We start from the raw sequence: 72,089 nt of genomic DNA, 5'->3' as shown, positions 1-72,089 counted from the left end.
CCATTTACCCGCTCTCTCTCCATAGCCCTTAATTCCTCGAGAAAGCAAGAATTTATCAACTTCTGTCTTAAAGACACTCAACGTCCCGGCCTCCACCGCCCTCTGTAGCAATGAATTCCACAGACCCACCACTCTCTGGCTGAAGAAATTTCTCCTCATCTCTGTTCTAAAGTGACTCCCTTTTATTCTAAGGCTGTGTCCCCGGGTCCTAGTCTCCCCTGCTAATGGAAACAACTTCCCTACATCCACCCTATCTAAGCCATTCATTATCTTGTAAGTTTCTATTAGATCTCCCCTCAACCTCCTAAACTCCAATGAATATAATCCCAGGATCCTCAGACGTTCATCGTATGTTAGGCCTACCATTCCTGGGATCATCCGTGTGAATCTCCACTGGACCCGCTCCAGTGCCAGTATGTCCTTCCTGAGGTGGGGGGCCCAAAATTGCTCACAGTATTCTAAATGGGGCCTAACTAATGCTTTATAAAGCTTCAGAAGTACATCCCTGCTTTTATATTCCAAGTCTCTTGAGATAAATGACAACATTGCATTTGCTTTCTTAATTACGGACTCAACCTGCAAGTTTACCTTTAGAGAATCCTGGACTAGGACTCCCAAGTCCCTTTGCACTTCAGCATTATGAATTTTGTCACCGTTTAGAAAATAGTCCATGCCTCTATTCTTTTTTCCAAAGTGCAAGACCTCGCACTTGCCCACGTTGAATTTCATCAGCCATTTCTTGGACCACTCTCCTAAACTGTCTAAATCTTTCTGCAGCCTCCCCACCTCCTCCATACTACCTGCCCCTCCACCTATCTTTGTATCATCGGCAAATTTAGCCAGAATGCCCCCAGTCCCGTCATCTAGATCGTTAATATATAAAGAGAACAGCTGTGGCCCCAACACTGAACCCTGCGGGACACCACTCGTCACCGGTTCCCATTCCGAAAAAGAACCTTTTATCCCAACTCTCTGCCTTCTGCCTGACAGCCAATCGTCAATCCATGTTCGTACCTTGCCTCGAATACCATGGGCCCTTATTTTACTCAGCAGTCTCCCGTGAGGCACCTTATCAAAGGCCTTTTGGAAGTCAAGATAGATAACATCCATTGGCTCTCCTTCGTCTAACCTATTTGTTATCTCTTCAAAGAACTCTAACAGGTTTGTCAGGCACGACCTCCCCTTACTAAATCCATGCTGACTTGTCCTAATCCGACCCTGCACTTCCAAGAATTTAGAAATCTCATCCTTAACAATGGATTCTAGAATCTTGCCAACAACCGAGGTTAGGCTAATTGGCCTATAATTTTCCATCTTTTTCCTTGTTCCCTTCTTGAACAGGGGGGTTACAACAGCGATTTTCCAATCCTCTGGGACTTTCCCTGACTCCAGTGACTTTTGAAAGATCATAACTAACGCCTCCACTATTTCTTCAGCTATCTCCTTTAGAACTCTAGGATGTAGCCCATCTGGGCCCGGAGATTTATCAATTTTTAGACCTCTTTGTTTCTCTAGCACTTACTCCTTTGTGATGGCTACCATATTCAACTCTGTCCCCTGACTCTCCAGAATTGTTGGGACATTAATCACTGCCGCAGCACCCTGAAACATACCGTTTTCAACACCCAAAGAGAAGAGCACAATGACAAATCCATTGCAAAAGATTTGTTCATTGACGATGATTACTCAGGGGTTGAGTTCCTCATTGGACAAATAGAGCACCATGACACATCCTTGACAAGAAGCGATGATTTGCTCGCTGACGAATGCCACTCAGCCATGGATCAGTTCTCCGGATCTGATGGTCATTGCAGCAGCAACATGGGGGCCAAGTCCCACACGAGTCTCATGGTGGGAGAATCCAGTACCATGACGACATGGCAGCTCGTCGACAAAATGGATGACAACCACAGGTCATATATCCTAGCAGAAGGCGACGTCACGCAGAGAGCACAGATTGACTGAGGGAGTGATACCGGCCTCCATAGCGAGCTCGTTGACAGGCTCCAGAATGGCCACAAGCGACGTCTCTGGAGCGACAGCCGTGAACGAGGAAGACTGTGACGGTCTATCTGCCTTGTATGAGCAGCCAGCAGCAGACATTAAATGTCTACCCACTATTGATCAAAGCAGTGAACAAAACCACAACAACAACAGATCTCGTGATTTTGTGTCTGCGCCGCAGCAATCACCCAACCCAGCTTGCAAAAAAGATGATATACGGGGTCAACACTGCAAGCATAAAAGAAAGTCCGCGACTAACATCAACTTACTTCGACCATTCCGATGTCTCATGATGTCCTCACGGACACACATAAACACTGACGGTCACAACGACATGGCGACATCAACACTGCCACCTCAACGACAGGCGAAAGGATCAACCCACCTGATCAAACGCATACAGTCTGGACTCACAAAGTTTTTCGTTAGAATTGGACTTTTTAAACGTTGATTGACTTTGTACAGTCATTAATACCATCCCATTCTGTACACAGCGTTGCTTGTTTTATCTGTTCCCAGTTGACTTAATTCATTATGTTTGTTTAGTTTTCGTTACACCATACAGAAAACCTGTAGCACATTAAAAAGGGGGAGATGTGGCGATCTCTGTAGGTGCATGCACACAAGGGGTTAATGGGTAGATAGCAGCACCACATGATCACCAGAAATTTGGACCAACAGGGATATAAAAGGCAGCCACACGGAGTCTCTCTCTCTCTCTCTCTCTCTGGTGTGCTTGAACAGGGAAACATCAGAATCACATAGATAGTTAGTGGAGTTACATTTAGTTACAATTGTTAAATCTTGTTGTCCAATTCCTAGTTCCCATGTTAAGGTAAAGAACTCACGCATTAATAGTTATAGTTACTCAATAAACCTTTGTTGTTACTGGGCGACTTCGAGTCTTCTTCAACAAGATTCAGAGGACCTCACCATCAGCCAAGGATTGAGTAACACGTGTTATCGACCACGCAGGTAACACTACACATAGGACATCCCTGCCTAGTCCCACAGTGGAGAGAAAAGTATCTCGAGCTGATGTTGTTTGTGCGGACACTCGCCCTCGGCTCCTTATATATTAGCTTTACCCAGTTCACAAATCTTGATCCAATCCCAAACCGCTCCAGAACTGCCATCAAGTACCCCCATTCTACCCGGTCGAACGCCTTCTCAGCGACCAATGCCACAACTACCTCTGTTTCCTTCCCCTCTGCCGATGCCATCATCCTGTCAATACCCTTCTAATGTTTGAAAAGAGCTGCCTCCCTTTCACGAACCCCGTCACCTATCACCTTCGGGAGGCACTCCTCTAGCCTACCTGCCAGTACCTTCGCCTATACCTTTATGTCCACATTCAGAAGTGAAATGGGCCTATACAACCCACACTGCGTCGGATCCTTATTTTTTTTTAGCAACAGGGAAATCGATGCCGGCCCCAAAGTTTGTGGCAACACCCCCCTCCCTATCGCTTCTTCAAACATCCCCACCATCAGGGGTGCCAGCTTATCCTTGAATTTTTTATAATGTTCCGCCGGAAACCCATCCGGCCCTGCCATCTTCCCCGACTGCATCCTCCCAATCGCATCCTTTATCTCCTGCTCCACTATCGCTCCTTCTAATGTAGCCCTGTCCCCCTCCCCTAATCTCGGGTACTCCAACCCATCTAGAAATTCCTGCATCTCCCGGTCTCCCCAGGTGGCTCTGACCTGTACAACCTCTCATAAAATTCCTCAAAAACCTTGTTAATCAGATCCGGAGCCACCACCAACTTCCCTGCAACCCCACCTAACCTGCACATCCTTGGACACTTTGGGGCAATTTTACCCTGGCCAATGCAACTAACCTGCACATCTTTGGACTGTGCGAGGAACTCGGAGTACCCAGAGGGTGGACTGTTCTTTCCTTGGAAGGTTCGAACCAGGAAGCTCTTGGATTGGCTTTGAGATCAGGTATTTGTTTGTCATGTTCAATGACTCCCATTTATTTGTCCAGGTGGAATTTGTGTCGGAGTCCTGTGTGGGAGGTTTTTCCCAGATCGGCCTTCTTGATCGGCCTTTTGCATCCAGGCTTCAATTTGCCTTGCAGATGCTGGCAAAGTTTCTAAATAATTTAGAGTCATTGTGACCTCCTCTCATGCTGGCAGGGGAGCTGGCTTGTGGGCAGCATGGGGCAACTCAAGGCATTGACGTTAGCTATGAGCATTTCAAGATGGTGCTCTAAAAGATAATCATAAGTTGCAAGTAACAGGGCCCAATGCTGTATCCCGGTGGAGGCGATATGGGGGATTGCCTTAGCCTCTTGAAAAGGTCTCAGTAAGGGTTTGTGAAGGACCACTATTATGAAACGTCTGCCGTAGAAGTAACGATGAACCTTTGTAACACCAAACAAGACCGCCATTTCAATTTGAGAATACCTCTGCTCAGCATCCGAAAGAGTCCTAGAGGCATCGGCAAAAGGCCTTTCCATCCCGTCTTTCCCCGTAAGGGGAAGCATCACATGTCAAGATGAGTTCCTTCTTGGGGACATTATGGGCCAATAAGTTTAACAATAAAAGTTGCTGTTTAACTTTATTGAAGGCTTCCACTTGTAGTACCTCCCAAGACCATTTCACAGCAGGGAATGCAAGGGGGTTAATAAGGGGGTCAACAAGTAGGCCAAATTTGTGATAGGTTATCCACAGTAATGTACTAACACCAGGAAGGATTTTAACTGTTTGTTTGGAGTTGGTGCTTCTTTGTAGTTGGTGCTTCCTTGGTGACCTTGACCTTGTCTACAGGATTTAGATCTTTTTTATCCAAGTATGATAGTGAAAGAAGATCATGTCATCTGCTTGGAAAACACATGTTTCCCTCTTCAGGTGTACCTCAGCTCTCAAAAATCTCGGCAAGACCTCTCCTAGGTTCGCCAAGTGTTCTCACTCTGAACGCCCCATGACCAGGACATCATCCTTGTATAATACCACTTTGGGTAGCACTTAAGGATGTTTTCCATGGTCCGCTGGAATATGGTACATGCTGACGAGGCCCCGAAGCGGAAGCTACTATATTTGTATAAGCCCTTGTGCGTGTTGATCGTAAGATACTTGTGGGAAGGCACGTCTAATTCCAGTTTAAGATACGTGTCGCTCAACGGGGCAGCATTGTGGCGCAGTGGTTAGCGCCGAGGTACCAGGTTCGATCCCGGCTCTGGATTACTGTCCATGTGGAGTTTGCACATTCTCCCTGTGTTTGCGTGGGTTTCGTCCCACAACCCAAAGATGTGCAGGGTAGGTGGATTGGCCACGCTAAAATTGCCCCTTAATTGGAAAAAATTAATTGGGTAAGCTAAAAAATAAGTGTCGCTCGCTGATGTCCAACATCGTGAATGTCTGTCCACCTACTTGCGTTAAGGTTTTCAATCCAGGGTATGGTGTATCTATCCAGCCTGGAGACCTGATTGACCGTGAGCTTATATTCCACACAGAGGACTGATTTGTCCAATTTAAGGACAGGGACAATGGGCTTGGTCCACTCTGCAAATTGTACATGCGTTACTGTACGTAGTTTTTACAGGCACCCAAGTTCGGTTTCTACCTTTTCCAATAGGGATTACGGAACCGGTCTTGCTCTAAAATATTTCGGCGCAGCCTCGGGGTCGACATAAATCTTGGCTTTGGCTCCTCTTATTTTTCCAAGTCCCTCTTGGAAGACTTCAGGGTATTTGCTGATGACTTCATATAATCCTCCCATGCCCAACCTGAAGATCTCCAACCAGTTTAGCCTGATCCGCTGGAGCCAATCTCTCCCCATGAGACTTGGACCATGCCTTGCACAATAATGAGTGAAAGTTGGGCTTATTGTTGCCTGTAGTTCACTGGGGTCGTTGTGGTGCCCATAATCCGTAAGAATTCTCCGTTATAGGTGGCAAGTCTGGCCATTGTGTCAGAGACCGCAGCTCCTGTGTCCACCTGCATTTCAATGGATGACCATTTACCAGCAGTTCCACCATTATTGGATAGACCGTAAGCAGTCTCAAAAGATCTCACCTTCTCAGAGTGGAGTATCCAAGACATCTCTCTACAGCAAATACTCCTGAGTCTGCTAACTATTCAAATGTGGATTGGGATCTGAGATGGTTTTGGTGTTTGAGTGGAAACAAAGACAACAGTTAAGGGCTATTGTGACACTATCTTAATTAGCATTGTTTAAGGGATAATTGTAAGCTATTTTTTGTGCACTGTTAAAGATATTTTAATAATGTGTTAGCAATAAAGTTAGTTTTAATATACCATATCCCTATATCTTTGTGAAATCACTCCTGGAGCAAGGTATCCTTTGCTCACAGTCTTACAAAATTAAAATAAAATATTGGGGTTTCTGTCTGGTATCCTGGCAACTGTTGGGGTCTGGTCCAGGATCATAATATGAACTTTGTGGAATATGAATTCTATTTTACTGGGGTGGGCGCAGGGACAGGACATATCTTGGACAGCCATGTTTCATGGAGACAGTAGCCATATTCAAAACTGCAGTTGCCTTCAAACTGAAGCAATTTTGATCACCCAAGTTTCTGAAACATGCCTCGTGGGCTTTACGAGTTTGATTGAAAAGATTAAACCTACCGGAGTTATTTGTTGAAGAAGTTATCCCTTTGGATGAGGTCAAGTACCCAGTTAAGAGCTTAGGTAACATTTTGGAGGTCAGGTAGTCCTTAGGGAATGTTAAGAGGAAGCATAAATGTGCTTAAAAAGTGGATAAGGCCCATGGAACTGTCAAGCCATTTAAATCTCTTGCCTTTTTTTTCTCTAAATATTTATAGTACCCAATTCATTTTTTCCAATTAAAGGGCAATTTAGCGTGGCCAGTCCACCTAGCTTGCACATTTTTGGGTTGTGGGGGCGAAACCCACGCAAACACGGGGAGAATGTGCAAACTCCACACAGACAGTGACCCAGAGCTGGGATCGAACCTGGGACCTCGGCGCCGTGAGGCTGCAGTGCTAACCCACTGCGCCACCGTGCTGCCCTCAAATCTCCTGTCTTTAAATAATTTTTTTTCAAATACCAGTCTTCAGTTGAAAAAAAAATCAGTGTTTTCAATTTCAATTGATATTTGTTGATATAAGCTTGAATGCTATCATTATAACTGCTCAATGGCTTCCACAACCTATCATTATCAAAGTGGGGGGTCTGAAAGTTCACACTTAATTGACTGTTCCAACTAGTGAATAAGAAAGTGGCTATATTTGATGTGGGGTATGAATATGAATACAAATATTTGTTTTTATAAGGGACCATGTACTTGAATGTATTTAAATGATTTGAATGGGCTTTTATCCATGAGAGATTGTTTTCACGTATTGAAGTCTGTCATCGACAGCTCCTGAGGTCTGCCCATTGTGAATACTGGGTGAGTTAGCATCAATGGTACAGGAAAAAGTGTGGTGTGTAGGGGCATCATTGGCATGAGTTGTCATTAGGTTGTCATAGAGAGTATAAACAGTCATGGAAGTTCTGAGGATCCACGGGCTGCTTAGAGGGACACAGTAGCACAAAGGGTATGAGGGACCATGGGCATGGGTAGTAGGGGTAGGTTGAGACAAAGGGTATGAGGAACTGTGGGTGTGCATAGATGGCAAAGATTGGTAATAGGGTATAGGGATGATGGGTTGGGGTGGGGACATGAATTGCTATGTGTAATATGGATGGGGCTTGCGGAGTATTTTGGGAGTGAGAGGGTGTGAGGGGTGAGGGTTAGAGGTCTGTGTTTAATTTAAATTTGATTATTACAACTGGGGCAAAGTCCCGGAGTGCCAAGGCAGCCTTTCAGTCAGCCCACATCCACACTCGACAGCCCCTGTGGCTACCTCCATGCTGTTGCTGAGGGAGACAGGGCCAACTCCAGTTATCATCCACCCTCACCTCACCCCGTCCCCAGAATGAAACTCTGGTAGGCTAGGCATTTTCTCCTGAGTCTGCATTGCGGAGTTGAACAATTTCCCAATTCTGTGTAGTTGACCAGAGACCATAGGCGGGATTCTCCGACCCCACACCAGATCGAAGAATCGCCGGCGGGCTGCGCGAATCGTGCCACGCCGCCCCAACACCGGGATTCGATTCTCTGCAGAGCGGAGAATCGGCACCATTGGGGCCAGCGTGGTCGGCGCGTCGCCGGTCGGGGGCCGCTCTACGGGGCATCCCCGATGTTTCTCCGGCCTGGGTGGGCCGAGCGGCCGTAAAAAAAAAAGAGTCCCGCCGGCACCGTTCTAACCTGCTCTGAGCCAGGACCTCGGCGTTGAAGAGTCGGGCAGCGGCCTGTGGGGGGGGGGGGGGGGGGGGGGGGGAGGCGATCGGGACCCATCGATCGGCGGGCCTGCTTCGCTGTCTCCCGGCCTCCTTTACTCCGCAACGGCCCCTGTACTCCTGCAACATGTTGGGTCGGGGCTGGCACGGACAAGAGAGACACCGCGCATGCGCGGAATTCGTGCTGGTGGGACTGCGCATGCGCGGGTTCGTGCCGGACCCACTGCACATGCGTGCATCCCCCGGCGCCCATTCCATGGCCGGATCAGCAGCTGGAGCGGCGTGAACCACTCCAGCGCCCTGCTGGCCCCCTGTAGGGGCCAGAATTGCTGATCCTGGGGCAGTGTTGACACCGTCAGGAAACGCGACGGCATTTCCGACGGCGTCAACACTTAGCCTCAGGATCAGAGAATCTCGCCCCATGTTTCAATCATTCACTTTGATTGTGGATTTCTCAGCCTTATTTAACCTCATTTTGGATGGTTTCATCACTGGAAACTGCCTAATACTAACTACCATGGCCCGTTCCATCTCATTGATGTCATAGATTGTCATAAAAACCCATCTGGTTCACCAATGCTCTTTAGGGAAGGAAATCTGCCGTCCGCACCTGGTCTGGCCTACATGTGACTGCAGACCCACAGCAGCGTGGTTGCCTTCTGAAATGGCCGAACAAGCCACTCATTTCAAGGGCAATTAGTGATGGGCAACAAATGCTGGCCCAGCCGGTGATGTCCACATCCCATGAAAGAATAAAGAAAAACATCCTTTCATTATTTCAAATATTCTTATCAATTTACTCTGTAATCTCCTGCAATCTAACCAAAGCAGCCTCAATTTTATCTAATTTTTCTTTGTATTTTATTTCCTCACATCAGACAGTCAACCTGCACTTTATCAACACTATTCACCCTTTCCTAAAACATGGGGAATCAACCAAATATTAAACTCTAACTGTGGACTTTATTAGATTATAACGGGTAGAGGTTTTGCTACAGATGTACAAAACCCTGGTTAGGCCACACTGCAATTATTGTGAGCAGTTCTGGGTGCCATGCCTAAGGAATGAGATATTGGTCTTGGAGGGAGTGCAGTGTAGATTTATCACAATGATACACAGATTCCAAGTGGTAAATTGTGAGGAGAGATTATACAAACTAGGGTTCTCTTCCCTGGAATTGAGAAGGTTAAGGGGTGATTTTAATCAACATTTTCAAGATTTTGAAAGGATAATCAAGTAGATTGCGATAAACCATTTCCACTGGTTGAGGAGTTGAGAACTGGGAGGCACAGCCTAAAAATGAGAAGCTGGCCTTTTCGAAGTGAAATGAGGAACCACGTTGACACTTAAATGGTGGAATTTGATGCCCTCCCCCAGGGTGAGTATGATGGTGGGGGACATTTAATCCGGCAGGAGAATGCCTTTCTTCCTCTTTCCCCGATTAAGGCTGTGGTGAAGGTTTGTGGACATCTTTCTCACCCCACTACCACTTGAGGCAGATGAAACTTGGGTCGCTGTCTGCGGAGTCTGCACGTTCTCCCCTTGTCTACGTGGGTTTCCTCCGGGTGCTCCGGTTTCCTCCCACAGGTCCCGAAAGATGTGCTGGAAGGTGAATTGGACATTCTGAATTCTCCCTCAGTGTACCTAAACAGACGGCGGACTGTGGCGACTAGGGGATTTTCACAGTAACTTCATTGCAGTGTTAATGTAAGCCTACTTGTGACAATAACAAAGATTATTATATATAAGTGGATGCAATACTGGTAGCAACCACTGCCACTCTAGTGGTGCTGCTAAGCAACGAAAAGCTGTCAACCTCTATGTAAGAGCAAATTAATGCAGATCCTGGAATCTGGAACACAAACAAAAAATGCTGGAAAATCTCAGCAGGCCTGACAGCGCCTGTGGAGAGAGGAGAGAGCTAATGTTTCGAGTCTGAATGAAAGCTGTCAGTGTCTGATTGGCTGGGAGCTTACAATGGGCCTGATCCTGCCCCCCACCAACCCACAACCCCCACCTCCCAGTGTCCTTGATCCTGGGGAATGTCCTCTGTCACCCTGTTAAATGACTGATTTGCACATAATGCAGTTGGCCTTCCCCCGATGAGGTGACGTGCAGCTGTCCCCAGCCCTCCGACAGGCAAGACCCCCATCACCCACTTTAAATTCCATCCAATTACAATCTTATTATCTTTGTCTTTTGTTTCAATAAATATTGAAATTTAAAAGAAGTCGTGAAGAGGTAGATGTCGAGAAGACGTTTCCATTTGTAGGCGGGTCTAAACCAGGGGGTCATGAATGTAAAATCGTCACTAATAAATCCAATAGAAGACTCAGGAGAAATACTTTAACCCGGAGAGTTGTGAGAATGTAGCTTACTACCACATGGAGGACACGATACAAATAGAATAAACAAATTTAAGGGAAAAACCAGATAGGTACTTGAGGGGAAAAAAATAGAATAATTTTTGACAGGTTTAGATGACGTGGGGTTATAGGAGAGGCTTGTGTCAAGTAAAAGCAATCGTTCAGTCAAATGGCCTGTAGTCTCATATATTTCTCTGTACTTCATGTAATTCTATGTAACGCAGTGTAATGTATACATATTCCATTAATCCAGCCCCATTACGTCAACCGAATTATAGCAGGGTCCTTTCAAACAACTCTTTAAAGTTAATAAAAGTTCCAAGCACAAAGCGCATGGGATCCTGAGTTTTATCAACAGAGGCGTAAAGTAAATAGGAGGGAAGCAATTCTTGGCCTTTATAAATCACTGGTTAGGCCTCAGTTGGACTATTGTGGTCAATCATGGGCGCGATACTTTAGGAACGATGTTGTGGCCTTGGGGAGGGTGGAAAGGGAATTTACTAGAATGGGAACCGCAGTGACGAGGGACATTTGTACGGAGAGGTTAGGAAAGCTGGGATATGTGGCCTGAGAACAGAGAAGTTTTCTTTCTTTAAATTTAAAGTGCCCAATTCTTTATTTTCCCAATCAAGGGGTTATTTAGCGTGGCCAATCCGCCTACCTGCACATCTTTTGGGTTGTGGGGGTGAGGCCCACGCAGACATGGGGAGAATGTGCAAACTCCACATGGACAGTGACCCGGGGCCGGGATCAAATCTGGGTCCTCGGTGCCAAGAGGCAGCAGTGTGAACGACTGTGCCACCGTGCCGCCCGTATGAAAATGGAGAAGATGACGGGGAGCTTCAATAGAGCTTTTTCAACACCACAGGTGTAGTTTGTCTTCATGTTGCTCCCACTTCTCTGACTAGAACTTCAATATTTTACAGTGATTCATTTTAACTTCATCCATCATTTTTGTGCTAACTTACAAATTCTGTAACTCTCTGCTGCCTCCTTAGGTTCAGCTGTCGCTTGAACATGGACCCTTGTGAATTTAAGCCACCCATCTCTCTCCCAATGCACAATGATTAGCTAATGTCAAGGAACTGCCACACATCAGTCATCTTGCGACACCCTTTAAGCGGAAAGATGTCTCTTGGAATCAGCTTCTTTGCACAGTACCAGTTTGCAGCCTCCATCTCAGAGGATTCTGACTTCCCTCGGCAGGTGGTGGTGAGCATTTGAGTTCATTGCAAAATTACTTCCTGTAGAAAAGGCAGAGCAGGTTTTTTATTAAAAAGAAGAGAGAAATCTGGTGATTGGTTTAAATTCCCTGGATTCTTTCACGTTTAGATTTTCCCTTTTATTCCCAATTCTATTAAAACTCCTACAAGTTTCTCCAGGCATGTATACCACACAAAGCCAGAGCCACGCAGCAGTATGCCATTTCCTGCTGTCAGCTCTCTAGATGTGTCTATTGCACAGCTGAGCTCTGGGTTTGGGCTAAAATCTGCATCTTCCCGGGCCTGTTCCCTGGGCACCTTTCTTTATGCCTATATCAATATAAGGTGGTGGACGCCTGGCTTGTAATGAGTGTAGTTTTCTTGTCCATTAAATAGGAAGCCTCTTAGCATCTGAGCTGCAGGTGCCAACAGCACTTTGAGCCTTGGAGCTGATTTACACTGCACTGGTTTAACTTCGGTGTGAAGTTCAAACTGCTTCATGGCACCATTAAACTTGTATTGAACGTATTGTAACCCTGGACTTTTCTGACACAGCCTGAGCTCAGGGACACGATTTTCCGTTTGGGAGACCACGTTCTCCCGCCGGATTTGAATCGCACCGGCCAGGTAAAATTCAGGTGATGGAAATGGGCTAGTACACTGCCCCCCTGCAGCCCGACCGATTGCCGGCGCCTCAGGCGTCTGATTCGCTGGGGTTTTAGCTTTTAAGCGCTCCACACACCTCAGACTGTCATTCTAGCCAAAGGGATGGCTGCACAGACCAGCCCCCAGATTCCAGGAGTCGGAGATTGACCGAATGCTGGATGCCATTGAGGAGAGGTGGGGCACCCTCTTCCCTAAGGTGGGCCGAAGACTCAAGCCTGCCCTTCTCAACAGTGCCTGGGATGAGGTGGCAGAGGCTGTCAGTGCTGGCTGCCTCACCAGGAGGACCGGCATGCAATGTAGGAAAAAGATGAACAACCTCTTGAGAGCAGCTTGGGTGAGTCACCAGCACTGTGCCCCTGGCCTCACCCCTCACATTACGCCCCAAACTCTTAGAGACTCGCCACACCCCACCTGCCTGACAGCCCACCCTCCACAAAACCCCAACACATGTATTATTGTCCTCTTTGGTTAGGAGCTTTGCACTCACATGTCACCAGCTACAAACCCCCTGTAGAACACACCTCCCAGCATCTCACTATGTCCTTTCTGTGTCCCCAAGGATAAGGTGGCCCATAATCACTGGGAGCGTCAGAAGAGCGTCACAGGGGCTGGTTTAGCACACTGGGCTAAATCGCTGGCTTTTAAAGCAGACCAAGGTAGGCCAGCAGCACGGTTCGATTCCCGTACCAGCCTCCCCGAACAGGCGCCGGAATGTGGCGACTAGGGGTTTTTCACAGTAACTTCATTTGAAGCCTACTCGTGACAATAAGCAAATTTAATTTCATTTCAAGATGGGCGAGGGCAACTCAAACATTCAGGTCCACACCCCAACAGAGGAGAGGGTCCTGCAGCTTGCAGGGGAGTCCGGGGAGAGGGCAGTGATTGTGATGGCGATCGGCATGAAGCAAAGAAATGCAACGCAGATGTTCCCATAGCAAGTGAGTCACCCTTTCCCACAGACCAGTCCTTCCCCAGATCTCACCCCTTGTCTTTTGTCTTGCAGGATCACCATCAGACGAGGTTGGGCATTCTGGGGTCGCTGCCCCCCAGCTGATGCCTCAGCACACCCCGAAGCACCCCTCCGGGGGAGACACTGACGTTTCACAACTGCTTTCACCAGCACCATCCACCATCACAGAGACTAACACCTCGGTGGGACATGTCATCAGTCAGGCACCTGGCTCACCCTCTGGTGAGCACCACACACATGCTGCAGCACATCAGGTCGAGGCAGGATATCCCCAGGGAGTGGATAAATCGGAGAACTCTCCGATGTCAGAAAATAGCTGTCGCCCAGACAGATGTTGCGTTCTGGAAAGTATGATCGCATTACTTGTGTCGAAGCAGAGCCAGAATCTACAGGAGGGGATATCAGCAACTTTCCAGTGCCTGCAAGGACAACTGGAGGAGTCCAGCCGCCTTCAGGCGCAGGAGATGGTGCCAGCTATGCGTGGCACCCAGGCCACCACTGAACGGGTGGCATCTGCGGTGGAAGGCCTAGGGAAAGATGTCAAGGCCATGTATCTGGACATCCAAGGCTTGGGGCACACTGTGCTGTCCATGGCGCAGCACAGGAGAGCCCAGTCACAGGTGGCCATGTCCCAGGTGCACATGGACATTGCTGCAGAACTTGGCCCATTCGCAAAGGGTCATGGCTGAGGGCATCGAGAGTATTGGCCAGGCGCTGACTGACCTTGGCCATGTCACAGGCATACAGGGATATGACCAAGAAAATGAGGGACAGGGCTCACTCACTGAGGGACATGTCCCAGTCTCAGTGCACCATGGCTGAGGGCACCAACATCATGGTTCAGGTGAGGGTGGCAGCACCAGGTGACGGTGGCGCCTCCGGAGTTCACTCCGGCTCCACCTCCATCCCATGGAGTAGCCCGGGGGCCAGTGAGTACTCCAAGAGGGGAGGAAGTGATGGAGCCCATGCCGACGCATTCCACAGGGGAGGTGCAGGCTGTGACCCCCGAAATCGACCGGGCCCACCCAGGTCGACTGCCAAGGGCATCACAGGGCAGAGGGCGAGGTAAGCAGCAGGCCGCTTCCACTTCAAATGTTGTCTGGGGTAACACCTCCAAGAAGCGGCAGGCCACGAAGAATAGGAAGATAGATGACACTCAAGTAGAAGATAGAAGATAGTAAGGGGGAAGAGAATACCTCATGTACATACACACTTTTTTGCACCACCAGTCCGATCTGCCGCTAACCCCTGTCTCGCGTGTGTGAAGGATGGGCATGTTCTGGGTGCTGTGCGGTTGCCGGGTGGTGGGGCACAGCAGGGGGGGTGTGGGCCCATGCCACATGAATGTCCCAAATGGTTACACCCTCACTGAGAGGTGGCATGGCCTGGGGGTAGTAGTGTGAGCCCACCTTGTATGACAGCATCTCCTAGAAGTGAGCCCTAACCATTCACCATCTCCCACAACCGCCACTGCACCCCCAAGAAATACGGGTCCGTGAGAACGAATCACCAGCACACATGTAAGGATCACCCAGGCGAACAGTGGTATGTTATCTGGAAGACTGGAGTCAACGAGGAGCACCAGAATTCATGTCATAGTAAGTCGTCATCGTCCTGCATCCCGTGGACTATCCTGCTGATAGTGCCAACACAGAGCCAACACCCTGTGGTGATGCTGGTATGGTCCTCGAAGGGGGTAGGGGAGCTGCGGTATTGGAAAGGAGTGAAAGGCTAGGGTGAAGGTGGAGTGACAGACTGAGGGAGAGGGAAAGGGTGGTAGGACTCAGGGAGAGGGAAATACTCCTCACTTGAGGGAGCACCACAAAGGTGCTGGGACCCGACGAGTGAGTTAGCATCTGGTGGTGCTGCTCACACATAACCTGTTGCCACATAAGGTAATGAGAGGAAATCTGGGTGCACGAAAGTCTGGCTTGATCTGAGCTACTTGCATACCAATAGGGTGTGATGATCTCCTGATGAGTGATTGACGGGGCAGGTCCAGACACGTATTTGACTTTGGTCAAGTCCGAATTCACAGCAAACCCTGAGGTTTGACTGCAGTTTGATTTAAAGTGCCCAATTCTTTTATTTAAAATATCCAAATTAATTGTGCTCAAAACTAGTTCCAATCATTTTGCTAACAAGTCAATGTTTTTTTATATTTAAAGTACCCAATTCTTTTTGTCCCAATTAAAGGGCAATTTAGCGTGCCCAATCCATCTGCCCTGCACATCTTTGGTCTGTGGGGGTGAGATCCACGCAGACACAGGGAGAATACGAAAACACCACACGGATTTTGATCCGGGGCCAGGATCGAACCCGGGTCATCGGCGCCGTTGAAGCACTTTATCAAGCGTCTTTGGAAGGTCCATATATGCATCAACCACATATCCTCAACAGCCCTCTTTCTCCCCATGTCTGCATGGGTTCCCTCCGGGTGCTCCGGTTTCCTCCCACAGTCCAAAGATGTGCAGGTTAGGTAGATTGGTCATATCTTTTTATTAAAACAGTAAATAAAAATTATGTAAGGCCAAATGGTACAAACACTAATTTTACATTGGAGAAACAGGGTACCCTCCCCTCTGTACCAAGGTACGGAGAGGGGGGGTAGGATACTCTGATTATTAAAACAGTAGCCATCACATTTGTACATGCTAAATTGCCCCTTAGTGTCCAAAGGTGCGCAGGTTAGGTGGGGTTACAAAGAAGCACTGGGAAGTGGACCTGGGTAAGGTGCTCTTTCAGAGGGTCGGTGCAGATTGGTCAATCCTGCTACATTATAGGGATTCAATAGACTCTGTCGAAGAGCTCAATTAAGTTAGTCAAACACAATTTGACTTTAATAAATCCATGCTAGCTGTCATTTATAAACTCCAATTTCTATGAGTGACAATTAATTTTGCCCTTCATTATGGTCTCTAGAGGTTGGGCTGGCCTTACATGGTTTATTTCTCTGCTCTATTTTGAACAGATCTTCAAGGTATTCAATACTACCCCGGAATCAGGCATATTAGTCTAGATCACCATTAAAAATTAATACAGTGGTCACAGAGTTCAGACTGTAACAGGCGTTGGTAATTATAGCACAAGGTTTCCAGCGTAATCATGATCCGGTTCTGATAACAATGAGGATCAATATTAACATTTTTCAGTTACTTGCTAGCCGTGTCCTTTTCCCCTAACTCCTCCAAAACAATTTACTGCACTTTCTAATTGCAAGTAGAAATGCAAAGACTTTCAATGAATTTGTTTTTGAAAGAATGCTATTTTCCTCCTTGTTGATTGCTCGCACTGTCGTTAGGAGTGTTTATTTTCTTCTGAGTTACCTCAGGTATGCAGTCTTTTCAAAGTTGTGGATGGTTTTGAAACTGATCGCCCTGATCATTTCTGAAAGGGACTGGGAAACATGATGAAAAAGCCATCAAGCTGGTTTGTTCTAGTTATGCTTATAATGCTGAATGAGAGATTACTTCAATGCATGCATATCAAAATACCTACAGCTAAGGGCATCATTATACGAAAATAATAATTTTTTAAAAATGTGTTCATGGTATGTGTGCGTTGCAGGCTGTGCCAGCATTTATTGCCCATCCCTAATTGCCCTTGAGGGGCACTCAACCACACTGCTGTGGATCTGGAGTCACATGTAAGCCAGACGAGGTAAGGATGGCAGCTTTCCTTCCCAAAAAGGCATTTGTGAACCAGATGGGGTTTTACGGCAATTAGACTTTTAAAAAATAAATTTAGAGTACCCAATTCATTTTTTCCAATTAAGGGGCAATTTAACATGGCCAATCCACCTACCCTGCACATCTTTGGGTTGTGGGGGTGAAACCCATGCAAACACGGGAAGAATGTGCAAATTCCACACGGACAGTGACCCAGAGCCGGGATCGAACCTGGGACCTTAGCGCCGTGAGGCAGCAGGGCTAACCCTCCGCGCCACTGTGCTGCCCAACAATTAAGACTTTTCATTCCAAATAATTATTGAATTCAAATTTCACCATCTGCAGTGGTGGGATTTGGACCTGGGTCCCCAGAACATTACTCTGGGTCTCTGGTTTACCAGTCCACTGTCAATACCACAACACCACCACCTCCCTTAGTATAATGTGTACTGCAGATTTCCATAGATTCTTACAGAAGATTCGGCTTGGTCTGGATCTTTTAAGGTGCTTTTCATTTTAGCCCAATGTTCCAGTTTTTTCCTAGTTTTCAATTCCAGAGTGCTTCATGGAGTTGAATTCAAATTTTATCACTGGCTGTGCAGTCAGCAGCTTGGGCCTGAAGAGCTGCAATGAATTTTCTGAACATCTCTCCCTATCTTCCTTCCATTAATTTGCACATTAAACCTTCAGCCTGCTTCCAGCCAATTCCCTATCGCTCCCTACCATTCCCCCGTCTCTGTGTCCCCCATACTCATTCTTCCATCTCGCTCCATTCCTTCCTCTCTCCACCATTCGTCTCCTTCTCCCCCCATTCCCCTCCTCTCTCGCTCCCCAACTCTACCCCATTGGCCACTCTCCCCATTACTCTATCTCTATACCCCATTTTACCCCCATCTCACCCCTTACTCCTTCCCTCTCTCTGACCCATTTCCCCTATCTCCTTTATTACTCTACCTCCTCTATCCCCTCTCCCCCAGTCCCTGTACTCCACACCCGTCTAACCCATTCCTCTTTCTCTCTGCATTTCACCCACTCTCCCCATTTCCCTCTCCCTCCCATTAACTTCTCTATTCCCCTTACCTCCCCCTATTCTCCTCTCTCACCAGCTCTTCCCCCCCCCCCAAAGTCCCTCTCCCCTCCTCACATCCCCATCTGCCCCTCTCTTCCCCACCCACCTCTCTCCCTATCTCCCCCTCCCCTCTCCCCATTTCGCTCTCCTCTCCAGATTCTCAATCCCCTCAGTCCCCTCTTCCCATTCCCCCCCCACTCAGTCAACATTCCCCATCCCTCTCTCCATTCCACCCAATCTCTCCCAATTCCCCCTCTCCCCCATTTTCTGCACTCCTCCATTTCACCCCTCCCCATTCCCCACATCCCTATTCTCCAATTCTCTCCCAATCCGCTCTCCCACATTCCAACCTTACCTATTCCCCATCTCTTCCCACCCCACCCCCCTTTTTCCTCCACCCTCCATTTCACCCCTCTCCCGGATTTCTCCTGTTCCCCCATTCACCACTCTCCTTTCCCCCCACCCTCTCCCATTCCAATTTGGCCCACCTCTCCCATTTTCCCCCTTATCGCCCCACCTCTCCCATTCCCAGCCTCCTTGTCCCCATCTTCCCCCACTACCCACTCCCATTCCTCCCTCCCAATTTAACCACCTCTACCATTTCCCCCTCTCTCTCCCATTCCCCCTCACCACCATTCCCTACCCCATTCCAACCACTCAACCCCTTCATTCTCCTCACCCATTCCATCGCAATTTCCACCAGCCCAGCCCCCTCCCAATTTCAGCAACCTATCGCATTCCCCCTCCCAATTTACATACCTCACCCCAATTCCCCCCCTCATTCCAACCATTCACCCCCTTTTCATTTCCCTCCACCTTCCCCCCTCGTCCCCATCCCACTCCTCCCCATTTCCCTCTCTCCCTATTCAACAACTTCCCTATTCCACCTTCCCCATTCCACCCCACTACCCCTTTCCCCATGCAACTGGCCTATTCCCCCACCCTCTCCCATTTCACCCCTTTCCCCCATTCCATCCTGCTCCCCTTCCCCCTCTCCCCATGCAACAACTGCCCTATTCCCCCCTTTCCTATTTCACCCTTCCCCCATTCCACCCTGCTCCTCCATTTACCCATCCTCAACTCTCCCATTCCCTTTCCCCATTTGACCATTGCCCTATTTCCCCACCCTCCCTTATTCCACCCTTCTCCCCTATTTCCCCTGCTCCTCCGTTGACCCCTCCCTCATTTCCACTTCGCAATTTCACCCACCTCTCCCATTTTCTCCTATCCCATTCCCTCTCTCCAATTTACACGCCTCATCTCTATTCCAACCATCCACCCCCTCCATATTTCCCCCACCCCCATTCCACCCTACCCTCTCCTATTCCCCCACCCTGCCCTCATTCCACCCCGCTCCCCCATTCCCGTCTCCTCATTCTCTCTCCCCATTCACTCGCTGCACCCCCTCCCATTCCACCATTCCTGCCCTCCCAATTTCACCCACCTCCCATTCCCGCCTCTCTCGCTCCATTACCCCTCTCCCCTTTGCCCCCATTTCTTCCAACAGCCCATTCCCAGCTCCCTCTCCCCAATTCCCACCATCCTCTCCCTATCCCCCACATCGCAAATTCAGCCACCTGTCCATTCCACCCTCTCTCCCATTCCCTCTCTCCCCATTCCCTTCACCCCTCTTCTTCATTCCCCTGCTACACTCTCCTAACTATTCACCCCCTTCTTCTCCATTTCTCCCGCTTAGCTATTCCCCCTCCCAAATTTCCCACTCCCCATTCCCGCCCCTTCCCTCCTCACCCAATTCCCCCTCACCTCATTCCTCCTCACCGCCATTCACCCTGCTCTCGATTCACCGCCATTCCCAACCACCACCACCCTCTCCCATTACCCTTCCTCCCTCCCAATTACCCCTCCCCTTCTCCCATTTCCCACCTCTCCCATTTCCCCCTCGTCCATTATTCCCATTCCCTCTCAATTCCTTATCCCCATTAAATCCCCTCCACCATTCAACCCCTGCACATAACCCACGATTTCACCCTGCCCCATCCCCTCCCCATTCTCCCCCTCCACAATTCCTCCTTCCCACATTTTCCCCACCTCCTCCATTTCCCCCTTCCCCCACACAACCCCCATGCCCACCTCCCCTTTTCCCCACCCTCCCCATGCCTCCTACCCCATTCCCTCTCGAGTGCAGACTCGAGGGGCTGAATGCCCTCCCCCATTTCCCTGCCTCTCTGCGATTACCTCTTCTCCCAATTTTGCTCATCTACCCCATTCCTTCCCTCCCCTTTCTAATTCCCAATATTCCCTCCTTCCCATTCCCCCCCGCTCTCTCCCATTCCTTCTCTCTCTATTTCCCTCCTCCACCCTGTTCTCTCTCCAATTCCTCCCCAATCCCCTATGTCTTTCCCCCATCCATTTCCCCATCTCTATCCCATTCTCCCCTCCTCCCACATTCCCATTGCCCCCTCTCATTCCCCCTCTTTACTCTTCCTAGCCCCTCCTCCCATTCCCTCTCCTCCGGGGTCACTCTCCTCTGTTGCCATTGGTAACGGTACAGACGGAAGTCCCCCGGGCGCAGGGTCAGAGGGCGGCGGTTGCGATGGGAACGGGGCTGTTGCTGCGACGCTGCGGCCTCGGCATTTTGTGAAGTGCGGCGGGCGGAGAGAGACTGAAAATGGGCGAGGGGACTTACAGCTCGTCGGTGCTGCTGCACAACTGGTTTGAAGATCTCGCCTTGGACCAGGTGAGGAAACCGAGCGGCTGGCGGATCCCTGACCCGAACCCATCAAATCCCGATCCATCCCCAAAATCCCAACCACATCCTTAAAATCCTGACCCCCGTCCCCATCCCCCAAATCCCCGACCCTATTCCCCTAAATCCCTGATCCCATCCCCCAAATCCCGACCCCATCCCCAAACCCTCGATCCATCCCCAAATACCTGATACTATCCCCAAAATCCAGATCCCATCCCAATCCCATTCCCATAATCTTATCCTAGTCCCAATCCCAACAAAGTTCCTCATCCTGAGCCCATCCGAATCTCAATTCCTTTCCCGATCCTGACCCTATTCTCACAATCTCAATCCCATTCCTGACCCCATCCCAATTCCATTCCCTGTCCGTTCCCATAATCTCGATCCCGACCCATTTCCTCATCCTGACCCCATCCGAATCCCAACCCCATTCCCAATCCTGACTCCATCCCAGTCCTGACCCTATTCCCAAACCTAAACCCTATCATCATCCCAACCCCATCCCTGTCTCGATCCTATATCCATAATCCCGACCCCATTCTCAATCTCAACTCCATTTCCATAATCCCAACCCTATCCCAGTCCTAGGACCATAATCCCAATTGAGGGACTGGTTTAGCTCAGTTGGCTGGACAGCAGGTTTGTGATGCAGAGCAACACCAACAGCGTGGGTTCAATTCCCATACCGGCTGATGTTATTCATGTCGGTCCCAGCTTCTCAACCTTGCACCTCGCCTGAGCTGTGGTGATCCTCAGGTTAAATCACCACCAGTCAGCTCCCCTCCTCACCCCCATCCCCAAAAGGGTCAATCAGCCTATGGTCATCTGGTACTGTGGCAACTTTACTTACTTTACTGGGTCACTGTCCGTGTGGAGTTTGCACGTTCTCCCCGTGTCTGCGTGGGTTTCATCTCCATAACCCAAAAGATGTGCAGTATAGGTGGATTGGCCATGCTAAATTGCCCCTTAATTGGAAAAAAATAATTGGGTAATCTAAATTTATTTTAAAAAACTTTACTTACTTTAATCCTGATCAAATTCTCAATCTGAACCCCATCCCAACCCTGATCCTATTCTCATAATCCCGATCTAGTTCCTGTAATCCTGTCCCCATTCCAATAATCCCAAACCTAACCCAGTTCCGATCCCATTCTCGATTCCCAAGCCGTTCCCCTAATCCTGACTTTGGCCTGATACCTGACACCCTTTTTCCTTATCCAACCCCCTAACCCTGCCCCAATTCTAACTCCGGAACTTCGTCAGGTTTGCGGGAATGGAAAATATAGAGAGGCAACTGGAAGTCTATTGACGTTTGGCAGGAATGGAAAATCCCAGTCACAGGCAGGACCAGAAAAGCACACCTTGTGTCTGCTCTTATTAATCCCGATGTGTTATCTGTATCCCCCAACTTTATTTCCCATCCTAACTCCCTGAACCTCTCCTCTTAACCTTATTCCCAAACCCCAATCCTAAATCTCACTCCACCCATCCCGTAAACCAAAACCTCCCTCTAACACTATCCTCAAATCCTGTGCCTCTAAACCTATCTCCAAACCCTGGCACCTTTCCTCTAATCATGAACTTTCACCCTTATCCTATTGTCCTTACCTGACTCCAACCCCCTTACTCTAGCATCCAAAACCTGACTCTTTCCTCTAACCACGCCCCCAGCCCAAACTCCCTCGCCATACAACGATTGCTAACCCTCTCTATTCCTATGCCTCAACCTTATTCTCTAACCCGATACCCAAACTTCATCTGCAACAATAGACCTATTTCTATTCCTTAACCTTATTTCCCAACCCTAGATTTTACAGTAACCCCCATCCCTATACCACTAATACTGTAACATAACCCTAACCTTTCATCCTAATTAGAAGGTACTACAACTGGGGAATTAATGATAGGAAACAAGGAAATATCAGAAATTTTGAACAAAGATTTTATATCTGTCTTCACAGTGGACTACATAACAAATGTCCACAAACAGTAGAAAAGCAGTGGACAAAAGTTGAGAGGAACTTAAAACAATCATGATCACTAGAAAAAAAGTACTAGTGAATCTGTTGGGACTAAAGGGTGACAAGTCCCCCAGACCTGATGGTCTACATTCTAAGTTCTGAAAATAAATAGCTGCAGACATAGTTGTAGACCCAGCAGATGAGGAAAGGTTGGACAGGTTAGGCCTGTCATCCATTGGCGTTTAGACGATTGAGCGATGATAGAATCCATTGAATTCCTACAGTGCAGAAGGAGGCCACTCAGCCCATTGAGACTGCACTGACCCTCCGGAAGATTACCTTACCCAGGCCCACTCCCCCGCCCTATCCCCAAAACCCCACCTAACCTGCACATCTTTGGACTGAGGAAGGAAACTAGAGCACGGGAGGAAACCCACACAGACGCGGGGCGTTCATGCAAACTCCACACAGTCTGTCACCAAAGGTCAGAATTGAACTCTGGTCTCTGGCGCTGTGAGGCAGCAGTGCTGACCACTCTGCCACCGTGCCAGTACCAACACTAAACCTATTGCACAAGGATGATTTAAGATGCACAGTTGAGCCATGGTTTTGATCAGAACTTTTCAGGCCACCGATCTTCCCATTAGATGTGGTAGGAAATGGTCAGCTGTTCAAAAATTAAACAGAGGCAACAGACAGAGAAAAGTAGCCTCCAAATCCAACCGCTAAGTGTCCAAAGGTTTGGGGGGGTTATGGAGATAGGTGGGAGATTGGGGTAAGGTAGGGTGCTCCTTTGGAGGTTCTGTGCAGACTCGATGAGCCGAATGGCATCCTTCTGCACTGTAAGGATTCTAAGATTCTATGATTGTGCTACCGGAGGATCCAGCTGGGTGTCATGGGGAGAGTGGGTACGCCATTCCAATTGGACATTAAGCTCCACTCGATATCACCCCAGTATTTACAGGCTGGGATTCTGGTTTCTGTGTGCGTTTGAATCAATTGAAGATGGGAAGACATCTGCTGAGCTAAGCCTTACTCCCAGCTTAATGTCTAATTTTAACTAACAGATATTCTCAACTGCACAAATGTTATCCATTCCAACTTTTCTTATGCACAAAACTTAAAAGTCCTTATGTTTGTGTAGCCTTTAAGTTATTTAAAACCTTTTCATATGTGGCGCTGGTACCAGATTTAACTCTGTACTGGAACACAGACTCCATCTGGTGGCGGTTATTATTTAACATTGTGACATAATGAAACATGATTTGGAGGGAGCCAGAGTGTGGTGACTAGGGGATTTTCACAGTAACTTCATTGCAGTGTTAATGTAAGCCGACTTGTGACACTAATAAAGATTATTATTATTATAACATTTAGACTGATGTCTGTCTACTTACTTCCTGTCAGATAGTTTTGGTGGTCTAAATCTATAACCATTTTGATTTAAGTGAGAGAACCGGAATACCTATAGGGTTAGAAAATTCAAACATAGCAATTCCTTAATCATAATTTGTTCCACAACACCATGTCAAAGTCCAACAGGTTTGTTTGGAATCACTAGCTTTCGGAGCGTAGCTCCTTCATCAGGAAGGAGCTACGCTCCAAAAGCTAGTGAGTCCAAACAAACCTGTTGAACTTTAACCTGGAATTGTAAGACTTCTTACTATCGGGTCGGGGATTTGATGGGTTCAGGTCAGGGATCCACTACCCGCTCGGTTTCCTCACCTGGTCCAAGGCGAGATCTTCAAACCAGTTGTGCAGTAGCACCGACGAGCTGTAAGTCCTCTCGCCCATTTTCAGTCTCTCTCCGCCCGCCGAACTTCACAAAATGCTGAGGTCGCAGCAACAGCCCCGTTCCCATCGCAACCGCCGCTCTCTGACCCTGCGCCCGGGGGACTTCCGTCTGTACCGTTACCAATGGCAACAGGGGAGAGTGACCCCGGAGGAGAGGGAATGGTGCTGATTGGGAAAAGTCAAGGCTGAGGTACCATTAAAAGCTTGTATGGGTATTGTTGGGATTTAGCCAGTTAACTCTGTACACGTAACCAGCACAAAGCACCAGTGCCTCCCCACTTTCCATTTAGCATCACCATCCTTGAGGACATTGGTGCTATCTGGAACTGAGCAAGAACAATGACAGTACCCAGCAGAGGAAGATTATCAAGAGATGCAACATGAAAACCAGTGGAAGACTTTGGTTACATTGGAAACAGTTTACAGTAAACCTTTAGCTAATTACTAACATTTTCATACTTTTGCAGCTGAAAGAATTTCAGCTGCTGCCCCCTACTCCACACTCCTTTAAACACCCTTGGAATTTTTAAGGCTAGAGGTCATTTCAAACTTCCTGTCATCTCAGTGACTTGCTGTTTATGCATCTCCATAATGCATAAAGTCCATCCCAAAGAGTGCCAATTATTGCCACTGAGGTTTCCCAGAGCAGGGCATTCCTTGGAATTGACTGCTCTCACCCAGTTTTAATTTTTTTCTTCAGTTCTCTGAATGAAGGCAGATCCGACCCACAGGGCTGTGATCTCCACCATGGGAGGGGCAAGGAGACAGACCCCGAATCTACCCCGTGCTGTTGGCACCAAATCTGATCCACACCGGCTGTCCAACCAACTGAGCCAACCAGCCTCCCAAGAAATCCGAGCTGCAGTGGCAACATGCTTAGTGCTGTCTGGAGCGATAGGTAGTGATAGTAGAAGCTCCAATTTTCTTTCTGTCACATGGCTGACCAGGAATTGCTCCTGCTTTCGCTGCCTGTTGTTGCCGTATGTTGGAACGATTTGCAGATTGATACTCAACCTGTTCGTTTGGACTGTTTTCCTTGGAGGAAAGAAAGCTGACAGGAGATTTGATGGAGGTCTTCAAGTCTCGGAGGAGTAGGTAGGGGAAAAACTGTTCCCACTCGTGACAGGATCGAGAATGAGAAGCCACAGATTTAGAGTAATTGGTAAAATCAGCAAAGTAACAAGAGGAAAACCTTTTTACGCAGCGAGTGCAATGCACTGCCTGAGAGTGTGGTGGAGGCAGGTTCAACTGAAGCGTTCAAAAGGGAATTAGACTATTACCGAAACAGGAAGAATGTGCAGTGTTATGGGGAGAATGGCACTATGTGAATTGCTCTTTGTGAGAGCCAATGTAAACATGATAGGCTAAATGGCCCCTCTCGGTGCTATAATATTTCTGTGATTCTATTTAGCTGAGTTATGGACTTTCTAAGGCCATCAAGTCCTGGAGTGGGAACTGAACTCAGAGCTTCCGGCTCAGAGGCAGGGATGCAAAATCAGGGAGTAACGTATTAGCCTGGATTGAAGATTGGCTGGCTGGGAGAAAACAAAGAGTATGCATAAATGGATCTTAGTCTTATTGGCAGGGTGTGACGAGTGGAGTCCTGCACTGGTAGGAAAGTATGTTTTGAAGAAGACTGTTGGAGTTTGCTGATGGAAATAGATGGAATCATAGAATACCTACAATGCAGAAGGAGGCCATTCGGCCAATCGAGTCTGCACCGACCCTCCGAAAGAGCACCCCACTCCCCTACCCTATCCACGTAACCCCACCTAACCTGTGGACACGAAGGGGCAATTTTAGCACGGCCAATCCACCTAACCTGCACATCTTTGGAATGGGAGGAAACCGATGCAGACAAAAGGAGAATGTGCAAATTCCACACAGTCAGTCACCCATGGTTAGAATTGGATGTGGGTCCCTGGCGTTTTGAGGCAGCAGTGCTAATCACTGTGCCACATTGCCATGGTGAGTGAGTGGGCAAAAATATGGCAGATGGAGTAAAATGTGGGAAAATGTGAAGTTCACTTTGGCAGGAAGAATAAAAAAGCAGTTAGTTAAATGGAGAATGACTGAAGAATGCTGAGGTGCAGAGGGATTTGGGTGTTCTTGTGCTTGAGTCACAAGATGTTGGTGTGCAGGTGTAGCATGTAATCAAGAAGGCTAATGGAATGCCATCCTTTATTATGAGAGGAATTGAACATAAAACAATAACCTTTATTGTCACAAGTAGGCTTACATTAACACTGCAATGAAGTTACTGTGAAAAGCCCCTAGTTGCCACATTCGGCGCCTGTTCTGAAACACAGAGGGAGAATTCAGAATGTCCAAATGACCTAACAGCATGTCTTTCGGGACTTGTGGGAGGAAACCGGAGCACCCAGAGGAAACCCACGCAGGCACGGGAAGAACGTGCAGACTCCGCACAGACAGTGACCCAAGCTGGGAATCGAACCTGGGACCCTTTCGCTGTGAAGCAACAGTGCTAACCACTGTACTACTGTGCCGCCCATATGGTTTCCTTATTTAAGGAAAGATAATAATCTTTATTATCGTCGCAAGTAGGCTTACATGAACTTTGCAATCCAGCATAATTTCATTTTCCAGCACTTGATCCGTAGTCCTGCGGGTTACAGGACTTCATATCTAGATACCTTTTAATCGTGTTGAGGGTTGTCTGCCTCTTCTACCCTTTCAGACAGCGAGTTCTAGACCCCCAGAACCCTCTGGGTGAAAAATCTTTTCCTCATCTCCCCTTTAATCTTGCTAATCATTTTATATCTATGGCTCCTACTCACTGATCCATGTGAAGGCAGATGCTTATTCCTCCAAGGTCTTCACTTGTTCCTGTACATTTTACTTATTTCCCTCAAAGAATTCCATTTTAAATTTTCTTCTGGGCGGATATCTTTATTCTGTTTTTTAAGTGTTTTCCCTCGCATTGCCCACCAGGCCGTTAATATCAAGGGCCACACCTTTGCCTCTGGGTCAAAGTTGTGAGGCATGACTTCCTTCTGACAAAGCCATGCTGATTATCCCTGATCAAACCTTGCCTCTTCACATGGAGATTAATTCTCTCCCTCAGGATTTTCTCCAATAGCTTCCCTACTACTGATGTGAGACTCACTGGCCTGTAACTCCCTGGTTTATCTCTCCCACCCTTCTTGAAAAGTGGGTAATTTTTTCAGAATAGTTAGAATCTCTTTTTTTGAGATATGCATGATGTAAAATTATATGTCTTGATGAAACTAAGACCCTGTAAAAATACCAACCTGGGCTAGTCTCTGTTCACTATTCGACCTAAATTTGTGAACATGAAAAATGCTCTGGTTATTGAGCGCTTAGTTTCTTCCTTTTCGGAAAAACATGCGAGCCATTCATCCGAGTCTGGATAGACATGCAGCCTTTTAAATGTAGGTGTGCTGCTATTATTTAATTTGAGAACAGCCTTATATTTGCAAAACCAAATGGGACATGCTCTTTAACTACAGCCTCTTCCTGCATCTGTTAACAATGGTACTTCTTTGCATTCTTAAAACACAATATGAGGATATGCATAATTCAAGTATGATGGGAGGAAGAAAGGCTACCATTGTCAACTAGCTCGGTTGCTTGAATAATTATGGGCAAATTGATCACTTCAAAATGATCCTTTGAACTTTTTCACCCCCCCCCCCCCCCCCACCAAGTGTTTATGCTTGCTACCTCTACTGCTCACAATAAATCCCTTAATGTGACTAATGCAGTATTGCCTTTGAACTGAATAAATACTCTTGAGATGGAACACTATCTTTAAATATGGCCTGTTTTATACTTTGTTCATAAAAGAAAAGCAAAAGTCAAACCTGCAAATGATAGAATTCTGCCAAGTGAATCAGACAATGCTGCCAATATACAGCAGCTATGCTCCGAAAGCTAGTGATTCCAAACAAACCTATTGACTTTTACCTGATGTTGTAAGACTTCTTACTGTGCCCACCCCAGTCCGACGCCAGCATCTCCACATCACAATATACAGGAGGCCAGTTATCAAATATGCAGAGATGAGAGGTTGCCATTTTATACCAGGCTACCTAAAGCTCAAGTCCTCCTCCCATTGTGATCTGTTCTGGAGAGGGAGGAAAATGTGTTATTGAGATGCTTCCACCTCTACATTTTTTACTTTGCCTATCTCCATCCTTACCGTAGCTCATCTGCTGCTCAAACCCAATGTGTTTGTTACCTCCAGCCGCGACTATTCCAATTACTTCCCATCCTCTGTAACTTCAGTTCAACCAAAATTCTGCTGCCTGTACCCTGTCAATGAAAGTCCATTGAGAGTGTTACAGAATGAGCTGCTGACTCAGTGGCCTGAATTTTCATCACCGCGATGGTTAGTGGGCGTTGGGAAAATTCCTGGCTTGACCTGCCTGCCCATCTCTATAGAAGGTGTCTGTAAAGGCGAGAAAGGGGCTTTTCACAGTAACTTCATTGCAGTGTTAATGTAAGTTTACTTGTGAAAATAAAGATTATTATTATCTTCATTGCCGGAAGGCAGGTGTGGGCTGGCATCAGGCCAGCCGAGAAAGAGGACAGAGGCAGCCACAGGTGCTGCTGGGCTCTATGGTGGGCTTTTTAAAAGGTCCGCCTCGATGCTGTGGGACTTCATCCCAATTAAAATAAAATCACAAAGGCCCTCCGACCCTCACCCCCACACACTCCCCTTCCCGCATCCAAGCCACCTCATTGCCCCTCACCTCATATGGCCTTTCGCATCTCCAATGCCAGGCTCTGCTCCTCTACCAACCTCCCCCCATGGCTCTTATACTTGAATAGTGACAAGCTGTGCTCCTCCTTCCATGCCCCCCAAGGCCCCAATGCCAAGTCATGTCCCTCCACCGATCCCCCAAGCCCCTTCAATCCTCCCATGCCGAGCTATGGTAACTCCAGTCCCATTGACCCACTATACATTGTGGTAAACCAATTAACTGTATAGTGACAGTAGGATGTGTCAAAGCAAGCTTTTAAAAAACTTTCCAATATGGAAAAAAAGTAATTTTGCTATGAGGTAATAAATGAGTCCATCATCCAGACTCTTTAAAGTATCAATAACAAAACCAACAAACATTTGAAATCACCTCACCTTGTGTAAATAAACATTATGAATTTAATAGAGAGATCAGGGGGCCAGAGCTGCCAATCAAACGTTGTTTTCTCTGGGTTGCAGCAGTTGAACAGAGAAAACAGTGCTTGATTAACAGCTCTGGCTCTCTGATCTCTACTGTCAATTTCACAATGTTTATTTCAACAAGATTGAGTGGTTTAAAGTATCTGTGCTTTTTGTTATTGATACTTTGAAGGGTCTAGATGATTGACATTTTTACTGCCTTGTGGCGAAATGATTTTTTTAATAAAGTGAAAAGTTATGAATGAATTACATTTTTAGAATCTTTTTTTGTACATTCTACTGTCACTATAGGTTCCATTGGTTCTATATAGTGTATAGTGGGTGAATAGGCATGGAATTCCCATAGCATGTGTTATAACCTGCCTGCTTACCATTGGCTGGGGACTAATGACAATCCCACAATCCTGTGGGAGTATGAGCTTCCCCAATGAGGGGGGCGGAGAAATCATTAGCAGACTCCCTGTATAAATAAAGCTGGCCAGTTTGGAACCAGCAGGAAGGAGTAAGCAGCAAGTGAGGTTGCTGCTGTTGTGTATGTATATGTTATTGTAAATAAATGTTATTTCTTTGTATCCTTGAAACTCATGCTGGATTCTTCGTGGCCCTCACAAAAGCATGGCAAAGGAGGCATGGGGGAGGGTGAGGGGCATAAATTGTTATGGAGGCATATGGGGTGGTTGATGTTGGGGGGGGGGGAGGGAAGGTGTTGTTATCTGGCTTTGGGGACATGAGGAAGACTTTTTGAATCACTTTTAAAAGGTTCCCTTATGCAGACTCCGCTGAACAGTGATGACTCCATGCCTGGCCCGTCTCCATGAAAATTGCAGAGAAATAGAACAAGCCTGTCTTCGCAATGGATAGAACAAGCCTATCTTCACAACCCTGTAAAGACACTCCTTGAAATCAGACAGCCCGAGAATGGGGCCAGGAATCCTGGAACTGTGCCTTCCTGCTATTGTTTAAGGTCTCCTTAGTCATCCTGATTCGGTGAAAATTCAGTTCAGTGTCACCTATTTTACACTATTGCACAAAGTCAAGTTGACCATATTATGTGATGGGTTTTGATGACATTGTCACAGCTTTGCGAGCTACTATATTCGGGTGAGGTTTGATATACCCTTCATGCTTAGTACTTGAGCTGTTTGGGGACTGTTACTGAAATTCTGAACAAACCGCTGAACTTCTCTTTCATTAATTAATGTGCCGAGCTGCAGACAATAGCTCAAGCGATAGCTTAAATAAATTATTAACCATTGGGCGAAGAAAATACCTTTTTTCCTACTTAAACTCACCCTTTTGCACTTCACCTCGCTTCGCATTCAGTTCCATTTTGAACACCTCAAATGTATTTGACGCCACTGATTTATCTGGCAGAGTATTTTTGGCTAAGCAGAATACAGAACTTGCTTTTGTAAAACATTTTTCTGTTCCTCCCAGTCACCCCAGAGTAGTAGTTACAGTAGTCACTCCTGTTTTGTAGGCAAATGCAGCAGCTACCTTGCATATTGCAAGGCTCCACAAAGCAAAGTGGGATAGACGCTCAGTTCATTTCTGGTGGTGGTGTTGATTAATGGAGGGATGCTGTCAGAACATCAGCAGAGTTTCCTGTTCTTCTTTGAAAATGGACATGAAGTATTTTACCATCACTAAAACAAGCAGATAGGGTCTCAGTTTAACAGCTCATCGCAAAGAATGCTGCTTGGATAATATAGTACTCTTTATTTACTGCAGCCAAGTGAGGCTACATGCTCTATTCCTAAACTGGGGATTAAGCCTAAAACCATGTAACGTAAAGGTAAAAACACAACCATTGAACCAAACTGACACTAAAGACATTTTTTTCAATATCTTTTAAATTTACTTTTCACTATTTCCAATTTATGCCCTTGGAGGCCCCATTGGCTTGATTTGTCTTGGAGTGATATCCTGAGTTAACTGAGAACAGAGAGAGATGTATGAATGTGTGTTTGAGACAGAGATGAGTGTGCCTGTGTGTGAGACAAAGATGAGCGTGCCTGTGTGTGAGACAGAGATGAGTGTGCCTGTGTGTGAGACAGAGATGAGTGTGCCTGTGTGTGAGACAGAGATGGTGTGTGTGAGAGAGAAGTGCATGTGTGAGAGAGAAGTGTGTGTGTGAGAGAGATGTGTGTGTGTGTGAGAGAGATGTGTGTATGTGTGAGAGAGAAGTGAGTGTGTGAGAGAGAAGTGAGTGTGGGTGTGAGAGAGAGAGGTGCATGTGTGTGTGTGCTTGTGCTTATTTTGTGTGTGCGTCTCTGAAATGAGAATCCAACTCTTCAGCAACACTACCAGTAGTAAATTAATTTGTGAGCAATGGATCAGCATCACTCCACCCATTAAAAATGACAAAAAGAAGGTAAGACTTGGAAGCATTTGTTGAATAAGAGAACATTTTAATTAAAATAAAACACACGAAATAGAAAAAAAACTTTAAAGAAATTGTTTCTGTATATTTTGGTTTTGTATATTTGTACCTATTGTGCAATAATAATTGTCATGTGAGAGTACCTTTAAGAAATGGGTGTTTATAAATAGGTGTGTATATAAGTATCTTTAGTGAGAGTACCTTTTAGAAATGGGTGTTTATTATTGCAGTGATGTCAGAGAGTGGGTGGAGCTGGGCAGTCTGTCATCTTTTTACTTTCGTTTTAGGCTGTTTGCTGCATGGTGTGTTTTAGTTTTGTTTTCAGAGCTGGATAACTGCAGTCGCAGCCAGAAGGTGTATTAGAGTCTCTCTGTAATCTAAAGACTGTAAATCGATCCTGGTGATTTAAAACTAATAACAGTAGTGACTTTAATCTGATGTGCTTCTGGTAAAAGGTGTTTTAAGTCTTATGGATGTTAAAGAAAGAAAGAAAGAAAGAAAGAAAATCGCTTATTGTCACAAGTAGGCTTCAAATGAAGTTACTGTGGAAAGCCCCTAGTCGCCACATTCCGGCGCCTGTTCGGGGAGGCTGGTACGGGAAAGGAAAGCTTAAAGGATTACTTAGTGTTGTATTCTTTGGGGGTTGTATTTGAATTAATGGTTGCGAAGATGTTCACTGTATGTTTTTAAAAGGTCAACTTAAGTTCATAGAATAAACATTGTTTTGCTTTGAAAAATACTTTTCCATTTCTGCTGTACCATACCTGTAGAGTGAGCCGTGTGCTCCCCATACCGCAATCAATTAAAAGTTGTGGGTCAGGTGAACTCCATGATACAATTTGGGGCTCTCTAAAACCTGGCCCATAACAAATTGGGGGCTCGAGGGGATGAAAGTCTATCTATTGGATTGGCTTAGTGAACGTAAAGACAGTGAGGGGTGAGCATATTGTGGTTGCTTTTCAGGTGTGGTATTCCAGTTTAAGTAGGGAGTGTGTTGTGGACAATGGCTCTTTCAGAGGCTCTGAAGTTTTTGGGGGTGGAGACGGTCACACGCAATACCTTACGGGCAGAGACTAAAAGCAAACTGTTGGATTTGGCAAAAACATTGCAGTTAACATTACCTGACACAATGCGAAAAGATTAGGTAATTATGGCAGTGGCTAAGCATTTAAAGTTGTCTGAGATACAGTTTGACTCATTGGAAATGGCAAAAATTCAGTTACAAATTAAACAAATGGAACATGAGAAAGAATTAAAGCAGCTTGAATAAGAACGAGACAGAGAGGAAAAAGAAAGAGAAAGAGAGAGAGAGGAAAAAGAGAGAGAAGAAAGGAAAACAGAAAGAATAGCCCCAGCAGAACAAAAAGAAAGAGAAAGGGAGATACAGATCAGGGAAAAAGATAAAGAGAGAGAGTTTGAACTTCAGAAAATGGCCATGAAACATGACAGTTGGTTAAATTAGGCAGACGTAAAGGGAAACGTACAGTTGGTTGGTAGTAATGAGGATTGTGAGAAAGAACGTCAAAGTCGAAGGCTTGGTGGGAATCTATTTAAGTATGTCCAAGCATTGCCAAGGTTTGACGAGAAGGAGGTAGAAGCCTTTTTCATTTCATTTGAGAAGGTGGCTAAACAAATGAAATGGCCACAGGACATGTGGGTATTACTGATTCAAACAAAGCTGGTAGGTAGGGCTAGTGAAGTGTTTGCATCGCTACCGGAGGAGGTATCTGGGACATATGAGGAGGTGAAAGAATCCATCTCAGATGCATATGAACTCGTGCCAGAAGCCTCCAGACAAAGGTTTAGAAATTTAAAGAAAGAACCTGGTCAAACATACATGGAGTTTGAAAGGATCAAACAGAGTAATTCTGATAGGTGGATAAGGGCTTTGAAAATAGACCAAACCTATGAAGCTCTCAGAGAAATTATACTTTTGGAGGAGTTTAAAAATTCAATTCCTGATGTAGTGAGAACTCATGTGGAAGAACAGAGGTTTAAAACTGAGATTAGCAGCAGAAATGGCAGATGATTATGAATTAGTTCATAAATCAAAGCTTGGTTTCCAACATCAGTTTCAGCCTATGAGGGATAGAAACTGGGGACATGAGAAATACTCAAGTGGTAAAGGTAATGGTGATCTGATGGGAGATAATAAGGAGAGTGTACCTCAGATTAAAAAAGAAATCCAGGAGGGAGGAAAAGAAATGAAAAGTTTCAAATGTTTTCACTGTAATAAACTAGGCCATGTAAAATCACAGTGTTGGTGGTTGAAGAAAAGCACTGGGAAGGCTGATATGGTAAAACAGAATAAGACAGTGGGGTTTGTTAAGTGGTAAAGGAAAGCACAAGTGAAGCGAAGGAGGTGCAAAAGATTGTACAGCCTGATCAAGAGGTGATTGATAAAAAGGTGCCAGATCTCTTTAAAGAATTTACTTGTGTGGGTAAAGTTTACTCATGTGTATCAGGAGGAGCAGGTAAAGAAGTCACAAGTTTAAGAGATACGGGAGCTAGTCAATCTTTAATGGTAAGAGACGATGAGTTATGTAGTCTGGGAAGAATATTGCCAGAAAAAGTGGTAATATGTAGAATTCAGGGTGAGAGGAGTAGTGTTCAATTACGTAAGGTTGGAAAGTCCAGTGAAGAGTGGTGAAGTGGTAGTAGGAGTGATAGAGAAACTATCTTGTCTAGGAATACAGTTTATCTTGGGTAATGATATAGCTGGATTGCAGGTGGGAGTGATGCCTGCTGTGGTGGATAAGTCAGTGGAAAATCAGACAACTGAAGTGTTGAAGGACGAATATCCTGGGATTTTTCCGGATTGTGTAGTAACAAGGTCGCAAAGTCACAGGTTAAGACAAGAGGAGAAATCAAAGAATGAAGTTGAAGTGCAATTATCAGAAAAGATTTTTGATCAGATGGTTGAAAAAGAACAAGAACAGGTGGAGGATGAGGCGGATATTTTTAGTTCAGGAAAATTGGCAGAGTTACAACAGAAAGATGTAGAAATAAAACTGATGTATCAGAAAGCATACACGGAAGAGGAATCTGAGTATATATCAGAGTGTTATTACCATAAAAGTGATGTTTTGATGAGAAAATGGAGACCTTTACAAATGCAGGCGGATGAAAAGTGGGCAGAAGTTCATCAAGTAGTATTGCCGGTAGGGTATAGAAAGGAGGTGTTGCGAGTTGTACATGAGGTACCAGTGGGAGGTCATTTGGGGATAAGGAAAACTCAAGCTAAAATCCAGAAACATTTTTATTGGCCTGGACTGCATAAAGATGTAGTTAAATGTTGTCAATCATGTCACACATGTCAAGTGATAGGGAAACCTCAAGCAGTGATAAAACCAGCGCCCTTAATACCCATTCCAGCATTTGAGGAACCTTTTACAAGGGTCCTAATTGATTGCGTAGGACCGCTTCCTAAAACGAAAAGTGGGAATCAATATCTTTTGACTATAATGGATGTGTCTACTAGGTTTCAAGAGACCATTCCAGTACGTAATATTACAGCTAAAAAGATTGTGGAGGAGTTACTTAAATTCTTTACTAGATATGGACTACCCACAGAAATACAATCGGATCAAGGATCGAATTTTACCTCAAGGTTATTCAAAGAAGTTATGGATAGCTTAGGAATAAAACAATTTAAATCAACTGCGTACCATCCAGAATCGCAGGGAGCGTTAGAAAGGTGGCATCAGACATTAAAGACGATATTAAGGGCTTATTGTCAAGATTATCCAGAGGATTGGGATAAAGGAATTCCATTCGTACTGTTTGCATTTAGGGATGCACCTCATGAATCAACCAAATTTAGTCCTTTTGAACTAATTTTTGGTCATGAGGTAAGAGGACCACTTAAATTGATTAAGGAAAAATTGGTGAGTGAGAAATCAGAACTTACGTTATTGGATTACGTATCAAATTTTAGGGAACAATTAAATAGAGCAGGTGAATTGGCTAGACAACATTTAAAAGTTGCACAAAATGTGATGAAACGGGTAGCGGACAAGAAATCCAAAGTTTGTAGTCTTGCCGGTGGAGATAAAGTTTTAGTATTGTTACCAATTGTAGGTGAACCTTTAAAAGCAAGGTTTTGTGGACCGTATCAGATTGAAAGTAAATTAAGTAAGGTGAATTATGTGGTAAAAACACCAGATAGAAGGAAGACTCACCGATGTGTCATGTAAATATGCTTAAAAGATACTTTGAAAGGGGAGGAGAGAAAAAGAAGGAGGTTTTAATGATTCTAACTCAAAGTGACGAACCAAATCCAGATGACTGTGAATTTGACACACCTCAAATTAAATTGGAAAATGAGGATGTTCTTAAAAATTGGGATAAATTGTTGAGTTACCTTCCAGACGAAAAACGGACTGACCTGAAAGAGTTATTGATATCACGTGGGCAAGTTTGTAGAGATAAATTGGGAAGTACTAAAATGGCTATACATGATGTAGATGTGGGAAATCCTGTTCCAATCAAACAACATCCATACAGACTTAACCCTTTAAAATTGGCACAGGTTAACAAAGAGATTGAGAGTATGCTTAAAAATGGCATAATTGAAGTGGGTTGCAGCCAATGGAGCTCACCCATATTGATGGTACGAAAACCAGACGGTACCCAACGGTTGTGTGTGGACTATAGAAAGGTTAATGCAGTTACAAGAACGGGCTCTTATCCTATCCCACGTTTGGAGGATTGCATTGAGAAAGTGGGACAATCCGCTTTTATTTCCAAACTGGATTTACTTAAATGTTACTGGCAGGTACCTTTACCCGAAAGGGCGAAGGAGATTTCAGCTTTTGTGATTCCAGATGGTATATACCAATTCAAAGTTATTCCATTTGGCGTGAAAACGCCCCAGCCACATTTCAATGGTTAACTAACAAAGTTGTTTCAGGATTACCCAATTGTGCGGTATACATCGACGATCTGATAATTTTCAGCCAGACATGGACAGAATATTTAAAACATCTGATGGAGTTATTCGATCGACTTCAGGAGGCGAGTTTGGTGATAAACCTAGCCAAAGTGAATTTGGAAAAGCCCAAGTCACTTTCCTTGGCCATACAATTGGACAGGGTCGAATGGTCACACGGGATGTGAAACCAACAGTTATTGAGGAGTTTCCGATACCCTCAAGATGACGGGAAATAATTCGATTTCTTGGCATGAATGGATTTGTTCAAACATTGGTGAAACATTTTTGTAGCGTGGTTGATCCACTGGCGGACTTGCTCAAGAAGTGTAACAAATTCCAGTGGACAGCAGAGTTTCAACAGGCATTTGACTGCCTGAAAGCTGTGATAACCAATGCTCATGTGTTGGAGAATTACAAGGGACTCTGTGATCAGATTGAACTAAAGTATCTGACTTTAAAGAGAAATGCCGAGGCATAGAGAAATGGACGGATCGTGCAAGGACCTTCTTGTTCAAAGAGACTGTCAATTGAGAAGGATTTCAATTGGAGGAAGAAGAACAGAAAAAATTGACTATATTATTATACCTGTTTGCGTGTGTTGTTTTTTTTAAACGATAAAGTATATTTACTGTGTGCATTTCTTGGATGGTGAAAAGGTGAAAAATGAAACCATCTTGAAGTTGATGGTTTATTTCTTTTTTTTTGGGGGGAGGTGTCATGTGAGAGTACCTTTAAGGAATGGGTGTTTATTACTGCAATGATGCCAGAGAGTGGGTGGAGCTGGGCTGGCTGTCAGCTTTTTGCTTTCGTTTTAGGCTGTTTGCTGCAGGGTGTGTTTTAGTTTCGTTTTCAGCGCTGGATAGCTGCAGTCACAGCCAGAAGGTGTATTAGAGTCTCTCTCTGTAATCTAAAGACTGTAAATCGATCCTGGTGATTCAAAACTAATAACAGTAGTGACTTTAACCTGATGTGCTTCTGGTAAAAGGTGTTTTAAGTCTTATGGATGTTAAAAGGAAAGCTTAAAGGATTACGTAGTGTATTCTTTGGGGGTTGTATTTGAATTAATGGTTGCTAAGATGTTCACTGTATGTTTTTAAAAGGTTAACTTGAGTTCATAGATTAAACAGTGTTTTGCTTTAAAAAATACTTTTCCATTTCTTCTGAACCACACCTATAGAGTGAGCCGTGTGCTCCCCATACCACAATCTATTAAAAATTGTGGGTCAGGTGAACTCCATGATACACTTTGGGGTTCTCTAAAACCTGGCCCATAACATAACCCTTTTTTTAAGGTTTAAGTCTTTAATTTAATACAAATGTTTCTTCGGTGTTCAAAAGAGTTCCGTGTTTGGAAAGATTTGGGAAACTCTAACTTAGCAGAACAAGAGCAGCAGATGCATGGGAACACTTCCATCTACCAGCACATTCATCTCCAAGCCACCCATACCATCCTGAGTTGGAACTATACCACCTTTCCTTCAGTGTTGCTGGGTAAAAATCCTGGAATTCCCTTCCCAACAGCACTGTGGGTGTACCAACACCACATGGACGGCAGCGATTCAAGAAGGCAGCTCACCACCACCATCTCAAGGGCAATTAGGGATGGGAAATAAATACTGGCCTAGCCAGCAATGCCTACTCACTCATAATTAAATTTAATAATACATATGAGGGGGATTTTCCATCCACTATATTTTGCTCTGAAATACCCGCTATTTTAAGCAGTAAAGAGAGAAACTGGATTCCTAAAAGTGCCAGGTAAAATCCATCACAAAAGACTGGACTTGAATATTTCTGCCAAAAAGGAAGTCCCATTTTAGCTTATCTTAAAGTCTAATCTGCTCGATTTAAATACAGATAGGCGGTGTGAGTGGAAACCCCAATTCCCGTCCTTAACCTTATTATAAATACGCAGTTCATGGTTCATAATACTTTAGAGGGAATTTTTAGTTTTGTGAAAATTAAAATTTTACTGTAGAAAATGGGATAAATGCAACTGAAGCAGCTTGAAGACTATTCAGCTTAAAATGAGGGGCCCTGTAGACTTAATGGGTTAACAGTTAGAAAGATAAGATCATAAAACTGCGGGTGGTCTTACTTAGCTGGAGAATTTGAGATGAGATGTCTACACCTCTTGCAAAGAAATACAGCTCAGAGAGTTTTGTTTTAGGATTAGAGCTACAATTAATTTTAAGACTATTCAGCGAACCCTGGAAGGTTACGGGTTCATGGAGATGGGTGGAGTCCTAGGAGCTGTTTGATGGCTCACTACATTAGGACTCAGACAAAGTCGTGGGAGCTGAGAAGGTGGAAGGTCACTGGCTCAATGCCGGAAAGGTAACTGGCTCTCAGGACTTAGAAGATGCCCTAGGAGCTATTCAAAGCTTTGTGCAGTTGGGGAGCTTGGTGAAATCCAGGGGCAATGCCAGCCTGGGGAAGCTAACCGGCTATTAAAGAGCTGAAATTGTGCCAGTAAGCAGAAGCTGGAGTGCCGACTTGGAAATCCAGAGGAAGAGAGTCTCAGGAGACGGGATTGAAACCCTGGGAGGCATGTAGTCGTTGACACAGTTAGACTGTTTTTTGAGCAAATTTAGAGGTTTGACCCTCAATAGTGAAAAGTTTGGAGGTCCTTGTGAAGGAGACAGTCTCAACAAGATTGGTTGATTAACAAGGTTTACTGATGTCCAAGTTGCTGGATTCCATTGCTGGAAGGTCCGGTAGGACTGTCTTCAGGCTGGAAAAGTAGGGAAGGCAGAAAGGAAGAGAGCAGGAGGAACTGCCACAGAAAGGAAGGGGCACTGCACAGAAGGTTATTCTACAGCAGGTAATCAGGAAATCCCTTTCCCACGTTAAAATTCAATGAGGAGCAATCTTTAAGGTTCAGGTTCTGTAGAAGGGTCATATGTACCCAAAACGTTAACTCTGTTTCTCCCCCCATTGATGGTGCCAGACCTGCTGAGTTTGTCCAGCATTTTCTGTTTTAATTTCAGATTTCCAGCATCCTCAGTGTTTTGCTTTTATCTACAAAGTGCCTTTGTCTCACCAAGCTGTGTCACCTGCAGTTAACTACAACTTGAGGCTTGCACTTCAGCATGGTCTTTCCACTGGTGTTCCTTGGCTGGGGGTAGGTGTGTGCCAGGGTGTGGATGGGTATCTCCTCTCTCCTCGCCACTGCTGCATCAGGATTTCCAATGCAGCTTCAGAGAATCTTAAACCCCCCTGAGCATCTGCTGTATCCATTTGTCCATTCAAGAAATGGATAACCCTACCCATAGTCTCTGAGTGCTCTGCAAATCATGAACATTTTATTGCAATGTGTTTCATTTGCACTTTTCATCATCTCAACCATTTGCATGGAAGACATCTCCGTTACCCGCAAAAGAGATCCGTATAGCTCTTTTGTTATTTAGAAGCTCTTCATTCACCTGAGGAAGGAGCTGCGCTCCGAAAGCTAGTGATTCAAAACAAACCTGTTGGACTTTAACCTGGGACGAAATTCTCCGGTATCGGCGCGATATCCGCCGACCGGCGCCCAAAACGGCGCAAATCAGTCGGGCATCGCGCTGCCCCAAAAGTGCGGAATCCTCCGCATCTTGGGGGGCCCAGCCCTAACCTTGAGGGGCTAAGCCCGCGCCGGACTGATCTCCGCCCCGCCAGCTGGCGGAAAAGGCCTTTGGTGCCCTGCCAGCTGGCGGGGAAATGACATTGCCGGGCGGCGCATGCGCGGGAGCGTTAGCGGCCGCTCACAGCATCCCCGTGCATGTGCTGTGGTGGGAGTCTCTTCCACCTCCGCCATGGTGGAGACCGTGGCGAAGGCGGAAGGAAAAGAGTGCCCCCCGCGGTACAGGACCGCCCGCGGATCGGTGGGCCCCGATCGCGGGCCAGGCCACCGTGGGGGCACCCCCCGGGGTCAGATTGCCCCGCGCCCCCCCCCCAGGACCCCGGAGCCCGCCCATGCTGCCTTGTCCCGCTGGTAAGAGAGGTGGTTTAATCCACGCCGGCGGGACAAGCATCCTAGCAGCGGGACTTCGGCCCATCCAGGCCTACGGGGGGTCGGAGAATTTCGCGCCTGGTGTTGTAAGACTCCTTACTGTTATTTTGAAGATCGGGCTCTATAAGAGGTGAGTCCCCAGGGTCCTCCCCAAGGCTGTTTGTTTCTGCACAGCGCACCCCCCACCCCTCCCGCCCACCCCATTGGAATGACATTCCCTCTCGTTCAAACGCTAGTGAGCATTTCCAATTGTCTAACAAATTCCTTGCAAAGTGGATGTCCCTTTGCTGGTGGTAACACAGGTAAAACACCAGGATTAAGAGTCAGGAAGAACATAGAACATAGAACATAGAACATAGAAAAATACAGCACAGAACAGGCCCTTCGGCCCACGATGTTGTGCCGAACCTTTGTCCTAGATTAATCATAGATTATCATTGAATTTACAGTGCAGAAGGAGGCCATTCGGCCCTTTGAGTCTGCACCGGCTCTTGGAAAGAGCACCATACCCAAACTCAACACCTCCACCCAACACCAAGGGCAATTTGGAGATTAAGGGCAATTTATCATTGGCCAATTCACCTAACCCGCACATCTTTGGAATGTGGGAGGAAACCGGAGCACCCGGAGGAAACCCACGCAGACACGGGGAGGACGTGCAGACTCCGCACAGACAATGACCCAAGCCGGAATCGAACTTGGGACCATGGAGCTGTGAAGCAATTGCGCTATCCACAATGCTACCGTGCTGCCCTTAACATGGCAGTTACTGTTAATCTGGAAGTAGCCGGTAAGTCATTGGAGTTGCTCACCTCTTACTCCAAGGTACCCAATAGTATGAAAAACACAAGAGCTTGTTTAGGAGTGTTAGAACAGGCATTGCAATACTTTCTGAAAACATCAGAGGCTGAAGCAATGAATACTGAACTTTGTCAAGCCTTCTCTTGTCAGCTCACCACCAACTTCACGCTCTCCTGCATTCTCACCTGTCTGCCTTCCTATTAAATATAACACCTCATAATCTAAAACAACTTACTTGATCATATATCTTTTCTTAGTCTCTCACCTTTCTATAAAGAATTAATTGTCTTCTCTTTCTGTGGACTCAGGAGTTGAATTTGGACGTTGTAGGCAGATAAACAAGTAGTATTGCGTCGGTCACACATTAGCTGCCCAATGTTCCATCCCATTGAATTTCATTGAACTGAATTTCAGTATTAGTAAGTAAAGCGATTCCACTTGATTTGAGCTGTGTAATAACCTGCACAGGACTCATCCACCTGGGGATGATTGTTCCCCGTGTTCAAAAAGACTGAGTTAACCCAGCACTAGTATAAAAGGCAGGCAGCTGTAGAGATGGCTAAAAAGGAATGAGGACCCGGTGAAAGGTAACCGGGCCCTGTGTATGTATGATGCTGTTGCTGAAATAAAGGACTTTTCAGAAGCTCGTTGGACTCCCCTGGCTTTTTCACAAGTTGGTACTAATGTCCAATTTCAGTCATTGGGGTTTCAATGATGGTGGTCCTCCCATCAGTTGTCTTTCTCAGCTGGTTATGTGCAATTATTTATTTGGAGGGACAGAAGCTAAATTTACAAGTCTGTGAGTGTCATGCAGACTTGTCTCATGTGACAGCAGGCTTGCCATAATAATGAGATCAAGTTGCCTTCTCCTTTTAAAAACTGTATCCTTGAGTACATGAAGTCCTTGTGACAGTGAAAGTGAATTGAAAGAATGGTTTTGAATAAGGACGATTTTGACTTTGGAGTGATTGCCTTATAGCAGATTGAGTTCTCTGACACTCGTGCTGATAGAGAAAGGTGCAAGAGGATGAGTGAAGCTGTCTGTGTGGTAGGAGATGTGTATTGACATTCGAGCCTTGATCTATCTTTTGGTCTCGCCCTGTTAGGTCATTAAACCTTTTCATAAATTGTTGTAGGGTTGGTTGAGGTTTCACTAACTGTCTCTGCTACCTTCCTCCAGACAACCTGCACCTATCTGCTATGGGGGCTGCTGGTACTTTTCAAATATAGCAAAAAATCTGGAGGCCCTTCCAGCTGCTCACAGTCCTGAGCTGCAGCTTCTTCGTCCATGACTCAGTCCGCGTAGAGAATTTTCACCCAAGTCAGAACGTCTATAGGTTTAACTCACACTTGACTTGAGCCACAGAATTAAAGTTGACACTCCAGTGCAGTACTGAGGGAGTGCTGCATGGCCAGAGGTGCTGTTTTTTAGATGAGATATCAAAGGATCCATCTGCCCTTTCAGATTGAAGAAGAAGAGCCTATAGCACTATTTTGAAGAAGAGAAGAAGTGCTCTCCTGGTCAATATTTATCCCTTAGTCAACACTGCTAAAGTACGGCGGCACGGTAGCGCAGTGGTTAGCACTGCTGCCTCACGCCACTGAGGACCCGAGTTTGATCCCAGCCCTGGGTCACTGTCCGTGTGGAGTATGTATATTCTCCCCAGTCTGCGTGGGTCTCACCCCCACAAGCCAAAGATGTACAGGGTAGGTGGATTGGCCATGCTAAATTGCCCCTTAATTGGAAAAATGAAAAAAAAAAACATTGCTAAAGTACTACACTGACTGTAAAGTACTTTGGAATATTCCATGGCTGTGAAAGAGGCTATATAAATGCAAGCAATTTTTAATCTGCTGTTTGGTGAGAAGCGATGTTTCTCTTAAACTGGCTACACAGATCTATAAAGACAGTCTGCTAATTCTTTCACACCTCAGCTCCTCACTCCTCCACCCCAAGATTTGGGAGTTTCAAATGAGCAGGCATTAAGTCCTGGTGTAAATCTACCAATAGGACAAAGATCCAGGCATGGGGTGCAAAATTGTGCACCAATGTAAGGTGTGGTATGTATGGGCTCAAAAATGTAAAACACTTTTTGTATTTTACAGGATGTTATTAAAGACTTCATTGCAAAGAAAGAACGTGGGGAGCTTACGATACAAAAGATGGGATCTTACAAAGAAATACTACTAGACAAGGTGAATTATCTGTTTCAAACATTAAGATTTTTTTCTTCCAAATGCAACAATTTTTCAGCAGTTACTGACCATAGTTGCTGTAGAATTGTGTCATGGTACCTCTATCAAAGACAGCATAAATAATCAAAATCGGGGTGGCCAAACCTGAACCTCAGAATCATATACAGTAATCATCAGACATTCAAGAGCAGCATGATGTGTACAACTTTTGCATTTATTCAATGTGACTGTTTGCTTAAAATAAATTCCACCTTGTAAAACTATTGAAATAGTACTATCCCTTTAGTATGAAGACACTTCGAGTTATCAGGGCTAATCGCTGCTAGAGATAAAGGCCTTGTGAGTCTACATTCTTGGATACAAAGCCTTTGAAAGTGAGGGAGTAACAGAGGTCGCAGGTCATAGGATCAGCAGCAAGAGAATGGGTTAGGTAGGGAGCAGGAGAGGCCACAAGCCGGAGGGTCAGCAGTGAAGGGAGGGTTGGGGATTAGGAGAGATGCTGATCGGGTGACGCGGCCATATATTAGATCAATGGGAGATGACATTAAAAGGAACTGAATGACGTTAAAGTGCATTCACCTTCTCTGACCTGTCAAGTTGCTGACAAAGTGACCAGTGTGCCGTTGGCAAAGAGGCATTGCAAATGTAAAAAGGTTCCAGAATGCCATTTTGACAGCATGAATGTTCCCCATCTCATCCACAGCGGTTTCCAACTTCCCTCCCACCACCCCCCTGAAAACGCACCATATAGCGGGAGGATTTCAGGATGGTCGACCCAATGGCAATTTCCACTATTGTTCCAGCCCCTGATCCCACCTCCACCTGGCTGGAAAAATTCCATCATAATTGCATGACGTATCGAACCAGGAAATAGACCGTAGAATATTCAGAAAGAGTCTGCAAAACATCAGATTTGAATTAAGTGATTAGAATAACTTACCTCAGCTATGAAACTTAAACAGAATCTTGCAGTTTCAGGGAGAGAAATCATTTGCTTCTGTCCATGCAAGGAGCTGCATCTATATGTAAAAGAGTTGCATGTGACTCTTGAGTTTTATTTTGGCCAACGTTGATCTATATTATACTTTGTATTTCCGCAGTTTAGCATTATCAGTATTATCCACTAAAGCAAGATGCTATTTAAGTTTAGAGGTGTTAAAATGGGCAATTATATGTCAGCCGTTTTTTGGTATTGCAGGTTAGCAGGACCAGGATCAATGCCAGTATTTTAAAAATGTTTAATATCAGACTATATCATTCCTACATGGCATAGGATCTATGCGCTGAAACTATGCCATGAAAAATATACCCTCTTATGATTAAAGTGTACCCTTAAATTGCAGTAGAATGTACCAAAGGCCTGTGGAATACTTCCTCTTCTGCTACCTACGTTTAAAGGTGTAAATAATGGACTGACATTGGCTTTCAGTGCCCTACAGGAAAAACAGCCCTGGCAAGCCACTCATTGATCAACTGATGTCACTGGCTCAGAGAATGATAAAGGGCATGAGTGAAATGGTTCACAGTGCCAACATTCTGTGGCATTGTGGGCCACTCCCCAAGATTAGGCAGTGGGTCCCACCTCTGTAATTGAGCTGCCCACCATGCTGGGTTCATCTCATTGTTCAGATCACTCTGCAGCTGGGAGGCCAAGGCCAAAGAAATCCATCATGAGGGAATCCTTCAACCTTCCTCCTGCTTTCTCCAATATTAAAGACCAATGTTTGGCACAGCTGGAGGGTGTATTAAGTAATTTTCATAGAATTTACAGTGCAGAAGGAGGCCATTCGGCCAATTGACTCTGCACCAGCTCTTGGAACGAGCGCCCTTCCCAACTGCACACCTCCACCCTATCCCCATAACCCAGTAATCCCACCCAACACTAAGGGCAATTTTGGACACTAAGGGCAATTTTGGACACTAAGGGCAATTTAGCATGGCCAATCCACCTAACCTGCACATCTTTGGACTGTGGGAGGAAACCGGAGCACCCGAAGGAAACCCACGCACACACGGGGAGAACATGCAGACTCCGCACAGACAGTGACCCAAGCCGGGAATTGAACCTGGGACCCTGGAGCTGTGAAGCAATTGTGCTAATCACTATGCTACCGTGTTCTGAATTCTCCCTCTGTGAACCTTAACAGGTGCCGGAATGATGCGTCTAGGGGCTTTTTACAATAACTTCATTGCAGTATTAATATAAGTCTACTTGTGACAATAAAGATTATTATTTACCCACAGGGAATTACCGGCGCAATATATTTATGGTGGAAACCTGCCATTTTAAATTTTGTTCCCATTGGGCTTCCAGTGTCTAACTTCTACCAGGAATTTCCTGGTGGGGCCAAAGGGTTTTGGTTCCAGCAAGTCACTAATGATTCAATTTTTTAAAAAAATAACAAAGACTGAATCAGTTCTCATGAGGTTAAAGCAAATATACAGAAATATTCCTTATCTGATGTTGGAGGAAAATTAGGTGCCATGTGTCAATTTGAGGCGATGAGGTTAGTAAGGAGGCGGGGGGAGGGGTCAAGTGTTGGACAGTCTATTTTTAAAAATAATTTCAGATGTTTTTGGAATGTTTACAACAATTTTGGTTTCAAACTTTCCCCTTCCTATTAACAGATGTAACAAGAAAATTTATGATCAATCCATTTACTTATACTGAACTCAACAATCTGTGTCTTAAATCTGTCCTTTAGAATTTGCTTTTATCATGTAAAGGATCTCCAAGTTTTCAACAAATGACATCTTACATCTGGATCTAGCTTGGTTTTTTGAAGTTATAATATACTTTGAGGGAGTAGAGAAGAAAGGAGTAATTGAAACACATAACACACATAAAAGGATGTGATATTTCCTATAATCTTTCATAGATAGGACAGTATTCATTAAAGTAATGATGAAAGTGTTTGTATTTACGCCAAAAAGTTCAATCCAAGCTCCTCAATGGTTCAACTGTTTAAAGATTGTGAGCAACTATGCTACACAGCCTGGAAGGCCTCTAGCTCACTCTCAGAGAAACTATCATCAATTGGTGTAAAAAACCATCTGTTTCACTAATGTCATTTAAGGAAGGAAATCTGCTGTCCCTACCTGGTCTGGTCTACACATGACTCCAGACCCAGATCAATGTGGTTGACTCTTAACACTCAGTTCAAGGACAATTAGGGATGGGCAACAACTGCTGACCTTGCCAATGACGCCCACATCCCATGAAAGAATGAAATAAAAGTGCTAAAACTGGATGTTTCATCCTTAGGAATACATTAGCTGTGCCTCCCTCTTCAAGTGGGATGGCAGGGGTCAGGGAGAATTTTAATCCTTCATAGAGTGGAAACCAGATGGGGCAGATAGTAAAAATGGAATGGGAGACTTACAAGCACGGAAGAGTGTGAGGATGAGATGAAGCATCAAATTTGAGGCATCAATCGAGGTTGATAGGTGAATGGAGTAGTGGAAGGATTACTTATGAGAATATCCTGACTGCTCAAGTGAGGCCACTATGCTACTCTCAGCACTGTATTACAGTTCCTTAAGTTTGGACCATTGGCATTCATCACTACAGCTACCTTCACCCACTGCCTTCTCAACACTTGTCTGGAATGTTTTCTCCACCTCTCTACGCCTATGCGGAGAAGAGAACCACTCTCCTTTTGTCGACCTTGTGCACTAACCCTCCAGCACAGCATTTGAAAACCGTGGGCATGTTCACTAGCTGTTTGTGTGCTGCCTGCTTCATGTGAACAAGGATGACATAGTAATTGCAGCGTAGATCCTGATTTAGCCACCGTGGTCTTTCGGATGTCAGCTTAAACTGAGTCCCTGTCTACTTAATCAAATGGATGAAACAGATTGCAAAGGAAAGCATGTGGGGGAGGGTTGTCCCACTGCCCTGGTAAACTTAATGCTTTCACGAACATGGTCAAAAGCAGATCTATAAATAATTGCTGTTTGTGGAACGTATCTATGAGAAAAACTGACTGCCAAACCTGCCTAGATAACAACAGTGACTGCGATTTAAAAGGAATCAATTGGTTGCAAAGCACTTTGGAAATTCTTGAGTACTTGAGCAATCTCTGCTGGTCTAAAGATATAGAGCATTGAACAACCTCTGCTGGGCTAAAGATATAGAACATTGGGCAACTTTGCTGACTACTGATAAACAACACTGAAGAATCTCTGCTCGCCTGCAGATATAGAACATTGAAAAACCTCTGCTGGCCTACAGACCTAGAACATTGAGAAACCTATGCAGACCTACACATATTGAACATTGAGAAACCTCTGCTGGCCTAAAGATCTAGAACATTGAGAAACCTTTGCTGGCCTACAGATCTAGAACATTGGGAACCTTGGCTGGCCTACAGATCTATAACATTGAGAAACCTCTGCTGGCCTACAGACCTAGAACATTGAGAAACCTATGCAGACCTACACATATTGAACATTGAGAAACCTCTGCTGGCCTAAAGATCTAGAACATTGAGAAACCTTTGCTGGCCTACAGATCTAGAACATTGGGAACCTCGGCTGGCCTACAGATCTAGAACATTGAGAACCTCTGCTGGCCTACAGATCTAGAACATTGAGAACCTCTGCTGGCCTACAGATCTAGAACATTGAGAACCTCTGCTGGCCTACAGATCTAGAACATTGAGAACCTCTGCTGGCCTACAGATACAGAACATTGAGAACCTCTGCTGGCCTACAGATACAGAACATTGAGAAACCTCTGCTGACATACAGGTATTGAATATTGATAAACTTCTGCTGACCTACAGATATTGAATATTGAAAAACCTCAGCTGGCCTACAGACGTAACACATTGAGCAATCACTGCTAACTGACAGATATAAACATTAAAGAGATGAGTTAACCTATTTGCACCATGGTAATGCCTTTCTTTGGGAAGCCTAGTTACATAAGGATAGTGGTGCACTGTGAAAGCTTGAAGAGCATAAACATTTAAGCATGAGCCAAACTAAAACATTATGGTGATAAGCTAATAAAATTGAATCTCCTTGTCCTTCATGGCATGTTTTGATATGGTTCTGTGATCATTGCACCTTGCTCAAATGAGGAAAGTCTGTATACTAGTCAAACATTAGAACTAATTTTCATCCTGATCCTGCTCAAAATCCACATATATACAGGCATTTTTAGATGACTAATCATAAATGGTAAACTGGATATTTTACCCGTTTCTTTTTTTAAAATAAATTTAGAGTACCCAATCAATTTTTTTCAATTTAAGGGGCAATTTAGCGTGGCCAATTCACCTAGTCTGCATATCTTTTTGGGTTGTGGGGGTGAAACCCACACAAACACGGGGAGAATGAGCAAACTCCACACGGACAGTGACCCAGAGCCGGGATTGAACTTGGGACGTCGGCGCTGTGAGGCAACAGGGCCAACCCACATTTTACCCTTTTCTTTCTGAAGCTAATTGTAATGGTTGTCACATCATCGTCTGACATCAGCTAGTGTGGTGTGAGTTACTGCCCTTGATATCAAGGCAGCATTTAATCAAGTGTGTGGTATCAAGACGTCTTAGTAAACAAGAGAAAGCTTAATCGCTTGCCTTTAATATTCTATGGGTTTATTATCATTGACTCCCCTACTTTCCTCCTTGAACTAAAACAACCTGTGGGTCAACATTGACAAGACATTGAACTGGACCAGCCACATAAATTCCCTGGATATTCAAGCAGATCAGAAGCTGGATATTCTGCAATTGACTTCAGGGCCTACTTGGCACATGTGGACTACCTCAGTATTATATTAAAGGATTAATCGTGAGGCATTGCAATCATGTTCCATACCTCAGATTGTTAGAGGTTTTGTGGAAGGCCAATTACTTATGATATCTCTGTGTTGGATTCTTTTCTGTTTTATGTCTACCTTTTGAATGTGTTGCAAATTATTTGTGCTGTAGTAACATGAACAGGTAATTGACCGATAATGATATGATTAAATAAGCTTGCCATGATTACAATTGTTAATCTTTCACAATGACATTATCATGCACCAACAGTAGAAGCCATTGAGCCATCTCTTTCTAAATTTTGACTGGAATTAAGAAAACAAATGATTTAAAAGTAAATCACTTGACCCCTGAAACTTATATTTGATAGAACTAAATAATAATCCACGTTACACCTCAACAATTTATAACATCATGTGACAGCAAATATTTGAGACATGTTCCAGGCAGCCATTATTTTAGATTTGGATATCATTGCTTAAATTAACAAATAGTTTTCATCTACCTTCTTTAGACTGAGCTTGCCAAAAGCCGCGATGGATATGTTCATTTTGGTGACGAAGTGTTACTTATTAATCCTGGTACTGTAGACAAATATGCAGCCAACGTCCATCCAATTCGTCGTCCCATGTCATTGACTATGAATGTGGATCAAAGCAGATTCCTGACAAGTACAAAAGTTGATTCACCGTGTGAATTGAGTGCCAGCCTGGAGTTAAGCCCCACTATTAGAAATACTTTTGTTATTACAAGGTAAGGAGACTAGTTTTAAATTTGGTTTAAGAGCTTTTCTTCAATGTCTGATATGATTGTTCAATATTAAAAGTTGCTATTTTACTAACTCAATCTTTTCAACTTTTTTTCTTTAAATTGAAGATATAAATGTGTGTGTACTTATAAATATTTGGATACATACAGTACTCTGTAAACCAGGCAAAACAGTTCATATCCTATGCATCAGAGGTCATTGACACTTTATTGGTTTCAGCTAGATGTTTTTTTAAACTTTAAGACTGAATCTCTGACAGTCACATAGACTGCATGTTCAAGAAAAGGCAGCTCACAACCACTTTCTTGAGGGCAATTAGGTAACAAAGGCTAGTGCAGCCAGCAACACCTGCATCCTTTGAATGAATTTTAAAAAGACTGCAGTTGGTGAACAGAGATTTTGTATAGTATTTAATATATTACCCTCAGAACAATGTTATTTGGACAAGTGTAGCACGACATAATGGGATCTGTGAGGGCTGACAATTTGTGAATGTATTAGCTGCTCCCTCTTTAATTTATTCTCTTTTCCTATGGGATTTATCATTATAAATGGTGGAACGGTGGTGAACACTGCTGCCTCACAGCACCAGGGAACCGCGTTCAATTCCAGCCTTGCGTGACTTGTAGAATTTGCACGTTCTCGTGTCTGTGTGGGTTTCCTCTGGGTGCTCTGGTTTCCTCCTATCATCCAAAGATATGCAAGTTAGGTGAGGTTTGGGGATTGGGCCGGGGGCGGGGGGGGGGGGGGGGGGGGGGGGGGGGGGGGCTCGGTAGGGTGCTCTTTTGGAGGGTGGGCACAGATCCGATGGGCCAATTAGCCTCCTTCTGCACTGTAGGAATTCTATAGATTAATGATGTTGATATTGCATTGCATTACATTACTTGTGTACAACAGTCATTAGAAAAAGTTAACGTGAGACCAATATTGATCAGCCCATTCCGTGTTGCATTATAAACATTTAAAATTACAACATATTTATGGTGTGTAAAAAAAGGTAGAAAAATTCTAGATAGGATAATAATATTGCTTCATTTGTAACAGCTTGAAATAAAATCCTAAAATGATTGCTAAACAGTGACAATAACTTTCATTTGCATGGACCCTTTAACATTGTAAAACATCGCAAGGCCCTTTACAGAAGTAAAACCAGACCAAACCTGACACTGAACCACATAAGGAAATATTGGAGCAGATGACCAAAAACTTGGTCAGAGACGCATGTTTTAAGGAATGTCTTGAGGTTTAGGGAGTGAATTTTAAAGCTTAGGGCATTAGCAGCGGAAGGCACAGACATCAATGGACATGGAAAAATTTAAATCTGGGATGCTCCAGAGATGCAGCAGAATCTGGGATATCCCCAAATTAGTGGACTAATAAAAAAAAAGTGTAACCCAGGGCAGCACGGTGGCGCAGTGGGTTAGCCCTGCAGCCTCATGGCGCCAAGGCCCCAGGTTCGATCCCGGCTCTGGGTCATTGTCCATGTGGAATTTGCACATTCTCCCCGTGTTTGCATGGGTTTCACCCCCACAGCCCAAAGATGTGCAGGCTAGGTGGATTGGCCACGCTAAATTGCCCCTTAATTGGAAAAAAGTAATTGGGTACCCTAAATTTATTTTTTTTTAAATACATTTTTAATTTATTAACTGGTCGTGGTAGCATTATACTGTAATTGCCTTTATGAAGTATTTTGCACAGTGTTTACATTTAATACTCATACTGGTCTTTCTTTTTGTTAGTATTGATGGCAGTTGTGTTGGTGATCCTCTCCGATACGGCCAGAGCTTTGCCCTGAGAACACTGGAAGGAGTTGCTGGTCAGGTGCTTGCAGTAGATTTTTTATATGCTTCCAAAATATAATATAATTTGTATAACAAATTGATTGCTGTCCATAAGAACAAACTGGAAATCCAGTTGTGAATGTTTGCTTTATTATTTATCCTCATGAGCATTGCATTAAACCACAAACAACTTTCTTTTACAGCTGTATCTGACAAGTGATATCAAACTATTTCTGAAGTTTGCCAAAAAATCGCGGTTGCAGCTAGTGAATTTGCTGGACGAGCTCTCATTCCTGAGTTGTTGGCAGGTCTTATACTTGGATCCACAGATGCGCCTTGAATATGATGGATACCCAGTGCAAGTATGGACATTTTAAAATTGTGTTGTGTTTCATTAGGGGCTGTTCTTTAAACTAATCTTTGTGATTCCTTCTAATATTATAAATAGGAAATATTTTCTGAGATTTCCAATTTATATTTTAGGATTCCCCAGAAGGATATTCTATAAAGTGCTCTAATAATAGGTAATCGACCGTTATGGGCCCAACCGTCTTCAGCTGCTTCATCAATGACCTTCCATCCATTATAAGGTCAGAATGGGGATTTTTCTTCAGATTCTTCAGATACTGAAGCAGTCTGGGTCCATATGCACCAAGACTTGAATAATATTCATGACATACAAGTGCCAGACAGTCTCTCCGTCACTGGCACACAGTGGCAGCAGTGTACACCATTATAAGATGCATTATAACAACTGTTCACGGCTTCTAAGTCAGCACCTTGCAAGCTTATGACCTCTATTGCCTAGAAGGACAAAGGCAGCAGATGCAAGGGGAATCTACCCTCAAATCCACTCACCATCCTGACTTGGAAATATATCATCATTCCTTTACTGTTGCTGGGCCATATTTGTTGCACATATCAACAGCTGCAGAAATATTTTGGCATATCGAGCATCAAACTGTAGGCAATTGAGAGGCAGTAGTTTGTGGCTTGGCAGAGAACTTCCTCCATGAGTCAATGCAGAAGAAAGTGGGATTGAAAGAGGCTACGGGTAGGACACAATTACACAATGAATGTACTTTTACTGATGACCAAGATCACAGGGGTAGAGAGGTCAGGAAAGCTGGCAAAGTCATGTGTGGCCATGAATATTGATGAGAGCTTATAAAGAAGAAAATGTTTCAGAGAGGATGGCTAGGTGGTTAATTCAAGGCAAATGGTGGGAGCCATAATCAGTTCTGCTTTAGATGCCACAGGAGCGACAAATACAGATGATGGGAGCACTTACATGTGAATCGAGCCTGACACAGAAGCCATAGTGAAGGTAGGCAGAGAAGTAATGTAAGATTGGGAAATATGATCTGGGGCTGGGGGTGTGGCAAGATAAAAGATGGTATAGCTGGGCAAGGGGAAGAGGAGCGGAAATGGCACCAGAATCCAAGGGAAGCTGGAGAAGAAGAATAGTGGCAGAAGAGACTGAAGAAGCTCAGTAGCTCTGAAGAAGAATCACACAGAGGTGAAACATTAACTCTTGTTTCTCTCTCCATAGATGCTGCCAGACCTGCTGAGTTTTTCCAGCATTTTCTGTTTTTAAAATAGTAGCAGTGGGCTCAGGTCTGGAGTGGGATCCCAGGTGTACCCTGCAGTGAATTTAAACACATCCTGAATTATGTAAACACCTTTAACCTGTGTTTATCTCCTTCCACAAACCATCTGCCTACACACACATGATGTTCTCATTACACTTGCTTTCTTACACTGTGGCTACTTTTCCTCGTGCTCAATAATTTGATGAAAAAAATCTTGTGAAAATAAAGCAATAAAAATATGTATGCAATACTACAAATTCTGCACACTTGTGGCAATATGATTGTATTAGTTAAACTGCTACTTCAGTACAGCAGAGTGCTATAGCAATGGCAGTGTTAGCTATCAGATGAGACATTAGTGGTGTTTTACCTGGTAGACTTCAGAGGCTTTCCCATGTCTAATGATAGATGAGGCAGACAAAGCCATGTTTCTTTCCTGGAACAGGTCGCTAGCGTGTCGACAAAAACTATAGCTTGAGGGTGCCACACCACATCAAGCATGACCAGAAGACTCTCCCACTCTTACTGCCTATCATAGAGAAAGGATTTACAGGTTGATAATCAAACCATTTGACTGTGTTGTGAACGTACTTTCTGTAGCCATCAAGTCCTGGAGTGGGACTTGAACCCAGAGCTTATGGCTCTGAGGCAGGGTCGCTACCTACTGCCTTGAAAGACCTCCCCTGCCTTCCTCTACAAGTGGACATAATGGGTGGGATTCTCCGAACCACCGCTCCAAAATCGCGCTCAGTGTGCGGCAGAGAATGGGCGTCAGACCCGCGATCGGGTCCGACGCCGCTTCCGCAATACCTCAGCCCTCAGTAGTCCGCCCCCGCTGCGCAGTATGTCTATGGGTGGGTGAACCCTCTCTCTGCAACCCCCACCCTCCCATAAGCCCTGTGTGCGCAGTCTCTCTCTCTCTCTTTCCCCCCCCTCCCTGAAAGCATCTTTTCCTCCCCAGTAGATTAACCACCGCCAGTGTTCAGGCATCTGGCACACTTTACGCTGTTCCTCCGGCAGAGATAGTGAGCCTATCACCAGCAAACATGGGAGAGAAACAGCCTGTGAATGGAGGAGCAGCTCCATTTCACTTACTGGTGACTTGAACACTGACTCCGGGGCCGGCGACAGAACCACGATGGAAGGTATTTGACCTGTGGGCCGTAGTTTGGACAAGCCTCCTGTCGAAGCTCGACACCATCCAGGACGAAATAGCCTGCTTGATTGACACCCCATTCACCAACCTTAAACAATCACACCCTCTACTGGCAGCAGTGTGTACCAGTTACAAGATGCACTGAAGAAACTCACCAAGCTCTTTCAACAACATCTTCTAAACTTGTGACCTCTAACACCGAGAAGGACACCATCACCTGCAAGTTCCCCTACAAGCCACTCTCCATCCTGACTTGAAAATATATTGCTGCTCCTTCACTGTGACTGGGTCAAGATCCTGAAACTCCCTCCCTCCCATCACTGTGGATATACCAATTAGGAATGGGCAATAAGTGCTGGCCGAGCCAGCGAAGCCTACATCCCATGAATGAATAAAAGATAAAGTAACGGCACTAAGTGAAATGCTCCTTAAGAGGGCCAGCACCAACACGATGGGCCGAATGGCCTCCTATGTTGTAATCATTCTAATTTTATGATTTTATATTATTTATGAGGGGATTTATTAAAATTGCTTTCATTTAAAATAACTAAAAATAGCGTCCCATTGAAGAAATTCAGTGCCGTGACATAGCTTCAAGGTCTCATTGTATATATTAACAAGTAACTTTCGAAACTTATTATTGTGGGGAAAGTTCATAATTTCACTAAGAACCTTCAAATAAAATACAATAAGATATTAATTGGCTGTCAGTCCACATTGTACTATATATTAGATTTATTATTGTATGTGAACTTTAGAAGTAGACCATTCAGCCCAACTCATTCAAACCAGTGTTTAAGCTCCATGCCTGCATCCACTCAGCTAATTCAGGATGTCTTTCTGTTGATTTCTCCCTAATGTTTTTATCTAGTTTCCCTTTAAATGCACCCAAGATATTGTGTCAACTGTGCCTTGTGGTAGCGAGTTCCACATTGTAACCACTTAATGAAATGTCTCCCGAACTCCTCACTGGATTTACAAGTGATTGTTTGATATTTATGGCCTCTAGTTTTGGCCTTCAAACTTTTCATAAATGTTTGATCTGCTCAAGCTTCACCCTTAAGAGTTGCAGCCTGTTCAATTGTACCTGATGGGAATCGTCTCTCGAGTTTGGATATCATCCTTATTAATCTTTGCACCTCTCCAGTGCCTCCATATCATGGGCAGGATTCTCCCATCGGGCGGCTAAGTGCCGACTCCAGCGTAAAAACGAGTGTTTTACTCCGGCGCCAGCGCCCAAACTGAGACCCGATTCTCCGGTCCACAGTGGGGTAGCACGGCGCTGGAGCGGCCCATGTGCAGTTGGCCCGGCGCCAACTAACGCATGTGCAGTGGCCTTCTTCCCTGCGCCAGCCCCGACGCTAAATGGCACAGGGCTACAGGAGCCGGCGCGGAGGAAAGGAGGCCTCCCGACAACGAGGCTGGCCCGCCGATCGGTGGGCCCCGATCGCGGGCCAGGCCACTAAGGAAGCCCCCCCCGGGGTCGGACCCCCCCCCCTATCCCACAGGCCGCCCCCGGACCCTTCAAGGCCGAGGTCCTGCCAGCTCAGAGGATGTTAGAACGGCGCCGGCGGGACTCGTCTTTTTGTTGACAGCCGCTCAGCCCATCCAGGCCGGAGAATCGTCGCGTCGACCCGTGCCGGAGAGTCGACACATACCCCGACTGGCGCTGTGCCGACCACGCCGGCCCCAGTGGCGCCGATTCTTTGCTCTGCGGAGAATCGCGTCCTGGCATCGGGGCGGCGTGGCATGATTCGCGTGGCCCGCCGGCGATTCTCCGACCTGGCGGGGGGGGCGGAGAATTCCGCCCCATATTTACAATAAGGAGGCTAGAACGGCACACAATGCGCCAAGTGGGACATGCTGAATTGCTCTTGCAGAGATTGACAGAGACTGAATGGCCACGTTCTGTCATAAGATATGCTGTTGTTACCATTCTATCCGATGATTCTAAGTTAGGTCCAACCAAGCTTCTTTATTAATTTTACGTAGCTTCTATACATTCCAACTCTGTCTTTCCAGGAATGAACCAGTGTGCTTTATATGCTTTTGTTATGGCCTTTTTAACATGTGTGATTTTATTACTCTTGACTTTTCCAGGCAAATATTAAAGTACTTATCAACCATACCCGTACAAACCAGGCTTTAGCCGCACTGCAGAAGTACTCCTTCTGGTAAGGATTAGTTTATCAAAAGACCAACTGATGAGTAATAATTTGAGAATTCCATTATATATTCATTTCTATTAACTGGCAATGTCATTAATGACAGAAAAAGGAGCAAGCCATTCAGCCTAATCCATCATTTCACAAGAAAATCAATGTTAACTCCATCTCGAGAGAATGCTGGAAAATCTCAGCAGGTCTGGCAGCATCTGTAGGGAGAGAAAAGAGTTAACGTTTTGAGTCCAGATGACCCTTTGTCAAAGCTATAAGACAGAGAAAGTGGGAAATATTTATACTGTGGAGTGAGAATGAAAGATGAGTCATAGCCACAAGAACCCAGGGAAACGGGTTGCTAATAGCCATAGAAACCAATGGCAGTCCCCAGAGAAAACAAAAGGTGTGAAAGGCCAAACAGCAGAGAAACTAACATCAGAGGGTAAACTGTGACAGATGTAGATGTGGGCGGAGGGGAAGGGGGAAGCAAAGGGGAGATTCCAGCATCCACAGTAATTTGCTTTTATCCAGTGTTAACTCCACCTACCTGCCCTGATTCCATTCCCCATAGTACCCTAACCCAACAAAAATCTATCGATCTCTGTTTTGAAAATGGTTTTGATTCCCTGTGGAGACCAAGAAACCAAACAAACTGAATTTACTGAACGATCCCAATAAGATAACTAATGAACAATATTTCAGTTATAACTTTTAACTATCATTGTAAATTAACCCTGAATTAACAGGCAAATTGCAATTAATATAAACTACAAATTACACATTAAATTGCAAATGCAACAAAGGCAGTTCTCACAGATTTACGAGGCAGTCCACTGAGCGTCAGGTTGGCACTTAGCTGCCCTCTGAAATGGTCACTAAGCTGCTCAGTTTCCAGGTTGTATGGGATGGGCAGCAACTCCTGGCCTTGTGAGAGACGCCCACATCTTGTGAAAGAATAAATAAAATAACGGCACCATACGTCAGCCACAAAGCTCCCCCCTCCCCCGGGTTGCGCAGTCTTTTGGTACCTCATCTATCTTGGTGTTTTTAAAAAATTCTTATTTGGTTACTCCTCGTTGCTGACCTCGAACAGGTTTTGGAACAGACCAACAAACTGCCCCCCAGTATCCAGGAAGCCTTTCTCAGACCCTTGGATGGCGTACTTAATCTTCTCCAGGTGAAGAAATTCTGAAAGGTCAGCGAGCCAGTCTGCAGCTGTGGGTGGTGCTGCCGATCGCCAGCCGAGCAGGATTCTCCGCCGTACGATTAGGGAAGCGAAAACGAGGGCATTGGCCTCCTTCCCCATGTGTAACTCTGGCTGCTCCGATACCCCGAAGATTGCCGCTATTGGGCATGGCTTCACCCTCACCTCCACAACCTTGGAGAAGGCTGTCCAGAACCCAGCAAGCTTGGGGCAAGCTCAAAACATGTGGGTGTGGTTGGCGGGGCCCCTCTGGCACCGCTCACAATTGTCCTCCACCTCCAGGAAGAACCTGCTCATTCGGGTTCTGGTCAGTGCGCTCTGTGCACCACTTTCAGCTGCATTAGGCTTAGCCTTGCGCAGGAGGAGGTGGAGCTCGCCCTGCTCAGAGCTTCGCTCCAGAGTCCCCATCCTACCTCTGTCCCCAGTTCGTCCTCCCATTTTTGTCTGGTCTCGTCCAGTGGTGTCCGGGCTCTGTCCAGTAGCTGTCCATATATTGTCCCACATAGCCCCCCCCCTTCTCGTTGCTTGTGCCTATCAGGTCCTCTAGTAGTGTGGTTTCTGGGGCCCTGGGGGACCCGACTGTCTCTTTGCAGAGGAAGTGTTTTATTTGCTGTCATTTTCTGTCCTTTTGCTAGCCTCCACTTCCTCGTCAGTTCGTCCAGTGTTGCCAGTCTGCCCTACGTAGAAGTCCCCGACCGTCAATGTGCCCCCGTCCCGCCTCCATCTTTTGAAGGTGGTATCCAGCATGCCTGGGGGGAATCTGTGATTTCCGCATATGGGAGCCATGGGAGACATTTTGGCTATCCCGAAGTGTTGTCTCAGCTGGGCCCACATTCTCAGCGTGGCCGCTTGTGTATCTCGTTGAGGAGAATGGGAGTGGTGCTGTGGCCAGGGCCCGGAAGGTCAAGGCCTTGGGGATGAAGATGGGAATGGATCTAAACAGGAAGAGGAACCTTGGCAGTACGTTCATCTTGATCGTCTGCACTCTCCCCTCCAGAGAGAGTGGGAGTGAGCCCCACCTTTGAAGGTCTCTTCTTACTTCCTCCACCAGGCTGGTCAGGTTCCACTTGTGGATCTGTGTCCATTCTCTGGCTATCTGGATCCCCAGGTAGCGGAATCTGTTCTGAGCTGTTTTTAACCTGGAGGGAGAGCCCCTCCAGCTCGCTCCCTCCCCCGTTTGGGTTCACTGGGAATGCCTCGCTTTTGCCCAGGTTAAGTTTGTAGCCCGAGAAGGTTCGAACCCCTGGCGATTCCAAACTCTTTCAGTATTTGCAATATTGCCTTCAGTCCCTCCTGTTGCTTCGAGACATAAAGGAGTAGGTTATCTGCATAGAATGAGATTCTGTGCTCTATGTCTCCTCTCTGGATTCCCTTCCAGCTTTTCGTGTCCCACAGGGCTATCGCCAGGGGTTCGATCGCTAGCACGAACAAGAGTGGGGACAGGAGGCAGCCCTGTCTTGTTCCTTTCTGCAGCTGGAAGTATTCAGAGCTGATGGTGTTAGTTCGGACGCTCGCTTTGGGAGCGTTGTACAGGAGCCTCACCCAGGCGATGGAGCCCGCTCCTAGCCCAAACCGTTCCAGTACCTCGAGGAGGTATTTCCAGTCGACTCTGTCGAAGGCCTTTTCTGCATCCAGGGAGACGATCACCTCTGGTGTTCTCTCCCCAGGGGGGGTCATTATTACGTTCAGCAGCCATCTGATGTTCGCTGTGAGCTGCTTACCCTTGACAAAGCCCGTTTGGTCCTCTGCGACCATCTCTGGTACACAGCCCTCCAGCCTTCTGGCCAGGACCTTTGTGAGTATTTTCGCATCCACATTCAGCAGTGAAATGGGTCTGTATGATCCACATTCCATCAGGTCTTTATCTTTTTTGGGTATCAGTGAAATTGTGGCCTGCGCTAGCGTGGGGGCAGGGTGCCCTTGCCAGTGAGTCTGCGAACATGTCCCTTAAGTGTGGGGCCAGGACTGGTGCAAATTATTTTATAGATGTCTGCCGGGAACCTGTCGGGTCCCGGTGCCTTCCCCACCTGCATGGAGCTGATGCTCTCCAAGATTTCTCCCAGGTCTATTGGTGCTTCCAGCTCCCCCCGTCTGTCTTCCCCCACAACTGGTAGTTCCAGTCCGTCTAGGAACTGTTTCATCCCCGCGCCCCCGTTGGGGGGCTCGGAGGCGTACAGTCCCCAGTGGAAGGTCTCAAATGCCCGATTGACCTCCTTTGGTTCTGTTACCAGTCTGCCTCTGCTGTCCTTTACCTGCTCTATTTCCCTTGTGGCTGCCTGCTTTCTCAGCTGGTGAGCCAATAGGCGGCCAGCCTTGTCTCCGTGTTCGTTGAAGGTCCCCCGTGTCTGGCTGAGTTGTTACACTGCTTTCCTAGTGGATAGCAGGTTATAGTCTAATTGCAGCTTTTTTCTCTCCGCCAGTAGCTCTACGGTCGGGGCCTCGGAGTATTTTCTGTCGACTTCCAGGATGGAGTCCACCAGTTGTTGCCTGGCCACCCTCTCTTCCCTATCTCTACTTGCCTTGTAGGCTTTGATCTCTCCTCTAATCACGGCCTTCAGTGCCTCCCAGAACGTGGAGGGTGAGACCGCCCCGTTTTGGTTGTTACTAACGTAGTCGCCTATGGCCCGCGATGTTTTTTGACAGAAGGCCTTGTCGGCCAGGAGGTCCGTGCCCAGCCTCCATGTAGGACGCTGGGCCCGGCCTGTCTCCAACCTCACATCCATATAGTGTGGAGCGTGGTTGGAGATAACGATCGCGGAGTACTCCGTTCCCGTGATCCCTGGAAGCACCGATTTCCCCACTGCAAAGAAGTCGATACGAGTGTATACCTTGTGTACTTGTGAGAAGTATGAAAATTCCTTCTCTCCCGGGTGCAGAAACCTCCATGGGTCCACCGCCCCCATCTGCTCCATAAATGCTCCTAGTTCCCTCGCCATGCCAGTTTTTTTCCGTGCTCTGGGGTTTCATTGGTCGGTCAGTGGGTCCCGTACACAGTTGAAGTCACCCCCCCATGATCAGTCGGTGTGTGTCAAGGTCGGGGATTTCTGCCATGGTCTTCTTTATGAATTCTGTGTCGTCCCAGTTGGGAGCATATACATTTACCAGTACGACCGGTGCCCCTTCCAGGACACCGCTGACCATGATGTACCGTCCCCCTGGGTCCGTAACTGTCTTGGTTTCCGCAAACCTTGTCCTCTTGCTAATTAATATTGCTACCCCCCTAGCCCTCGTCCCGTACATGAGTGGTATGTCTATCCCACCCAGCCCTTTCTTACCAGCTTTCGTTCTTTCTCCCTCAGGTGCGTCTCTGGTAGGTAGATTATGTCTGCTTTTAGGCTTCTTAGGTGGGTGAAGACTTTTCACCGGGCCATTGAGTCCCCTTACGTTCCAGTTAACAATCCTGGTGGGGGCTTTTCGAACCCCCGGTCCTGTGGGATCACTCATACTTACCCGGTGGACGCGCCCCTAGACTCCGGGGTTTCCCTTCGTTAGGGGCCCGTCCAAAATTGCCATGGTTGCCGCTCTCGCCATGAGATCGGGCCCCAGGGCTCCGGGGTTTCCTTTTGTCTTGGGGGCACCCAACGTAGCCGGCAGCTATGTGTACACCACGTGGCTGCGCCCCTGCATTCCAGGTTCTCCCTTCGCCCTGAAGCCCTCCCGAGTGGCTGTTTGTGGCACCATCTTGGTTCCTCGCCCTGCTCCATGCCTGCCGAGGCCTGTGTTCATGCTGCTTATCTACCTCACCCTTCTCTTTGCTTCTCTTTTGTTCTGCGCTCTCCCCCGACTCCTCTCCCCCCCCCCCCCCCCCCCATAGTCCCTGTTCCTCTAACCCCCCCCCGTGTTCTTCCCCTCTTCTGCCCTGTCCCCCCCTCTTTGTGTCAGGTGCTCCCTCTCCCCTGAGAAGTGCGCCGCGGTCCTCCTTTCTTCTTGCCCTCCCGTGTTAGCCCTCCCCGCTAGCACGGTGGCCCCCTTCCCAGTACTTGCCCTGCTCTGGTCCTGTTTTACCTTCCTTTTGCTAGCCCTTGTCTCGCCCTCCTGTCCGCCTTTCTGACCCTCATTCACCTTGCTTCGCTACCCCCCATTGCATTGAGAGATGGAACGAGCCCATGAACAAGTTAACACAGTCCCGCGCAGTACACCAAACAAGTGTGTACAGTTCGTGATCTTATTGTCTCTGTTTGCGGTCCGCCCTCCGCTCTTTGTTCCGATTCTTCCTTTCTTTTCCATCCCCGTCGCTTTGATGATGGCGTTTGTGGCTGTTCCTCCCCCAGTTTGTTCGCTCTAACAAACTCCTCCGCTGCTGCTGGGGTGTTAAAAAACAGCTCCTTCCCCTCAAATGTTACCCAGAGTTTGGCTGGGAAGAACATCCCAAATTGCGCATTACTTTTGTAGAGTGCTGATTTGGCCCTCTTGAATTCAGCCCTTCTTTTGGCCAGGTCCGCCCCCCAAGTCCTGGTACACCCTTATGATCTTCCCTTCCCACGTGCTCGATTTCGTCTGCCGGGCCCACTTTAGGAATTTTTCCCTGTCTTGGAATCTGTGCAGCTTCACGATAATCGCTCTGGGCTGCTCCCCGGCTTTGGGCCTGGGTTGGAGCGACCTGTGCGCCCTGCCGATTTCTGCGGGCTTTGGAAATTTCTCCCTTCCCATTAGCTTGCCCAGCATTTGGGTGACGTATCCTGTTGGGTCTCTGCCCTCCATCCCCTCTGGCAGACCCACTATTTTAACATTCTGCCATCTGGACCTATTTTCCTGGTCCTCCACTTTCCCTCTTCGGCTCCCTTGGGTCGTTACCAGCCTTTTCATCTCGGTTTCCTGAGTTACCATCCTGTCGCTCTGGTCCGAGGCAGCCCTCTCCAACTCCTGAATCGTTTTCTCCTGCGCCTCCATCTTCCTTTCCAGGCCATCGATGGTTCGCTGCATTTTGTCCGTTGACTCCGCCAGTATCTCCTTCATCATTGTGTGGAGCTCCGTCCTGAGTGCCTCCCTCATGGCGTTTATCTCTGTTTTTATCTCCTCCTTTTCACATTTATTTCCGTTTTCAGGACGCTTCTCCATTCCTCCCCTGTGTGTGTGTGGGGGGGGTGGGGGGTTGGTCTCCGCGTCCTATCCGCTGCTCGGCTAGCCAGCTTTTCCGCTTCCTGGTTCGCCTGAACCTCCGCATCGCCCCGTGGGGTCGACTGCCTGGGTGGCCGCAGCTCCTGCTTTTTTCCTTCGCCTTCACTGCTGCTCCTTCTTACATCGTGCCATCCCCCAATTTATTATTATTTGCAGGCATATTCCTGTTATGTGCCTTTTTCTTTTTTTGCTGGGTTTTGTTGCAAAAAAAATTTTTTTTTGTTTCGAAAGTTTAAGGAAAAAAAAAGTTTTTTTAATTTTCAGGCGAGGAAAAAAAAATGTTGAATAAAAAAATATTATTTTGTTTTTGTCTTATCCTCTCTGTGCTCCGACTTTCAAGCAGTTTCTTGTTGTGATCCCCACTCCTCCTCCACGAGCAGCACACCGGGACTAGTCTCCCTTCTTTTCTTTTTCTCTTCAGCTCCGTGGAACGGAGCTTTGGCGCCTGGGCAGGGCGAGGGAGGCAGGGCCGATTTTGCGGGACTTTAATTTTTTTTTAATAACCCATTGGGCACCCCCCCCCCCCCCCCCCCCCCCCAGAAAGCCGCAATTTCGTGGATCTGCGGGAGCCTTTTTGCTGCGGCCGCTCCGTTCGCGATCGCCACCGGAAGCTCTTTCTCCTGTTTTTTTTAAATGAATTTCAAGTGCCCAATTATGTTTTCTAATTAAGGGGCAATTTAGCATGGCCAATCCACCTAACTTGCACATCTTTGGGTTGTGGAGGTGAGATCAACGCATATTCGGCGAGAATGTGCAAACTCCACACAGACAGTGACCCGGGGCCAGGAATGAACCCAGGTCCTTGGCTCCGTGAGGCAGCAGTGCCAACCACTGCGCCACCGTGCCACCCCCGAATTCCAGCTCCTGTTCTTTGATTCTCATCTGACAGCAGCTCCCAACCAACCTGCATTGCATGCGCGCACTCTTCACCAAAATGGTGCTCTTCTGCAGAGCCACCTCAGCACTGCTCGCAACAGTCTTGATGGCGTGGATACCCCTCAATCACAGTTATCCAAACTTTCAGTCACAGCCCTGTGCACTGTATGGCCAGTTCTGGTCAATCTGTTCCTTTAAAACAACTTTCAGATCCAACTCGAGCTTACCTTTTTCCAATTCTGTGCAACCTCTTCCACCTCCAGCAAAACCTGGTCACATGAGCCAGTTTTTGCACTGGCTGGTGTCATGTGGGTCTGATTTGCCTCTGGATCATGGAATCATAAGGTTTAAATTAACATGAATCTCCCTGCAAGTTCCACTGCCAATAACATCACCAAGTCCTCCTCTTAAACCCAGGGCGTCTCCCAAAACCTGCACTCTCACCCCGAGCCCAGGACCTCGCTTACACCTACTCTGAAATGAAAATCCTCACCAGGCTACCAGGCAGTGGAGAACCAAACAGGGAGCAAACAGATCCCCAGCTCTGAGTCTGTACACAAATAGTTTCACTCTAACTACCCTGTCAACTCCTTTAATCATCTTAAAAGCCTCAACCGATCATTCTTTAATCTTTAAATTTGAGGGAATACTGGTCCAGTGAATGAAACCTGTCCTCATAGTTTAATCCTTTTAGCCCCAACATTATCCTGATGACTGTGCGCTGCACCCTCCAAGGCCAATATATCCATGCACAGAATCTACATATGGTCACACACAGGGCCCTGTCCTCTGCAAACAGAAGAATCATCTCCATGCATTGAATGATTGATTTATTGTCACATGTACCGAAGTAGAGTGAAAAGTATTTTTCTGCGGCCAAGGGAACGTACACAGTAGAATAATCAACAAAGTACATTGACAGATAAGTAATTGGTTACAGCGCGAAACAAGGGCCAAACAAAGCAAATACGACATGAGCAAGAACAGCATAGGGTGCGGTGAATAGTGTCTTACAGGGAACAGATCAGTCCGAGGGAGAATCATTGAGGAGTCTAGAAGCTGTTCCCATGGCTGGATGTGCGGGTCTTCAGACTTCTGTATTTTCTGCCTGATGGAAGGTTCTGGAGGGGGCAAAGCCTGGATGCGAGGGGTCTCTGACAATGCTGTCTGCCTTCCCGAGGCAGCGGGAGGCGTAAACAGAATCAGTGGGAGCATTTCTCTTTTTGCAACCAAACAAAAACCGAGGGTGACAGCTATTCCCTGGTTCATTCCTCATGGCAATGCCTTGACCAATCAGAATCCAGTTGCCTACCAAGCAGCACCCTCTTATGCAATATAAATGTTCCCTTTGAGATTTGGTAGACTTGCGATTCTATCCAGATGAGTGCAAAATGAAAAGCTTTGACAACTGCCTCTTTTCAGCTAAATTGATATCATTGAGTTCATGTGACAAAGGACTGAATGGTCAAACCTAAACCGCTCAGAATATTTTATGTACTCTTTGCAGGACAGCGTTTGGAAGAGAGCATGAAATCACCACCAACACCTTCTATGACAGCCATCGAGCTGAAGAGGACTTGAACCACTGGGTTATTGTCACTGGAGATCCCGGCGTCCCACATGGCACCTTGTTTCAGGCACCTCCGCCTATTTGTGACAATGAACATCCAACCAATAAGCATCATGGGGCTTCACCTGACCTTTCAACTCAACAGCCCACTTGTTAATTTTACCAAGCTTTAGTTAATGCACCTTCTAATATACTAACAGACTGTAAATTCTATGAAATTTATGAAATCATAATTTCATCTTCCCCATTCTCCCAGCCAGAAAGTCTGTAAATAACATGGGCAATCCCATACATGAGCCACATTTGAACCCAGTCAGATATTATCAATCTCAAAACATTTGCAAAATCTGTAAGCTTCTGCCAATTCCTGCAAAATGCCATCACCTTCAATGTTAAACTTTTCTAATGTGATCAAGATGACAGAAAATATAAGGAATATCAGGCAAAGATTACATTCTGTCCAATGTAGAAGTGTGATTGTGCTTGTTCTTTAAATAAATCAGCTAGCTTTTCAAGCCAAATTATGTTTTGGATTCTGCACCTTGGACAAATTGAGTAGCTAAATCAACAATGAGATTTGACTTTTGTCAATAACGGGTGTCAACGAGGATTTCTTAGAATTCTCCTTGGTGCATTAGGCTCTTGGGATTAAACCAATAATTATGCTTCTGGCTGCTGATTGCTATCACGGGAACTGAAACCGTCTCTCTCTCTTCTGGCTGAGGCGGCTCCGAGAGGAGGTAGGAGTTGCCGTGGGGGGACTGCGGGCTCCCGTATCGGACACTGGTCGTGCTTTCTGCGGGGGGAGGGGGGGCATCCAGGGCCAGTGAAGGGAGAGGGGGAACAGTCCGAGCAGCCGGGGAGCCCCCGATACGACGGGCGGTGCCCACGCAACGAACGCCATTGCGGTGCCCATCTTGTTGTCCACCCACCCCGGCCCCTGGGTGGACGCAGAGGAAACAACCATGTGGCCCTCCTTCCCGGCCACTCAACCGGCGACACCCATCGGTGGAACAACCAGGGCCGCACTGACGGCAGCCTGCAGTGAGGGCAGTGTCATCAAACGGTGGCCCTGGCAGCAGGGACGGGCACCAGGACCGTGGGCACTGACAGGGCCGGGGTGTGGGGTTGGGGGACATGCGTGGCTGGGGCGCGCGGTGACAACCGGGGCCACCATGTAAGCCCATGGCACCCAGTTGTGCACCTCACCCCCTGTAGATTACCATGTTTGGGTCACCAACCAGCGATGTTGGCCGCCGTGGCGGGGGCCGCTGCCCGGCATGCAACCCTGTGGCAGTGTCAGCAGGGGCGTCTCAAAGAGGCGGCGGAGGCTGCAGCACAGGGGCGGGCTGCATAGGGGCACGTGGCAGCCACTCAGGCTGGAGGGTTGCCCGCCCGACAGGTGGAGGAGGGGGAACAGGACGATGAGGAGGAGGTGGTGGTGGTGCTGCCAAGGAGGCACCAGATGTGGCCACACTTCTACCGCAAGCATGTCTTTTGAGGATCTCCCAGACCTGGCCTGCAGGAGAAGACTGCAGATGAGCCAGGAGACTGTCTGATACATCTGCCACATGATGGCCCACCTGGCACCGCAGGGAAGTAGGGGAGGACACAGGTGCATCTGCGCCGTTACGGATGCCTTGTACACCCAGGCGGATCAGTACATTCAGTACCCTGCGGATTGCGCCTACCAGGATGCCCCGGCAGCGGGCTTTACTGCTGTCGCCGGGATGCCTCAGGTCCAGGGGGTCATCAATGGGATGCACGTCGCCCTATGGGCCACCTGCGGATAACAGGCCGCTGTTCACGAACAGGAAAGGGTACCACTCCATCAATATTCAGGTGTTTTGTGACCACCAGCTGAGGAGCCTGCATTTCTGCGCCCGATTTCCCCAGGCAGTGTACATAACACGTTCATGATGGCACAATCTGTGACCCCCCCCCCCCCCCCCCCCCGGGCTGCGGGGCTGGTTGCTGGGCGACGGGTTACCCGTTGCGGTCGTGGCTGATGACGCCTATACGGAGGTCACAGACCGAGGCGAAGCACCGCTACAATGATGCCCATTGTGCAACCAGGAGTGTGGTTGAGAGGTGCCCTGGCATGCTGAAGATGCAGGGTCCTGGACTGCTCGGGTGGGGCCCTCCAGTACGAGGCCAGGAGGGTCGGCCATATCATGGTGGTCTGCTACGTCTTCCACAATATTGCCCAGCAGAGGGGCGATGTGCTGGAGGAGGATGTGGAGCAAGGGCAATCTCGGAGGATGAGGAGGATGAGGCGGAGGGGGACATTGGGCGGGGCATGGAGGCTGGCCATGCACAGGAGGCCGCACTACGCCATCGGCTGGGCCAGCGAGCATGGGACACATTAGTGGACACACGTTTCACCAACTAGGCCGGGGGTGGTTCCCCGGGGGGGGGGGGGGGGGGGTCCAGGCAGGGCACGGACACCACAATACCACACGCCTTCACTACCAGGCACCCTCACCTCCCACACCACCAACCACCCACACCTCCCACACCACCGAAACAACCACATGCACACCCCCCTCCATTATATATACCTGCGGTACTACGAGCCGGGGCACTGTGTTGGCAGTGACAACGTGCCTGGTCCATGGGATGGAGGATGATAGCCTGATCTGCGATGAGCTCCGAGCTCCACATCGTTAGACAATGTCTGACTCATGCCCACAGTAGCACCTTCCACCTGGGTGATCACTGCATGCGAGCTACCCAGTCCACCACATGGCCCTGTCGAATAGCTGGGGACAGAGTGATGGGGATGGTCGGGTGAGAGGGGGGCTGCACGGTCCACCCACTGGGTCTCTCTCGCCCACCACCCCTTACCCCCAGTGGTCATCATTGACTGCCCCACCCCCACACCCATTAGACGGAGCACAGAGGCAGGTTTCAACGGTGTTAACATGTGTTTAATGCGAAGAGGGATATACAGTCTGTTTCCTGGCCCCTGTAACTAAACTGTGCCCTGCACCTGCGCCAACTTAACTGGTGTCTAGTTTTCTGGCCTGACGGGCCCTAACACTACGCCTAGGTGGTTCCCCAGACGGTACAGCAGGAGTGGAGGCGGACTGCTGTGACTCCTGCCCGCGACGAGGGTCCCCGTTGGTGTACGTCTCCTGGGGTGGCCCGGCCTGGATGGGCCCGGCTGCTCGTCGGACATCCCGGGTAGCATGGTGCCACCCTGTTCTGCCCGCTGCCCACCAGATGCACCAGGGACCGGGGGGGGGGGGGGGAGTCTGAGTTACTGCACTGTTCCAGGACCTCCCCTGCAGGAGTCACCGGCATGGGCCCCAGCACCTCCTCCCTCAGGGGGCCCAATGGCCCCCGGGCTTCTCCATGGGATGGGGGTGGGAGTGGAGCCGACCCCCCCCCCCCCATATCAGATGGCGCTTTCAGTCCTGGATGCCTGCTCTAGTATCGAGAAGGATTTGTATGTTGCGGCCATGGAGCACAGGGAATGGGCCATCTCCGTCTGGGACTGCGCTACCTCCCTCTGGGACTGGGCCACTTCCCTCTGGGTCTGTGCGACGCTGGCCAGCACCTGGGCAATGGCGCTGATTCTCTCAGCCATGGCCTGCTGTGACTGGGCCACACTGAGGGGCGTCGCTGCAATCTGCAGCTGGCTCTGACACATGGCTGCCTGTGAGTGGGCAGCCCTGTCCTGGGCCACGGGTCCCGCCTACACGGAACGCCCCAGACCTTGCACACGCCGACCCATGCCCGACACCGTCGCCCCCATTGCCTCCACCGCGTACGCCATCCGTGCGGTTTCGGCCTGTGTGGCACGCATGACCGGCACCAACCCCTGCTCCTGCACGCAGATGGACTTCTCCACCTGCGTCTGCAGGTGCTGGAAGCCGTCCGTCACCCCCTTCGATCGTCCCTGTGGCTCTGCCTGCACCGGAACTATGGATGGGACTGGAACTTCCAGGAGCCCGGGACCCGTTTGGGCGGCAGCTGGTTGCTGGGGCCGGGCTGCCCTCCGACCGTCCGGCCGCTCGGCTGCTCCTACCTCCACCTGCTGTACCGGGACAGCTGTGTGGTGCGCACCAGTGAGTGTCCCAGAAGCCTCTTCACTAAATTGCCCAACCGAGATGATAGTCTCTGAGATGGTGGAGGGTGTTGGAGATAGCTGTGACGTAAAGTCTATGTCCTCATCCGATCCGAACTCCGGGGTCTCCTGGGTATTGGTCTTCTGGGTATTGGTCCCCTGGGTAGTGGTCTCCTGGGTATCAGTCTCCTGGGTCTCAGTCTCCTGGTTATTGGTCCCCTGGGTCGTATCTGGCAGAGGGCTGATGTTCCGGCTGCTCTCCCCGTCGGTGCTAGGATTTCTGGTGGGCACCGGCCCTGGCACTGGCTGGGGGCTGGGCTGGAACCATCACCAGTTGGTCCTGTAAGACACAAGACAGCATGTATGGTTAGACAGTCAGACGGGGGTGAGGTGTGGAGGTGGTGAGGGCTGGGGTGAGTGGATGTGGGGTGATGGGTGTGTGTGGGGTAAGGGGTGTTGGGGTAGGGGTTTGGGGGTGTGGGGTGAGGGCGGTAGGGGTTTGGGGGTGAGGGAGGTGTAGGGTGTGTGGGGTGAGGGGGTTGGGGTGTGTGGGTGTGAGGGGAGGTGTGGGAGTGTGGGGGGCTGGGGTGAGGGGGGTTGGGGTGAGGGGTTGGAGTATGGGGTTTGGGATGAGGGGGGTGTAGGGTAAGGGGGGTGTGGGGTAAGGGGGGTTGCGGTGTGGGGGGTTGCGGTTGGGGTGGCCACACATTTGTCATGAGGATCCGCAACCAGGCAGGGCGTCTCATTCGTGTGCCGCCGACCTCTGCATCGGCGACCTCTCTCTCCTCCAGCCCGCCGACAATGTCTAGTGCCCTCTGCTGGAGTACAATGAGGGTACAGTCTCCCTCCAGTATTCTCCCACTCCCAGCGGTTGTGCGCAGCCTTGTCCTGGGGGGGTGGGGGAACACAAACATAAATAGCAACAGTGTGATGCATGATCAATGACCGCTAAAGCGAGGTTGTAGTCCAACTGAAGGCTTTAATAAGCTAGCTGTTTCCCCCAGCAGCTCAGGTACAGAATGAAGGCTGCTGGGGTGGCACAGGCTCTTATACCCTGCCTAGCAGGGCGGAGCTACCATACATCTTGACCAATAGGAAGCATACAGTTCCTACCAATGGTGTTCCTGCATTACCAGGTACCGTAATACCTCTACTACCACATTGACCCCCTGTTAAAAAAGAGTCCTGCGGGGGTGGTGGCCTGATACTACAATCATGGCAACGTGGTAGAATTAGTTATGGAGGTACCATAATACCTCCGTACAGCGTTTTGTAGCTATTTACAATTCTAATAACTATTTACAATTAATGATTTAAATTTACTATCAGTCGATCGGGGGCCCTGGTCGTCCTCTGTGATTATCGGAGCCTTGGTGGTGACTCCGGTGGCGGCTCGGGTATCTGTGACTCCGGGAGCATGGCTTCGATCTCCGTGGCAGCTTCGACACCCCTAGACGGCGCTGGTGGGGAAAACGGTTGACCCAGGAAGGGAGCGCCTGCGGGGTGCGTTGGTGGAGGGGCCTAGACGGGGCCGGCGGAAGGACCGATCTTCCTGTAAGGTGCCCTGGTGGAGGGGAAGGTGGGACTGGTGGCTGGGGTGTGCGTGGGGCTCCAGCGGGCGTCAGGTCTCGTAGGGAGACCGTATCTTGTCGGCCGTCAGGGTACGCCACGTAGGCGCACTGGGGGTTAGCGTGGAGAAGATGGACCCTTTCGACCAACGGGTCCGACTTGTGTGCCTGTACGTGTCTTCGGAGCATGAGGGTCCGGGAGCTGCCAGCCAGGTCGGGAGCGAGGTCCCAGAGGAGGACTTCCTGGGGAAGACAAGGAGACGTTCATGAGGTGTCTGGTTGGTTGTGGTA

General features: G+C 47.1%; 1 protein-coding gene across 1 annotated transcript; it reads left to right on the top strand.

The window, feature by feature from the left end:
- Positions 1–20,773: 20,773 nt before the first annotated feature.
- On the top strand, positions 20,774–66,679 carry cfap161 (cilia and flagella associated protein 161). Its single transcript, XM_072468754.1, has 7 exons — positions 20,774–20,924; positions 44,073–44,162; positions 50,448–50,686; positions 52,442–52,523; positions 52,687–52,845; positions 57,332–57,405; positions 66,096–66,679. Exons 1-7 carry the CDS (start codon positions 20,856–20,858, stop codon positions 66,313–66,315), a joined length of 933 nt encoding a protein of 310 aa, XP_072324855.1. The 5' UTR covers positions 20,774–20,855; the 3' UTR covers positions 66,316–66,679.
- The last annotated feature ends 5,410 nt before the right edge of the window (positions 66,680–72,089 follow it).

This window comes from Scyliorhinus torazame, chromosome 12, assembly GCF_047496885.1.
Source record: "Scyliorhinus torazame isolate Kashiwa2021f chromosome 12, sScyTor2.1, whole genome shotgun sequence".
Classification (NCBI taxonomy): Eukaryota; Metazoa; Chordata; class Chondrichthyes; order Carcharhiniformes; family Scyliorhinidae; genus Scyliorhinus; species Scyliorhinus torazame.
This window is presented reverse-complemented; position numbering and strand designations above follow the sequence as displayed.

Coding starts and splice junctions, on each gene's coding strand:
- cfap161 (XM_072468754.1), top strand. CDS start 20,856: ATGGGCGAGGGGACTTACAGCTCGTCGGTGCTGCTGCACAACTGGTTT. Junction 52,846..57,331: donor ATGATGGATACCCAGTGCAA/GTATGGACATTT, acceptor TGACTTTTCCAG/GCAAATATTAAAGTACTTAT. Junction 57,406..66,095: donor CTGCAGAAGTACTCCTTCTG/GTAAGGATTAGT, acceptor TACTCTTTGCAG/GACAGCGTTTGGAAGAGAGC.